Source organism: Pelobates fuscus, chromosome 9, assembly GCF_036172605.1.
Source record: "Pelobates fuscus isolate aPelFus1 chromosome 9, aPelFus1.pri, whole genome shotgun sequence".
Taxonomy (NCBI): Eukaryota; Metazoa; Chordata; class Amphibia; order Anura; family Pelobatidae; genus Pelobates; species Pelobates fuscus.
In genome coordinates, this window is record NC_086325.1 from 92467241 (window position 1) to 92539329 (window position 72089).

Genomic DNA, 72089 nt, shown 5'->3' on the forward strand with positions numbered 1-72089 from the left:
GGGCAGAAAGGAAGTCCCTATAAATCTGTATGTACTAAAAATTAACTTTTATTGGGATGACTTAAAAAATAACTTATATACACAGGAAAAAAATAATAAAGAATAAATAATAAAAACTGAACCGTATACGTATAGAAGTATGTAGTCCCTGCAAGCAGTTGATAACATGCTGGGAGTATGTATCTGCTAAGGCTTTGGGGCGTTACAACCACTTTTACCAGCCAGTCCTATATTGCTAGATACGGAATGAAACAAACAGGAGGAATATTGGATCCAGCAAAGTCTTGTATAGAGTAGTGTCAGTTATAACTACAGGTCTGATCAGATAACTGGTCCCCCTAGTTGCTAAACTTTACGCAGCCGCGGTTACTATGAGAGGCTAATGATATGAGTATAGCTGATTGAACTAAAGCTGCCTAGCCTCTACAGCTAATGCTGAAGACTGCTAAACGTACATTCTGTATCTAGGTGGATATAATGTATCCATATGTCTATAATTATTATTATTTTTTTTATTTATATAGCACCATCAGACTCCGTAGCGCTAATAGTCTATTGCTGTATACTCTGTAACAATCAACAGTGTAACAAGGCTAGAAGGATTCTAATATCCATTACTGTCTGAATGCCAGTTTCTAAAAAAGGTTCAGATACACAAGGGTTTCCCCTCTTAAATTTCCCACAACAATCCTCCCATCATAATCAAAGTGAAGAACAAACTGTGTAGTGATTTAAAAATCCAAGTAGAAGCCTTCCTCCTGTTCGTTTCATTCCGTATCTAGCAATATAGGACTGGCTGGTAAAAGTGGTTGTAATGCCCTAAAGCCTTACAGATACATGCTCCGAGCGTGTTATCAACTGCTTGCACGGACTACATCCCTTTATACGTATACGGTCCAGTTTTTATTATTTATTATTATTTATTTTCATATGTTTATAAGTAATTTTTAGTACAAACAGATTTATGGGGACTTCCTTTCTGCCTTCTGGGCTTTTGCCTTGAGGCGGTTTTCTAATAACCAAGTAAGCAACACGTTATTCCCTCCACTCAAAATTGAAGGCATCCCTCAGACCATCCACGACAGGCCGTGGAACATAAAAGGGCAAAGCCTGCGTCTTCGTTATAATATATAATATTATAATAATAGTTATACGTTATAATATTCTCTTGTATTTCTGTTTTTTTGATCTTGGCTATCCTGATTATTCTCTTTTCTGTAATCCTTGCACTCAGCATTTGTTCCTTGCTTCTCTGACTCGGCTTGTCCCTGACTGTTCTCTGTCTCTCAAACGTAAAACCACTGTTATACCGGTATACATTTATTTCTATTATCTGTTACACACTGCATGTAGGGCCGCTTAGTAATCATGACAAGAATCATAGGAGTGGTAGCAGCATGTTTTGGGGATGAGAGTCATAAAATGGAAAATGAGATTTACTTGCTAGATCAACTTCCTCATTTTTTGTGTCACTAGAACATTAATGGGTAACTCCAACCCTGATAAAAAAAAAAAAAGAAAGAAATGTACATTATAAATTATTTATGGGGCATAACTATCATGTGTCCCGCCCAACCCCCACCTCTTTCACTCCCCATCCTGACATCACCTAGTCAGTGAACATACCCCCTCTAATGAAACATAGCTTTACCATCCTGCAGCAGTAACCAGTGTTTTACTGGTGATCAATAAAGTTTTCTATTCAAAGCAGTGCCTCTCACGTCATCATCCCGCGACCGATGTGAATCCGCTCTATAGCCTGGAGAGCAAGGCAGTGGAAGGTGCGGAAAGATGCCGAAGGTCGTGTCTCGCTCGGTGGTCTGTTCGGATACCCGGGACCGGGAGGAGTACGATGACGGAGAAAAGCCCCTCCATGTTTATTACTGTCTGTGCGGGCAGATGGTGCTGGTTCTGGGTGAGTACGGCTTATATTAGCGGTCTGACCCGGAAGAGCTGCAGCTCCAGAGTCACATTTGGGAAGCTGTCTGTTAAAACTGTTTAATATCCATCACATGGGGTCACCAGGCAACTTAGAGCGATCTTTCTCAATATCTGTAGTAGAGCATGCTCAATATTGCCATATTATTAATTATTATTATTATTATTATTATACACTCTGATTATCTCTACCTCTCGTGTACAACATGGGCAGCATCAGACCTGCATGGAATATCATAGAGCCATCCACAACTTTAGGTAGGGGGTGACTTAAAAAGGGAGAGAACTATTTTAATGTGGTCTCTGTGAATTATTTTAAAGATCTCACTGGAAAACTGCAAGAGATCTTGCCCAACATATGGTGTTTAGATTAGAGGTGTCAGGAGAGTATCCCTATTTTGGGATCTCTTTGTCCCACTTTTCTATCCTAATGTCCCTCTTTTATTGGAGCTCTGTATTGTTGGTGTGTCTGAGTGTATAGCAGAGCTCCACAGCGATAATGCAGTAATGTCTTTTTTAAAACTACATGCTTTCAAGAATCAGTCTTTGTAAATAAGATACATTGGTATTGTTCTGAATTACATTTTAGTTGCATATATTAATACTAGTTGGTCACCCAAAACAATAGCCCTGGCCACAAACCCGCTCACCTAACGCGTACACGTTTTGATCAAAATAAAACAAACAAAACTTGGAATTTGACTCTGTTTAACCGTAATTAACCTCTTTCGTATTAAAGCGGCACTGTCATGGCTGAATCCTGTTTTTTGTTAGTTTTTTTTTAACCCCCCCCCCCTCGACTCCACTACATCTAATTGACCCAATACTACCTCGTTTTTAAACTTTTATTTACTAGCTGGACCTAGGTTCTGGGCGCCACCATCTTTGTGTGGGTAGATGAAGTCCCTGTAGGAGACGTCATCTGCCAGGGGGCCATAAAAACAATTGGACACCTATTGTCCACGCCCCGGCTCCCACCCCTGAGCGGCGGGTGGGGGCCCTAAATGATTAAGGGGGGGGGACCGATTGTCCTTCCCCCCCCCCCCCCCGCCTGCACCCCTGAGCGGCGGGTGGGGGGCCATAAAAACAATGAGGGGGGACCTTTTTTTGACCCCAAACGTAAATGGGTCTCCCCCCCCCCCCCTCAAGGTGACTAGGGTCCCCAAGCCCATAGTCATCCTCCCCCCACCCAAAATAAAAATTATTAAACCTCTACCTACCCCCCCCCCCCACCTTACCCTACAAATAGTGAGAGGCGAATAAAAGAACTACCGTTTATACTCGAGTATAAGCCGAGTTTTTCAGCCCATTTTTTGGGCTGAAAAACCCCAACTCGGCTTATACTCGAGTCAAGGTCTGTATTATGGCAATTTTCATTGCCATAATACAGACTGGGGGGAGAGGGGGGCTGGCAGGAAGCTGTAACTTACCTTCACCGCAGCTCCTGTCAGCTCCCTTCTCTCTCCTCCGTCCGTGCAGCTCCCAGGTCAGCTTCCTCTGCAACTCTCGCGAGAGCCGCGGGGTCAGAGCGTTGCCACGGGTTACTGTGGCAACGCTCCGCGCGGCCGCGAGAGTTGCAGAGGAAGCTGACCTGGGAGCTGCACGGACGGAGGAGAGAGAAGGGAGCTGACAGGAGCTGCGGTGAAGGTAAGTTACAGCTTCCTGCCAGCCCCCCTCCTACAGCCCATCCACTGGACCACCAGGGAGTGAGAGCCCCCCTCCCTGGCCAGCTAACAGGCAGGGAGGGGGGACGAAAAAATAAAAATATGAATAAAACAAATAATAAGAAAAAAAAATATTACAATAATAATAACAAAAAAATTAATACAATTAATAATAAAATAAAAAAATAATTACCTAAAAAAAAATAACAAAAAAAAATATTAAGATAATAATTAAATAATAATTAATAAAATGCCCAACCCCCACCAATGCTCTGCACACACACACACACACACACACACACACACACTGCACTCATTCATACACACACTGCACTCATTCATACACACACTGCACTGCATTCATTATACACACACTGCACTCATATACACACACTACACTCATACACACACTGCACTCCATTCATTATATACACACTGCATTCATACACACACTGCACTCATATACACACACTGCACTCATATACACACACTGCACTCATACACACACACTGCACTCATACACACACACTGCACTCATACACACACACTGCACTCATACACACACACTGCACTCATACACACACACTGCACTCATACACACACACTGCACTCATACACACACACTGCACTCATACACACACACTGCACTCATACACACACACTGCACTCATACACACACACTGCACTCATACACACACACTGCACTCATACACACACACTGCACTCATACACACACACTGCACTCATACACACACACTGCACTCATACACACACACTGCACTCATACACACACACTGCACTCATACACACACACTGCACTCATACACACACACTGCACTCATACACACACACTGCACTCATACACACACACTGCACTCATACACACACACTGCACTCATACACACACACTGCACTCATACACACACTGCATTCATTATATACACACGCTGTAAATAAATATGCAGTTAATATAATTTTTTTAGGATCTAATTTTATTTAGAAATTTACCTGTAGCTGCTTCATTTCCCACCCTAGTCTTATACTCGAGTCAATACGTTTTCCCAATTTTTGGGGGTAAAATTAGGGGCCTCGGCTTATATTCGGGTCGGCTTATACTCGAGTATATACGGTAAGTGCCTGTAAAAAAATAAATAAGTTACCATTTGATGTCTTCTTTTTTTTTAAAAAATCTTTTTTTTTAGCCCCAAAAAAGGACAAATAAAAACCATAATACCCAACGAACTTGTAAAAAATATAAAACCATAGCGCTAAAAAAAAACTGACAAAAAAGAAAAACACAACGCTAAAAAATAAATCCATCTTCGCACAGCGCAGACTGAGCTCCGCAGGGCCGGGAAAGGCTTATAAAGCCTTCCCGTGCCCTGCAATTTGACTCAGAACACTCTGATTGGTTGACTTGGAATTCAACCAACCAGAGTGATAGTCATTTTACACAGCGTGGGAAAGTTCTTTGGAATTTTCCCACACTGTGTAAAATAGCACAGAGCACTCTGATTGCATGGCTTGAAAAAAAGCTCAGTCTGTGCCGTGCCCTCGCCGCGTGAAGATGGATTAATTTTTTTAGTGTCTGATTTTTATTTTTTATTTTGCATTTTTTTTTCTTGCGTTCGGATTTTTTATTTTATTTTTTTTACAAGTTCGACGGATATTATGGTTTTTATTTGGCCTTTTTGGGGGCTGGAAAATGAAGATTTTAGAAAAAAAACCGACATCAAATGGCAAGTTATTTATTTTTTTACAGGCACTTATTTCTTATATTCCACCCTCACTATTTTTAGGGTGAGGGGGTAGGTAGGGGTTTAATATTTTTTCTTTTTTGGGTGACTAGGGGCTTTGGGACCCCTAGTCACCTCCCACCCACCCACCCCATTGCTATTTAGGGCCTCCACCCGCTGGTCAGGGGGTTGGGGACAATAGGTCCCCCCATTGTTATTTAGGGCCGCCACTCAGGGGTGGGGGCCGAGGGGCAGGACAATAGGTCCTACCCCCTATTGTTATTTAGGGCCCCCACCCGCCGCTCAGTGGTGGGGGCCGGGGGGGGGGGGGGGAGGACAATAGCCCCCCCCCCCATTGTTATTTAGGGCCCCCACCCGCCGCTCAGGGTGTGTGTGTGTATGTATATATATATATATACTGTGACAAACTCCCCTCTCCAAGTGAGTTTGCCAGGAGCTCTGGTGGAGCCTGCTTGCCAGCCTCCTGCCCACAGATTATGGGCCCTGCAGGGAAACCTGTAAAAGACTACCAAACTTGACCGACCGTTAGCACTGATTTCATGGAACTGTTTTGGGCAAAGGACCATGGGCACGGTCGGTCAAAATTATTGTGGGGATATCATGTGTTTTGGGATACTTTTGGGACTTTTTAGAAATGTTTTTTTTTCTGTGCTTGGAGGTAATTGGATTAGAATTAGTACAGTTATTGATCCAATTACCTCCCAAGCAGAGGGGAGGGATTATGTGCTGTGTGTGGGAGTGCCTTACATTGTAAATGTGTTGTTATTTGTTTGTAAGTTTGTGTCCCTGTTCCCAACAAGGTCCATGTGGGTGTACCCCTTGCTTGGGGACTTGCATAAAAGGCAAAGTGTGGCACCATTAAAGTCTATTCCAGCTTGCACTCCAAAACTGTGTGTCCTGTAATTGGAGGGAAAGAAGATTTACTCTTGTGTCTGCTGTTCCAGCTTGTAGGGGATTCAACAGGGAAAGTCCTTGTAAGGACTAGAACTAATTCCCCATTCGGCTCCAGGAAGGAGCATTTTCAGGGCCCCAGTCAAGCCACGGCAACTGTGGGCAGAAGTGCTGCGGTTTGTCCCCTGTTCCAGCTAGGAAACGGTCCTTGGTGGAGCTGGCTCCGCTACATATATAATTTTATTTTACACTGTTTTTAAAACTTTATTTTACTTTTATTACAGGCAGCAGGGGGACTACCTGTCATTCCAGGCACTCCCCCTGCTGGCACTGCTATGGACGGCTCTTCCGTCCATGTGATCGTGAGGTACTCGCGATCACATGGCCCAGGAGGGCCAGATCGGCTGCAGGGGGCCTCCCTGGGATGCCAGGTAAGTTTCCCCCCCCCCCCATCGCGATCGCCGGTGAGCAGGTTAATCCCCTGGACAGCGAGGATGTGCTTTGCTGCCCACCGGCATTTAGATCCGGGTCCCCAAGGACGGCATAGCACGTCCGCTGTCCTTAAGGGGTTAAAGGAACACTATTGTGTTAGGAATACAATTATGTATTCCTACCTACAGTGCACTAATCACAGTTTAGGTGACCGGGCCAGTGCTGCCAGATTTTAAAGGTTATTTACCTTCCAGACCTTGTTGCGCGGTCTCCCCTGTGATGCTCCTCCTCTTTCGATGAGATTTTCAACTGAGATATACTATAGGAAAGCATTGGGAGACTAGTGCGCATGCTGCGCCAATAGGATGGCTTCTCTTAGACCATCTTATTAAAAACAAAACAAAAAAAAGTTTTTTTCCACTATTTCACAGAAGCGCCTTTAGTGTCAGTTATATTGGCAGCCACTAGGCTAACCAACAATGAAAACATTGCTGTTTCTGCAATGGTAATAGGAGGTACATGGCACCCAGACCATAACCTATTACCTAAACAATTTAAAGCATGCATTTTTGTTTTCAACACATTTTATTTTTGTATGAGTAAACATATGCACAGTATATTGGAATATCTATTTAAGGACTCTAATAGATAAACAGCATGTAAGTAAAAGGATAGAAGTCCTGAAGCAAAAAACTATCTCAGGTAAAAATGACTGCCATTCTATCTCTCTAATAAATTAACCTGTCACCACTATTCATGGTGTGGAACAGAAATAGACGAAGAAACCATAAAGAAGAGCGCCAAAATTATTTTATTTTTTAATTTTTTTTTAAAATGGGTAGATGAAGGTAAGAAAGGGGAAGGAAAGAAAAATAAAGTGACTAAAGCTAATTTAAAATGGGGCAAAAAAAAAAAACCTGCAGGGCAGAAAGGAAGGAGTACTATGGAGGCACTGGACGCCTGCCAAACACTGATATCTGATAGTCAAAAGAGAGTTGGTGAAGTGCAGACCATTGAGGCAAGATTCTATGGAAACCAATTCAGGTTGTGGACTGTACGTTTGTCATGGAACCTAGCCAACAGGTGCTCATTACTGTATAAACTCACTGTATAAACTAATCTTATTCACTAGCATTTAAAATAACAAATGCGAAAGCTGCACACCTTGTGACACAACATAAAGTTTTACTCCAAACCATAAACAGCCCAATTGATTAATATACTATGCATAGGGCATTACTCTAAGGTCTCTCTACCCTCCGCCCACATAAAACTTGTAAATATAAGTTTTTACTCATCTGCAAACGAGTTCCAGGCAACGTCCCCTCACTTGATAATCCACCAAGGTTCAACACATCCAGATCACAGAGAACAAAGGATCTGGTTAAAAATGATTGCCTTCATCTCTCTTCTGTTAGTTCCAGCAAAATAATTTGAGTCTTGGGAGTCTATCCTCTACAATAGCGCTCTCTGGCATATACGGATTCCTCAAATAGTTTCTGTCCAAGATTTTAAACAAGGACCTGAATCAAAGGATCCTCATATCCTTCAAGGTCAAGAACAACCTCACTTGGTGGCTGGAGGATCACATTCTTTATCTGGGATTTCCTCTTGGCCAGGTGTAATGTTTATTGTTTACAATGAATGCCTATCAAACCGATTGGGGAGCACATCTGGGTTCTCATAACATCCAAGGTTTATGGAACCACACATTGACTCATCAATCCTCAAATGTTCTTAAGCTGCAAGCAGTTTTTCAAGCCGTTCTCCTCTCTGAAACATTGTTGAGGGTAGACAACACCTCGGTAGTTGCTTTTATCAGTCTTCAAGGGTTGACAAAAAGTAGAGGCCTGATAAAGATAATTTCTACTCTGATGGCATTGTCAGAGAGGAACTTCAAGCCTGTGTATCTCTCGGGGAAGTAAATGTCTTAGCGGATTTCCTGAGCAGTGTGACATTGGATCCAACAGAATGTTCTCTCTCCTATCAGGCATTCCAGAAATGGGGCCTTCCTCAAGTAGATCTAATGGCAACATTTCAGAACAACAAAATGGAAAGGTATTCTCGCAATTCTTCAACCCTTTGTAAGACAGGGATTACTTGTCTTGCAAGTGGAGATTCAATCGGGCGTATGTGTTTTTACACTACCGTCACATATTGCCTTTTGTTGAAGAGGATTCAGCAAGAACTAGCATTCATTCCTCATTGGTCCAGACACCTGTGGTTTCCCCTATTGCAGAGACTATCCCCAGACCCTACATTGGAACCAGGTCATCCAGCACCCCATCCTTGAAATTGATGATATGGAGATTGAAAGGCAGTGCCTCTTAAAGAAAGGCTTCTGTGACTATAATTGAGAATTTTCTCTGAGCACAGAAGAAATCTACCTCTTCAACCTATTATCGCTTTTGGGAAATTTTGTATGACTGGCGTGTTCTTCATAATGTTCCCCCTCAGTCTCCTGAGATTATCAACATTTTTTAGTTCCTTATTATCGGATAAACAGCTTGCTTTCATCTATGATATTGGCAGATTGTTGTGGCTAGATCTTCTAGCTATTGGGTTAGCAGGCATGTTCTTTCCTTGGCCTTGTAATATAGTTTCTAATAAATGTTGCATCATGCTTTGTATTTCTTGGCTTCCTTTGTTCTTCATCTCTTATGTCTTTAGCTCAGGTATTACCACGGATATATCTTGGAAAACAGAAAATGTATTCCATACTTACTAATATTTCCCCCCCGCCCCCACATATAGGCGATGGCAGCACTACATTTCCGCCCTTACTTTTGCCCTTAGGGGGATGGAGTCTCTTAATATTTAATTGGGTTTCTTGTCCTATTTAAGAGTAGTGGGAGGTATACCCAAATGTAGTGCAGCCATGGGCTAAATTCGGAGAAAGTATGGAATTAATTTTCTGTTTTGTCAGTGTCTGTCAGTTCCTGTTATATGCATGAAAGTTGAGTGTTGGATTAACTTGTCACCTCCAGCAGAAAGTGTATTACAGACAGAATGGACATTACGAGAAGTGCTTGATAATTGAAGAGAAGGAAGGAGTGGTATGTGAATGATGGCTGAGAAATGTATTGTGAAAGATGGTGAAGAACTGTAAAAATGCTTGAGCAAAGTGAGTATTAAGTTGTGCCCAGGATTTGGAGCATCATCCTCGGTATCTATAAAGAAATTTGTTCAGAGAGTATAAACAGGAAGTGCTTAGTATTGCTAAAGCATATCATTAATGCTTTCTGGTGGCAGTGTAATAAATCCATGAGATTTATAGTGAGTGTTTCCAGAACCCAGCAATAACATAACTTTTGACTGAAACATGGGTTATCCCCAGTTCCAGTTTAGTGGGAGTTTTTGTTTTGTTACCACAATATGTCTTAGACTAGAGTAACTATAAACACACAGTTGTTAACGTTTTTGTATCCTGTAAAAATGTCTCCGCTTGTGATGTGCCATCACAGATCATGTGATTAGAATTGACCGCTTAAATGCAGCTTTAGAAATTACATATACCCTAAAAGGACGATTTAGGCACTGCAGCTACCTCCTGTTTTACCCAGCTTTAGAAATGCCAGGATTGTTTGACATCATGGCATTTTTTTTTTTCTGTGGCAGGTATATTATTTAATAAAAGAGGTGATAGGGTACGCAACTCGACCTAACCATTACAGCCCGCTGTCTAGAATTCCTTGGCACAGTCACTAGGTTTAAGAACTGTTTGATATAAACAGGTCTTACTTGGGCCCAAGAAACTTTCCTGCCTTACTGCTCTGGCATTGCAGAATTAATGTTTCCACATTATAATTGTCAATTTAGTTGAACATGGACGGCATTGACTGTGGATCTACCAGCAGGGGGACTGTCTGAAATATCAGACAGTCCCCCTGCTGGTGGGAAGTAATAAAAAAAAAAATCATTAAAACGTGTAAAATAAAATAAATATATTTATAAATCTATAATATGTATATATTATGTATATACATATTATATATATATTTAACGTCATACATAGTGTATTTTAATACTAATATAAGTACATTAAAATACACTTAGAATGATGTTACATATATATAATATACATAAAAAAAATATACAAAAAATTCACTGCCTTATTCACAATTCCTCCGAGTGCTGCGAAATAATTCTAACTTTAACAAAGCTCAAGAACAACTTAAAAGTATGTGGAATAAATTTCGGGAGCGTGGATACAGTAACTATGTGTTACAAAAAGCTCTCAACAGATGCCTTACAACTACTGATACTTCATCATCCACGGCACAACCCAAGAGATTGGTCTTCCCTACTACATATACTACATCGTCATTAAAATTCAGGGACATCATCCACGACAACTGGAGAATACTAAAAAATTATGTCACTCTACCGGCCATTTTCCAACAACCACCCATGATCTGTTACAAAAGGAATAAAAACCTGAAGGATCTACTAGTAAAGACAGACCCTACACACTGTTACTTGAAGGAGAAAACGGTGCAGAACCTGGGTTGTTATCGTTGCCTTGGATGTGTAACCTGCGGACATATGATCCCAGGTAAAACATTCACCCATCCACACACAGGCACCAGTTATCGTATACAACATCGTCTAACGTGCACGAGTGACTTTGTGGTCTATAAATTGATGTGTCCTTGTGGGTTAACCTACATCGGAAAGACCGATCTACCCTTGAGAGAAAGAATCCGTAACCATAGATCGAGCATCAGGACGGCATACAGGGATAACAAATCTGAACTACCAGTTGCCAAACACTTCCTTGAATTAGGACACACTCTCCCATCCATGAAATTGAAGGCTATCGACCATGTTCCCATGCCTAGAAGGGGAGGTGACCGCAAAAAGATGCTCTTGCAGAGAGAGCTATATTGGATCAGGACATTACAAACTGTCCACCCGAATGGATTGAATGAGAAGTATTCGTTGTCTGCTTTTCTATGATATGCTTACCCTGACACTAGCTGTTATGGGAGTTTGGTACCCATCCAATGGGTTTAGGTACCATCTCTATGGCTCAGCGTGTTGTGTTGTAGAGGTCACTTGTATGGCCCATTTCATCGTATTGTATTATCTGAGGATATTATGGTAACATAGACTCTATGCTTAATATGGCTCTTTCCTGCATATTTAGGAGTCCTGTGTAGTTCTAGGACAGGGGTAGGCAACCTTTTAGCAGCACTGTGCCGATATCGGATTGTGATGTCCCGTAGCGTGCCGGTCCTATTTTTTTTAAAATGAGGTGTGTAGGCTGCCGTATCCTGCTTGTGTTATTTTTACTGTAATTGCTTGGTATCGTTGTATTTGTGCGTATATGCAGTGCCGTCTTTAATATTGACTGGACCCTGGGCAAAGCATTTGTTTGGGGCCCCCTGGACCCTGTCCCCCGCAGTGGCGGACCTAAAGTAGAGCGGTGCAAGAATTTTTTTGGGCCTCCCTTTTGCACGAGTGATTAAAAGGTAGATCCCCATCTGTCGTGCAACTCCAGTAATGCATTGACAGCTGGGGCTCTACCATTTACCCATGTTTCCAGGTCTTAGCACTAAGTGGTTTTTGTGTGTTTGAATGTAAACAGGTTTTTGTATGGAATATGTTTGTATGTGGTGTTGGCGTGACTGCAAGCATGTATTTGTGTAGTGTTGGTTTTTGAATGCAGGGGTGTATTTACATATAATTTTGGTGTGTAACACAGACATGTGTTTGTACGTAGTGTTGAAATTTGAATGTAGGGGTGTATTTGTGTGTAGTGTTAGTGTGTGAATGCTGAGATGTATGCACATATACACGCACACAGAGATATATACACACTGAAACACACATACAGATATACTGACACACACACACACACACAGATATACTGACACAGATTTACTGACACACACACACACAGACATACTAACACACACACACACACACACACACACACACACACACACAGACATGCTGACACACACACAGACATGCTGACACACACACAGACATGCTGACACACACACAGACATGCTGACACACACACAGACATGCTGACACACACACAGACATGCTGACACACACACAGACATGCTGACACACACACAGACATGCTGACACACACACAGACATGCTGACACACACACAGACATGCTGACACACACACAGATATACTGACACACAAACATACTGACACATACACAGATATACTGACACACAGATATACTGACACACACACAGACACATACTGACACTGACATACTGACACACACACACACTGATATACCGACACACACATAGTGACACACACACTGACAGACATACTGACACAGACATACACACATACAGATATACTGACACACACACAAAAATTACACTTTTAAACCCACCCTCCAGTTTCCTACCTTTCCTGCTGGTGGCTGAAGGAGTTGGGGTCTGGCTCCCTCAGCCAGCCCCCCACCACTCTGCCTACTCTTCTTTCCCGCACGCTCCTCTCTTTGTGGGAGGAAGTGATGCACGGCCGTCACTTCCTCCCAGCCTGTTGCCAACAAGCAAGGGGCCCACTCGCGCTGTTAAAGCGCCTCAGTGCGCCACCGGGACTCTGCTGACAGAAGCCCACCGTGTGGCCCTTTGTGCACGGGCCACCCGGTGGGCCTCCTTAGTGTGCGGATTACCGGCCGGGGGTTAGAAGTAGTTGAGGCCAGCGGGGCTCACGGTGCAGCTGCCCAGTTTGCCCCACGTTAAAGACGGCCCTGCGTATATTAGCTATTATATTGTATATGTTCATGAGTAGTGGTATTGTGTATGACACATATGACACATATGACACGTGAGTTGTGTATGGGGGCTGCTTGTGGAATTGTGTGCATGGATATGTCACATTTTGTGTTTGGTAGAATGTGTGGGGGCTGTTTGAGGTATTGCATGTGAGAGACTGCATGTGGGGTTGTGTGCATGTATGTAGATTGTTAGTGGTGTTGCGTTTATGCAGATTATGTGTATGTTTGTGTGTGGGCTGTCCGTACTATTTGTATGAGGGATTACACAGGAATGCAGGATTCTGCATTTCTGTGTATATCTGGCAGTCTGGGTGGCTTCCCTGGGTTCCAGTGGGGACCAGACCGGCCAGGTACATGTCAAGGACAGGAGCTGCAACAGCAACTGCAAGCTGCTCTACTACAGTGTGGATTCCTATTCACAAGTGCTGTGAGGAAGTGATCTGAGATCACTTCCTCTACGTGCTGCAATGCATAAATTGAGGATTGTCCTTCACCACCTTTTCGGATTAGCAGATATCTGAAGTTTTACTGGGACTCTTGATAGGCCAGAGCCTATTTGTCTCTAGCAGCCTTGAGTGCCGTGCAAAGACACCTCGAGTGCCGTGCATGGCACTAGTGCCGTAGGTTGCCTACCTCTGGCCTAGGATATGAGTTGGTTACATTGGTAGTTGTATTTTCATGATACATATTTTTCTTTGTTCTCATGTGCACCCATTTACCCTGCGGATGCAGAGTGGGGATAGCGATGCCCACCCTGGGGGATAGGCATACACCCTAACTCCCCTGCAGATTAGGGTACTTCTCGTTTCCTTGGTAGGTCCGTACATGTACCTGTGTTGTATATAGTATTAATCTTTAAGTGGGGGATTGACATCTCCCCCGTCCTAAAATAGAGTTCTTTTTTGGAATCATAAACACTCTGTGTGTTCACGGAATAGTTCCATTCAATTTTGAGGTGTTCAATACCAGGAGTTATTTTTGTTTATCTCTAAGTTTATTCTGTTTAACGTCGAGTTTGAAGTACGGGTAGTATTGCCCACCCTGGGGGATAGGCACTCACCCATATACTTCGCTTGTTTTACTTCTTTACTCACCACTTGGGATACATCCCTAGTTGTGATACTGGCTCTTTTTCTTAATATTGTGCCCTAATAAATTTTGAAATAAGACACATAGATTGTTGATTGATTATAGGTGGCATTATTAGCTAATGTGCAATGCTCATAATTTGTGCACATGACATACTCTTTCTGGGTTTCATGTATATTATCTATTATCTTAGTTGGTTTCTAGTTCCTCTCTGTTTTGATTTATATGCCTGTTCTGCTTTTCTGTCAGATTGATTTATATGCCTGCTCTGCCTCTGCATTTTGGATTCCATGTATATATTCTATCAATGGCGATATATGTATTGCATTTTTGATAGTGCATTAGATTGGGCATATTTTTTGGGTTATACCCATTATACACATTACATAGATGTCCCTCGAGCTGTGTTTACTTTTGTTTTATGTGATTTTAGTTGCTATGGACACTTAGGTCGCATAGCAACATTCTCCCAATGAGGCTGCATTCCGGCCGATCACGTGACGCGGTAATGACGCCGACGCCACGTGATGACGTCACGCACGCACACGTGACCGGCGGAACCCGCGCGTTTTTCGGACCGGCAGACAGGGAGTAGGAGTTTAGTCCGGTGGTGGGTAAGTTAATTGCTTGTTCTCATATCTGTATATCTGTGTGTATTTGGCTTTGCATGTATTAGTCCTGATGAAAGTCTGTGAATAGCAGACTGAAACGTCGATTTTTTTTACTTTGAAAATAATTAAAAGTTACATTTTACGTTGGAGTCCTGAGAGTGCTATCCTTTTCAAATTGATCTACATTTTGCTTGACAAGCACCGGGCAAGTATTTTTTCTATTATATGGAGTGCAAGATTATTTTCTATTTGTATTTTTATATTTATATATAATAGATATATACACATATAATATATATATATATATATATATATATATATTTGCCAAAAAACTGCCGCTCACCGGTCTTGTAAAAGTCCAAAATTTATTTAGAAATAATTAAAAAAGAGACCAACGTTTCAGTCCCCGTTCGGGACTTTCCTCAGGGTAACAAAACAATAATAAATACATATGCAGCAAACAGACAATATATAGGTAAATATAATTGGTAAAACTCACCCAAGTGTAGTGAAAACGGATCCGCCGTGTGCAGTGGCCCTTCCGGGTATGCGCGCGCACACCCGCTGGGACTCCGCCCCCTTTACGTGCACGTGATGCGTGCTAGGCGTGTGATGTGTATACAGTTGCTAAGCAACATGATGTGTGTGCAACCGGCTGGCTGGATAAGGACAAAATGAACAATATGACATGCCGGGATAATAAAAAGATACGAAAACGTATCGGTTTTGTGCCCAAGATCTACAATCTAAATGATCTTGTGGTGCAGAATCTTAAACATAAGTGATTATAAAATATATACTTAATGAAAACAGTGTATGTTCCGATTCATTACAGAACTGGACAATAGATGTACATGTGTTAAATAACCATGAAGATGTAGCATTTTTACTAATACCCACAGTGCAGTGTAAATAGTGTATGTACCTAGAAATGTAAGACATACTTACATACATGGTCAGTGAACATCTAAGTGTAAAAATGCCCATGAACACTTAGACCGATGTAATAAACACCTGGTGCAATGTAAAATGCCCAACCACCACTTCTACTTAAACAGGCATGTGTACTAAATATTAAATCTGAAAAAAGAACATATATTAATGCCTTATAATCCGATTATCTGTATCTAATATAGACAAATACCCGAGTACTGTATAAATCAAGATATATAACAAAATTAACTATGAAAAATACACTATAAAAATTAATACAAGTTACAGGAGTTAAATAAATGCATAATATGGGATACTCTCATTTAACCCTTTCGGAGCCATAGTTCCCAACTGATAAATCCAAAACGCTTCTTTTTGGAGCAGCATACGACCCCTGTCACCACCCCTTCTTGGGCAAGGTACATGGTCTATACCCACAAATTTAAGTGAGGATAATGGATGTGCTTTCTCCAGAAAATGTTTGGCCACCGGTTTGTCAGATTGGCCATCTCGATAGGCCAGCCTGATACTTGACCGGTGGCCACGTATACGTTCACAGATGGGGGTTTCCGTCTTGCCCACATAATAAAGCCCACAGGGGCACATAAGCTTGTAAATGACATACGGTGTCTTGCAAGTGATAGTATGTCTGATGTCATATATTTTATTAGTGTGAGGATGGCAAAACTTCTTAGATGGGATCATGTGCCCACACGTGACACATCCCAGGCAACGTACACAGCCGCGTATGTTGGACTTCAATGTCTTGGTATAACTGTCCACAGGGTCTGTATGTATCAGAATGTCACGTAAATTGCGGTTTCTTCTGTAGCAGATCATTGGCGGTTCCTTGAAAATCTTGGGCAGGGAATCGTCAGTGGATACCATCTTCCAATTGTCCTTGATGAGTGCTGTTACCTTGTCTGCAGTATTATGGAAGGTCAATGGAAACACCATACGTTGTGAAGAGTGCGCCTTATCCTTTCTTGGGGCTAGCCTGGCCTGGATGAGTGCTTCTCGCAGCACCCTATCTTCATAGCCTCTGTTCACAAATTTCTGGGTCATTGATCTCAATTGTATCTCCGCTGTTTCTGCGTTTGAGTTATTCCGTATCACCCTCTGATATTGTGCCTTCGGTATTGATTTTTTCAATGCCCATGGGTGTGCACTCTGGGCATGCAGGAGAGTGTTTCTGTCGGTTGGTTTCGAAAACAGGGTGTACTCAATACCATTTATTCCATAAGATAGTTCTAAATCCAAATATTGGACTGAATGTTCACTGATGTTAGAAGTGAACCTGATCGGTGTGGGTAGCTGATTCAGTGTGTCCACCATATTCTGGGCTTGTTCGGGTGTGTCCTTCCAGATAATGAGGAGATCATCAATGTAGCGGTAGTACCCCATTATTGATCTAGCATATGGGGTCAGTATGTATTGTGTTTCATACATATACATGTATGCATTGGCATATCTTGGTGCTACTGCCGAGCCCATGGAGGTTCCTGCTGTTTGTAGGTACCATTGATCTTCAAATCTGAAATGGTTGTGATTCAAGATAAACAATAATAACTCCAGTGCCGCTTCTATGGGGGGGCCTTGATAGTATGGTGTATTGCATAATACTTGCCGCATCGCTTCTACCCCTTCTATATGTGGAATAACTGTATATAGATTGGATACATCCATAGTGATAAAAATCGGCTTCGTGTCTCCAAACTCCAATGCTTTAAGATGATGTAGTAGAGACTGCGTGTCTTTGACACAAGTATACAGAGCTTCGACTGGTTTTTTGAAGATGAAATCTAGCCACTGTGCAATGGGTTCAAGGATACCATCGATGGCTGAGACGATGGGTCTCCCAGGTGGTCTCTGTGCGTTTTTATGTATTTTAGGGATACTGTATATCACCGGAGTGCGGGGGTGGGTTTTGTTCAAAAAATGATACGATTCTGTGTTTATGTATCCAGCCCTTAGATACATGTCCAGTATATCCACTAGTTTATTCTGTATTTCTACTGTGGGATCTCCCTTTAATTGGAAATACGTATCGGTGTCCATGAGCTGTCTTTTCAAATCGTCGGAGTAATATCCATAGTCCATAAGGACAATGCCGCCTCCCTTATCCGCCGGACGGATAACTATCGTGGAGTCGTTAGACAGTTCTCTGAGTAGACATCGCTCTTGTTTAGTCATATTATACTGTGGTTTGGACCTGCATGAAAAAATATCCTGGGACATCTTAGCCGTAGATGATAAAAAAGTTTTGATCGTATGTTTGGTGCTGTGTGGATCAAATGTCGATCTGGTCTTGAATCTACTAATTCCCCTATCAGCCTCTGATGGCTCTTTTGTTGAAGCATTTTGAAAAAACTCCTTCAGTCTCATATGTCTCCCGAATTGAAATAGTTCAGTACTCCACTTAAAGGTATTAGGGCCGCAGGTAGGTATAAACGACAGCCCTTTGCTTAACGTGCTGATTTCAATTGTACTGAGAGGTCTTCGGGAGAGATTGAAGATGGGGTTTACCTCCTGAACGGTGGTTTCCCCTTGGGCATCAGATTTGCTCTTACGGCCTCTCCTGATCCTGTGTCTTCGTCTCCTCGGTTTTTGCTTCTGGTGATAGTCCCTGAACCCGCTTGGCCTAAAAAAGGAGTGGGTTCTGGTTGTGCATCACTCTCAGACGCTGACTCCCCCGATGTGATGTCCACCGTGGGGATGTTGGGGCGAACAATTCTTTTCCTGAATCTCCTAGGTCTAGGAGGGCGATCACCTGCAAGCCATCGATATACACGATGGTCGTGATAATCTTGTTGTACTCTCTCAAACTTTTGTTTTTTGAATTTTACCAATTCCATTTTATATTTGAGTACTTCTGTTTTAAGTTGCTGCTGGATCTTAACGCCCTCACTTGAGGATAATAGTGCTGAGTGTTCTGTTTCCATCTCTGTTATATTACGCTTAACCTCCACCAAATCAGTTTTCACATCCTTGATAGCTATAAGCATAAGATCTAATGAGGCCCTGTTGAGTACATGGGTCCAATCTCTACATACAGTGGCTTTAAGCCTTCCTATGGTAGGAATATTGAGAAGTCTGAATCCTCGTGGGATCATCTTAGCCTTATAGTAATCGGACAGAAAAATACCATGTAGATCTAAGTCCGTACTTTTTTTATGTAGCCGGAGTAGCTTAAAATAGACATCTTTAGGGGTGACATTACTGGGGAAACCCTGGCTGGTTTCATCCCATAATATGTCTGCTGCCTCCTCTGATGAAAATTGGAGGGTTTCAGCATGTTCACTGTAAGCTCCTGCTTGTACCAAAAAATCATCCATGTTTAAAAACAAAAACCGGCAGAGGATACCAATTTAATTAACCGCATATGGTCAGTATGCACTTCAAACAAAACCCATATATTTAACATAAAACGTGAAAAAAGGTTTTTCACTTACTGCTGGTGCACTGAGGGTAAGAGGTAGAGTACTTGCCCTCTATACCATACAAGAAAATTGAAAATCCCCCGCACTCACGCTTAGTTGTGTGTCCAATTTGCCGGGTGCCTGGCATGAACTCCCATAGAAAGATATTTGCCAAAAAACTGCCGCTCACCGGTCTTGTAAAAGTCCAAAATTTATTTAGAAATAATTAAAAAAGAGACCAACGTTTCAGTCCCCGTTCGGGACTTTCCTCAGGGTAACAAAACAATAATAAATACATATGCAGCAAACAGACAATATATAGGTAAATATAATTGGTAAAACTCACCCAAGTGTAGTGAAAACGGATCCGCCGTGTGCAGTGGCCCTTCCAGGTATGCGCGCGCACACCCGCTGGGACTCCGCCCCCTTTACGTGCACGTGATGCGTGCTAGGCGTGTGATGTGTATACAGTTGCTAAGCAACATGATGTGTGTGCAACCGGCTGGCTGGATAAGGACAAAATGAACAATATGACATGCCGGGATAATAAAAAGATACGAAAACGTATCGGTTTTGTGCCCAAGATCTACAATCTAAATGATCTGGTGGTGCAGAATCTTAAACATAAGTGATTATAAAATATATACTTAATGAAAACAGTGTATGTTCCGATTCATTACAGAACTGGACAATAGATGTACATGTGTTAAATAACCATGAAGATGTAGCATTTTTACTAATACCCACAGTGCAGTGTAAATAGTGTATGTACCTAGAAATGTAAGACATACTTACATACATGGTCAGTGAACATCTAAGTGTAAAAATGCCCATGAACACTTAGACCGATGTAATAAACACCTGGTGCAATGTAAAATGCCCAACCACCACTTCTACTTAAACAGGCATGTGTACTAAATATTAAATCTGAAAAAAGAACATATATTAATGCCTTATAATCCGATTATCTGTATCTAATATAGACAAATACCCGAGTACTGTATAAATCAAGATATATAACAAAATTAACTATGAAAAATACACTATAAAAATTAATACAAGTTACAGGAGTTAAATAAATGCATAATATGGGATACTCTCATTTAACCCTTTCGGAGCCATAGTTCCCAACTGATAAATCCAAAACGCTTCTTTTTGGAGCAGCATACGACCCCTGTCACCACCCCTTCTTGGGCAAGGTACATGGTCTATACCCACAAATTTAAGTGAGGATAATGGATGTGCTATCTCCAGAAAATGTGGGGATTTTCAATTTTCTTGTATGGTATAGAGGGCAAGTACTCTACCTCTTACCCTCAGTGCACCAGCAGTAAGTGAAAAACCTTTTTTCACGTTTTATGTTAAATATATGGGTTTTGTTTGAAGTGCATACTGACCATATGCGGTTAATTAAATTGGTATCCTCTGCCGGTTTTTGTTTTTAAACATGGATGATTTTTTGGTACAAGCAGGAGCTTACAGTGAACATGCTGAAACCCTCCAATTTTCATCAGAGGAGGCAGCAGACATATTATGGGATGAAACCAGCCAGGGTTTCCCCAGTAATGTCACCCCTAAAGATGTCTATTTTAAGCTACTCCGGCTACATAAAAAAAGTACGGACTTAGATCTACATGGTATTTTTCTGTCCGATTACTATAAGGCTAAGATGATCCCACGAGGATTCAGACTTCTCAATATTCCTACCATAGGAAGGCTTAAAGCCACTGTATGTAGAGATTGGACCCATGTACTCAACAGGGCCTCATTAGATCTTATGCTTATAGCTATCAAGGATGTGAAAACTGATTTGGTGGAGGTTAAGCGTAATATAACAGAGATGGAAACAGAACACTCAGCACTATTATCCTCAAGTGAGGGCGTTAAGATCCAGCAGCAACTTAAAACAGAAGTACTCAAATATAAAATGGAATTGGTAAAATTCAAAAAACAAAAGTTTGAGAGAGTACAACAAGATTATCACGACCATCGTGTATATCGATGGCTTGCAGGTGATCGCCCTCCTAGACCTAGGAGATTCAGGAAAAGAATTGTTCGCCCCAACATCCCCACGGTGGACATCACATCGGGGGAGTCAGCGTCTGAGAGTGATGCACAACCAGAACCCACTCCTTTTTTAGGCCAAGCGGGTTCAGGGACTATCACCAGAAGCAAAAACCGAGGAGACGAAGACACAGGATCAGGAGAGGCCGTAAGAGCAAATCTGATGCCCAAGGGGAAACCACCGTTCAGGAGGTAAACCCCATCTTCAATCTCTCCCGAAGACCTCTCAGTACAATTGAAATCAGCACGTTAAGCAAAGGGCTGTCGTTTATACCTACCTGCGGCCCTAATACCTTTAAGTGGAGTACTGAACTATTTCAATTCGGGAGACATATGAGACTGAAGGAGTTTTTTCAAAATGCTTCAACAAAAGAGCCATCAGAGGCTGATAGGGGAATTAGTAGATTCAAGACCAGATCGACATTTGATCCACACAGCACCAAACATACGATCAAAACTTTTTTATCATCTACGGCTAAGATGTCCCAGGATATTTTTTCATGCAGGTCCAAACCACAGTATAATATGACTAAACAAGAGCGATGTCTACTCAGAGAACTGTCTAACGACTCCACGATAGTTATCCGTCCGGCGGATAAGGGAGGCGGCATTGTCCTTATGGACTATGGATATTACTCCGACGATTTGAAAAGACAGCTCATGGACACCGATACGTATTTCCAATTAAAGGGAGATCCCACAGTAGAAATACAGAATAAACTAGTGGATATACTGGACATGTATCTAAGGGCTGGATACATAAACACAGAATCGTATCATTTTTTGAACAAAACCCACCCCCGCACTCCGGTGATATACAGTATCCCTAAAATACATAAAAACGCACAGAGACCACCTGGGAGACCCATCGTCTCAGCCATCGATGGTATCCTTGAACCCATTGCACAGTGGCTAGATTTCATCTTCAAAAAACCAGTCGAAGCTCTGTATACTTGTGTCAAAGACACGCAGTCTCTACTACATCATCTTAAAGCATTGGAGTTTGGAGACACGAAGCCGATTTTTATCACTATGGATGTATCCAATCTATATACAGTTATTCCACATATAGAAGGGGTAGAAGCGATGCGGCAAGTATTATGCAATACACCATACTATCAAGGCCCCCCCATAGAAGCGGCACTGGAGTTATTATTGTTTATCTTGAATCACAACCATTTCAGATTTGAAGATCAATGGTACCTACAAACAGCAGGAACCTCCATGGGCTCGGCAGTAGCACCAAGATATGCCAATGCATACATGTATATGTATGAAACACAATACATACTGACCCCATATGCTAGATCAATAATGGGGTACTACCGCTACATTGATGATCTCCTCATTATCTGGAAGGACACACCCGAACAAGCCCAGAATATGGTGGACACACTGAATCAGCTACCCACACCGATCAGGTTCACTTCTAACATCAGTGAACATTCAGTCCAATATTTGGATTTAGAACTATCTTATGGAATAAATGGTATTGAGTACACCCTGTTTTCGAAACCAACCGACAGAAACACTCTCCTGCATGCCCAGAGTGCACACCCATGGGCATTGAAAAAATCAATACCGAAGGCACAATATCAGAGGGTGATACGGAATAACTCAAACGCAGAAACAGCGGAGATACAATTGAGATCAATGACCCAGAAATTTGTGAACAGAGGCTATGAAGATAGGGTGCTGCGAGAAGCACTCATCCAGGCCAGGCTAGCCCCAAGAAAGGATAAGGCGCACTCTTCACAACGTATGGTGTTTCCATTGACCTTCCATAATACTGCAGACAAGGTAACAGCACTCATCAAGGACAATTGGAAGATGGTATCCACTGACGATTCCCTGCCCAAGATTTTCAAGGAACCGCCAATGATCTGCTACAGAAGAAACCGCAATTTACGTGACATTCTGATACATACAGACCCTGTGGACAGTTATACCAAGACATTGAAGTCCAACATACGCGGCTGTGTACGTTGCCTGGGATGTGTCACGTGTGGGCACATGATCCCATCTAAGAAGTTTTGCCATCCTCACACTAATAAAATATATGACATCAGACATACTATCACTTGCAAGACACCGTATGTCATTTACAAGCTTATGTGCCCCTGTGGGCTTTATTATGTGGGCAAGACGGAAACCCCCATCTGTGAACGTATACGTGGCCACCGGTCAAGTATCAGGCTGGCCTATCGAGATGGCCAATCTGACAAACCGGTGGCCAAACATTTTCTGGAGAAAGCACATCCATTATCCTCACTTAAATTTGTGGGTATAGACCATGTACCTTGCCCAAGAAGGGGTGGTGACAGGGGTCGTATGCTGCTCCAAAAAGAAGCGTTTTGGATTTATCAGTTGGGAACTATGGCTCCGAAAGGGTTAAATGAGAGTATCCCATATTATGCATTTATTTAACTCCTGTAACTTGTATTAATTTTTATAGTGTATTTTTCATAGTTAATTTTGTTATATATCTTGATTTATACAGTACTCGGGTATTTGTCTATATTAGATACAGATAATCGGATTATAAGGCATTAATATATGTTCTTTTTTCAGATTTAATATTTAGTACACATGCCTGTTTAAGTAGAAGTGGTGGTTGGGCATTTTACATTGCACCAGGTGTTTATTACATCGGTCTAAGTGTTCATGGGCATTTTTACACTTAGATGTTCACTGACCATGTATGTAAGTATGTCTTACATTTCTAGGTACATACACTATTTACACTGCACTGTGGGTATTAGTAAAAATGCTACATCTTCATGGTTATTTAACACATGTACATCTATTGTCCAGTTCTGTAATGAATCGGAACATACACTGTTTTCATTAAGTATATATTTTATAATCACTTATGTTTAAGATTCTGCACCACAAGATCATTTAGATTGTAGATCTTGGGCACAAAACCGATACGTTTTCGTATCTTTTTATTATCCCGGCATGTCATATTGTTCATTTTGTCCTTATCCAGCCAGCCGGTTGCACACACATCATGTTGCTTAGCAACTGTATACACATCACACGCCTAGCACGCATCACGTGCACGTAAAGGGGGCGGAGTCCCAGCGGGTGTGCGCGCGCATACCCGGAAGGGCCACTGCACACGGCGGATCCGTTTTCACTACACTTGGGTGAGTTTTACCAATTATATTTACCTATATATTGTCTGTTTGCTGCATATGTATTTATTATTGTTTTGTTACCCTGAGGAAAGTCCCGAACGGGGACTGAAACGTTGGTCTCTTTTTTAATTATTTCTAAATAAATTTTGGACTTTTACAAGACCGGTGAGCGGCAGTTTTTTGGCAAATATCTTTCTATGGGAGTTCATGCCAGGCACCCGGCAAATTGGACACACAACTAAGCGTGAGTGCGGGGGATTTTCAATTTTCTTATATATATATATATATATATATATAATTAAAATAATAAAATTAATAAATAAAATATTGAAACAAAATTTAATATAAATTATCTTTTCATATGTAATTTCATTCTAACTGTATTTTGTTATTAATATATATATATATATTGGTAACAAAATACACTTAGAATGACTCTCTCTCTCTCTCTCTCTCTTTACATAAAAGATTACATTAGTATACACGTAGAATTTAAATACCTATAAATGCATATATATTAAAATTCTACATGTATATTTAAGTAATCTTTTAACATAATTAGGTGATTTGATTGACATGCCTGACAACACAGGGAGAAAGTGCAGAGAATTTCATTCGCAAGCACTATATTTGACCCTGTAACTCTCCAAGACACCATAAAACCTGTACATGGGGGGTACTGTTTTACTCGGGAGACTTCGCTGAACTCAGATATTAGTGTTTCAAACTGGTAAATTGTATTACAACGATGATATTTTAAGTAAAAGTGAATTTTTTTGCATTTTTTACAAACGAACAGCACTTTTATGGACTATATTATTGTTGTAATATGTTTTACTGTTTTAAAACCATAATATTTGTGTTTAGTGAAGTCTCCCGAGAATAACAGTACCCCCCATGTACAGGTTTCATGGTGTTTTGGAAAGTTAGAGAGTCACATATAAGGCTTGCATTTCATTTTTTTGACATTGAAATTTGCCAGATTGGTTATGTTGCCTTTGAGAGCGTACGGTAGCCCAGGAATGAGAATTACCCCCATGATGGCATACCATTTGCAAAAGTAGACAACCCGAGGTATTGCAAGTGGGGTATGTCCAGTCTTTCTTAGTAGCCACTTAGTCACAAACACTGGCCAAATATTATTTTTTTTTGCTTTTCTCACACAAAAACAAATATGAACGCTAACTTTGACCAGTGTTTGTGACTAAGTGGCTACTAAAAAAGACTAAACATACCCCACTTTCAATACCTTTGGTTGTCTACTTTTTCAAATGGTATGCCATTATGGGGGTAATTCTCATTCCTGGGCTACCACACCGTCTCAAAGGTAACATTACTAATCTGGCAAATTTCAATTTGAAAATGGAACGTTCTATATTTGACCCTGTAACTTTCCAAAACACCATAAAACCTGTTTAATGGAGGGTACTGTTGTACTCCTGAGACATCGCTGATTACAAATATGTGCATTTTTTTGCAGTAAAACCTAACAGTATTATGACATTCACAGCTAAAATGTCAGATGGAAATACAAATTAAAAAAAAAATCTTATTTTCTCACTTTTTTTGTAAAAACCGTATTCATAATAAATTGTGTTCCATATATGAATAGTTAATGATAAATGAAAGCCCTGTTTCTCCTGAACAAAATTATATATAATAAGTGTGGGTGCATATAATATGAAAGAGGGGAACTACGGGTAAACAGACATATAGCGCAAATTCCAGTTTTTGTTTACATTTTGTTTTGATCAGAACGTGCACTATTGACTCCGTCCTGAAGGGGTTAATCAAATCCCAAAACATAGATTTACTAGACCACTTACTGGCATTTTACTTATTTTTTTTATTTTTTCTGGCTTCCTGTGGAGTTTGTTCTTTGAGGTAAATGACGACTGAAATAGCTGTTTGAAAGGCCTTGAATTACCTTTTTGAAGTGTAGAAATGTATGTTGGCTACACTGTGTTAATTAAAAATCCAGGATGTTATGCTACATGGACTACCCCTTAACATTGAGTTGAGTTGAGCATATAATGTTATGCTTTCCTCATGCAGCTGAATATTCTGTAATCTTTTATATGAAATGTTAACTCACAAGGAGCTGAATTTAATCACTAGACATGTTTTTAAAAGGGCACTCCTGCAGGTTGGTTTTTCCTCCACTTATTAAAGGAACACTATAGTCACCTAAATTACTTAAGCTAAATAAAGCAGTTTTAGTGTATAGATCATTCCCCTGCAATTTCACTGCTCAATTCACTGTCTTTTAGGAGTTAAATCACTTTGTTTCTGTTTATGCAGCCCTAGCCACACCTCCCCTGGCTATGATTGACAGAGCCTGCATGGAAAAAAAAACTGGTTTCACTTTCAAACAGATGTAATTTACCTTAAATAATTGTATCTCAATCTCTAAATTGAACTTTAATCACATACAGGAGGCTCTTGCAGGGTCTTGCAAGCTATTAACATAGCAGGGGATAAGAAAATCTTAATTAAACAGAACTTGCAATAAAGAAAGCCCAAACATGGCTCTCTTTACAGGAAGTGTTTATGGAAGGCTGTGCAAGTCACATGCAGGGAGGTGTGACTAGGGTTCATAAACAAAGGGATTCAACTCCTAAATGGCAGAGGATAGAGCAATGAGGCTGCAGGGGCATGTTCTATACACCAAAACTGCTTAATTAAGCTAAAGTTGTTCGGGTGACTATAGTGTCCCTTTAATGCATTATAAGAAGACTGCATAAATAATATAAAATCTGCAGTCTCTGATTTGTTCTCCATAAATATCTTTGGAGTGAGATTTTTCATATGGACATTGGCAGTATTCACAATGGAGTTTTTGCTCTCTCTTACTTCAGAATGGTAGGCAGCTCCTCCAATCTCCAATGATATAAAAACGTGGATTTGTGTTTTAAATCATGATTTAAATGCCTAGTTAGTAAAACTCTATTTAAATTATGATCATAAAAAACTAATTCTTGCTGGTTGTAATAATTTTAATATTTTCAACCCGATGAAGATTTAAGTCCACGTTAATTTAACACATATCACATTTTTTTTAATATATATATATATATATATATATATATATATCTCATTAGAAATACATTGATAATGATGAAATTATTGAAAGGTTAAAGGATCACTATATGGTCTGGAGCATGTATTCCTGACCCTATAGTGCTAAACCCACCATATACCGTATTTTTCGCTCCATAAGACGCACTTTTTTTCCCCTCAAAAGTGAGGGGAAATGTCTGTGCGTCTTATGGAGCGAATATGAAGCTTTACTTACCTGTCTTGCAGCGTTGGCCGGCAGCACAGGGCGCACCGCGGTAGTGGAACTTGAATTTCATGTTCCGGTTTCCGGCGGGACTGAAAGGAAGTGTGCACAAGCTGAGTGCGCACTTCCTTTCAGTCCCGCCGGAAACCGGAACATGAAATTCAAGTTCCACTACCGCGGTGCGCCCTGTGCTGCCGGCCAACGCTGCAAGACAGGTAAGTAATTATGGGACAAGGGGAGGACAGTATGGGAGAGAAGAATATGGGGAGGGGGGGGGATGAAGTCTATGGGGAGGGGGGGGGGATGAAGTCTATGGGGAGGGGGGGGGATGAAGTCTATGGGGAGGGGGGGGGATGAAGTCTATGGGGAGGGGGGGGGATGAAGTCTATGGGGAGGGGGGGGGATGAAGTCTATGGGGAGGGGGGGGGATGAAGTCTATGGGGAGGGGGGGGGATGAAGTCTATGGGGAGGGGGGGGGATGAAGTCTATGGGGAGGGGGGGGATGAAGTCTATGGGGAGGGGGGGGATGAAGTCTATGGGGAGGGGGGGGATGAAGTCTATGGGGAGGGGGGGGATGAAGTCTATGGGGAGGGGGGGGATGAAGTCTATGGGGAGGGGGGGGATGAAGTCTATGGGGAGGGGGGGGATGAAGTCTATGGGGAGGGGGGGATGAAGTCTATGGGGGGGAGGGGAAGGGGGGGATGAAGTCTATGGGGAGGGGGGGGTGAAGTCTATGGGGAGGGGGGGGATGAAGTCTATGGGGAGGGGGGGGATGAAGTCTATGGGGAGGGGGGGGATGAAGTCTATGGGGAGGGGGGGGGATGAAGTCTATGGGGAGGGGGGGGGATGAAGTCTATGGGGAGGGGGGGGGATGAAGTCTATGGGGAGGGGGGGGATGAAGTCTATGGGGAGGGGGGGGGATGAAGTCTATGGGGAGGGGGGGGGATGAAGTCTATGGGGAGGGGGGGGGATGAAGTCTATGGGGAGGGGGGGGGGATGAAGTCTATGGGGAGGGGGGGGGGATGAAGTCTATGGGGAGGGGGGGGGGATGAAGTCTATGGGGAGGGGGGGGGGATGAAGACTATGGGAGGGGGGGACACTATGGGACAGGGGAGAAAACAAATATTCTGTACAAACTGTCCCATAGTAAGAAACACTATGGGACAGTTTGTTCAGAATATTTTTTTTCTGGGTTTCTTCCTCTAAAAACTAGGTGCGTCTTATGGTGAGGTGCGTCTTATGGAGCGAAAAATACGGTAGGTGATTTGCCCCCCTATAAAAGTTTAAAACGCACCTTATTTCCAGCGCCGCGCTGGCTCCGTCCCCTTTGTGACAGCATCGGAATGGCCGATTTTAAGCCTAAAATCGGCTAAAATCGTCATGGGAGTGGGGCCAATTGCAGTTTTTTGGCCAATCATGATCTCCTGATTGAGATGCATTGACGCTGAACGGCAATGCTGCCTACTGTACAGCCCTGAGCCAGGAAGCCCCTCCAGTGGCCATCTGAGGAGTGGCCACTTGGACGTGTCCCTAGGGGCAATGTAAACACTGCCTTTTCTCTGAAGTGTTTACATGAAAATGCCTGAAGGGAGTTATAATACTCACCAGAACAACGAAATTAAGCTGTAGTTGTTCTGGTGAGTATTATACTATAGACTCTAGTGTCCCTTTAACAATTAAGCATGCTTTATGCTAGTCCAGTAACAGGCAGCCAGCCATGTGGTGAAGCTTCAGAGCGTTGCCGTAAAATACTGCAGGGAGGAATACTCGTTCCTATGCCAAAACCCGCCTTGCCCCTATTTGCAGCCCACTAGAGCCAGGTGCGAGAAATCGTAACACGGGCATCTCGGGTGCGAGAAATCGAGCTGTGGTAGAGCAGCATTGGTTTCCAGGCATTTTGCTATTTAATCACAAGGCGTTAAGCATTCTCTGTGCAGTTTTATTGGCATGGTTTCAAACGTCTAATTTTATTTTTGTGCTGTAACCCTAGTTTAGTATCGTGCTTCCTTCTTTTTTTTTTTTTTTTTTTTTCAGTTAAAAACAAAACCTGTTGGTTTTTTTCTATTTCTAATGAACCCCTGCCAGAAAGATCTAAAGAGGATTGTAGTCCGTGGTACTGGGGACAGTAGGGTTTCTAAATAGTTAGAAATGTCCGCATCCATGTCTTAATTTCAGTACAATATTCAGCAGATTTTGAACTGCTGCGTTACAAGAAGTTCAACCTGTCTCTTCCCAGGAGCAGACATGCTGGTTAAAAAGAGAGAAAAAATTGCATTTCCTTAGTCAAGTTCTGTTGATTCTGACATTACAAAGTCGGTATCCTCTAAGGATATTAGAGCACGAGTCTTACGCTGATGAACTGTAGTTGTTCACTGAGGAAGGGGAACTAAAGCTGATTAAAGAGTTCTGCTAAAAGGCTCAGGATCTCAAGTGTCTTCTAATGCCTTTCTGATACCTCCTTTATTTTAGAAACCCAGACCTTCCAAGTGTCCCTATTTTGGCCCCTTTTTTTGTATGCTAATATCCCTATTTTCTATGAGCTCCATATTGTAGCTGTGTCTGAGTGTATAATAGAGCTCCACAATAATATTGTGTGTAAATACAATAATTGAGCTCTACATTAAATTTAGATTACATACAATATCAGTAAGTCACTTAAAATGTCTCAGAACAGCCCCCTGCCCCTGCCACACCAAATTTATTTGTAGCACTTTTTTGCTTTTTTTTTTTTTTTTGGTCCTGGTTAGTGGGTCCTGTTACCACTTGGTCAGTTCTTGTATGAGCAAAATCAGCTTGCCAATCTACCAAAAAGAACCATAAAACAAAAGAGCACAAATAAGAAACGAATCCATTTAGAAAGTAACAGTTCCACAATGACAAAAGAGAGTGTTATATCATAAGGTATGATAATATAAACAATATTTAGTTTTAAATGAATTATGTAGCAGAGCCAATTAATATAATATACTTTGCTCTGGCTGAAACCGTATTCTGAACTATAAAGTGACTTTACTCCTGCCTTCTCCACAATAATGGGACTCTTAAAGGAGAAAACATACAAAACCTTTAATATCACGGGTTAGTGTTACTTGACTGATGTTGAGCACAAACCTATACAACATTGGTGTTCACTTTGCGCAACACCCCCCTTATTTATATTCTTGGGCAATGATAACATATTACAAAATAAGTGAAAAACTTTTAGACATTAATATAACATTGTTAAAAACAAAACCTATGAGTACTGAGACTCTCTTGGCTCAATGCTGAAAGAAAAAGACTAAAGAATTGGTCTGGGTACCGTTGCCCTGTCCTTTTTAACCCTACAATATAAAGCATTGCAGTTTTTAGAAACTGTACTAGAGGCACTTTCGCTGCATGCGATGCAGAAGCTTATAGGAAAGTATTAAATTTAGTGCTTTCCTACTGAGAAGCTTGAATTTGCCTGCAGAGCTCAAGTCCCCAATGCTCCTCTACGACGAACATTGAATTTGCCATTGTTGGAGGAAGCTCGACAATATGTCGCAGGAGGCAGAGAAGTTTAGCATCGCCTCGGCAACTGAAAAAGGTGAGTAAACCTTTTATTTCATTAGATTTCTCCTCTATTCTCTATGCTTTCTCTATGCTGACTGGCATTTACAAAGGACAGAACTTTTTATAACAAGGATTGACCGGTAGGTATGATGGAGGTGCCCAGTTGCATGATAAAGAGGGGTGGGTTCTACTTTTAATTACATTTTAGACCTCACAAATCCATATTTATTAAATCTAGGGGATAGGTAAGCATAATATTAAAAATCGTGGAAAGTGACTGATCCCCTTTTTCGTTTTGTGATGAGGGTTTGAATATTGGCGTTGTATTTACTGTAACACAAATCTTGACTTGTTGTATAGTACATGAGCACCACTTCCTACTGTGTTTGCCACAGCGGTAAAAATGTCTCCTGCTAGCAGTACGTTTGACACAATGAGTGTTACGTGATGAGAGGCTGTCAACTCGATGTTCTTTCATCTCCAACATAGGCTACTTTGTGCTGCCTCACAGCACTATTTCAGCAGCACGGAAGCACTTAGTGGTTTGAAAAGGTAAAGAATGGACAGTCTAGTAGCGCTAGTCCCCTTCTAATGCACAAAATTAGGCATTTAGAACAGGCTGCAAATATTTGTGTGCATTCAGTGGATGGATGTGCATTTAAAATCGTGCTGGTACACCATATAACGGGACCTGTGAAGAAAAAAAAGGGAGTCCCTCTTTCCTGCTATTTTTATTTGAATTAATGTGCTCCGCAGCAATTTGAGATCCTTTCGGCTTAGAGTAAATTAAGTGAATAAAGTTAGTTGAGTGACAACGTGTGTGTGTGTGTGTGTGTGCTACTCTTGAATCAGATCACAATGTTAGTGTAGTGTGCTATACCGTAGGAAACACAATATGTGGGACAGCCCACTCTGGTGGTTATGGTCCAGTAGTATCAGGTTGCTGTTCCCTGGTAAGGGAGAAGTCCGTTTTTCAGTGGTTTGTCACCAAACTTCCTTTGCCGGCTAAACCAGCATCTGGCTTCTTTAGAAGGCACATCCCAATCCTGCCGTTCATTCATTCGATGAGAAGTGGATAATGAAGACTGTTCAAGGTGGTCACAACTCGGGCAGTAATATAAAATATTGAATACACCGCACATGCAGCGCTCTTGCACCATGAAAACTTAAAAACACTGAAGCAATAACCATTTAAGATTTGTTTTATTTACTTTGCATCTACATGCTTGAATTTTACTCATTTCTACATATCGGCTATATAATTAAATATAACTAATTCAGAATGTGTGTATATGTAAAAAATAATTTTTAATAATCCACAATAATGTCACTATTTATAATAGTGTGTGTGATGCTTGTGCCCGTTCCTTGAACCATCTTTAAAAAAAAAAAAAAAAAAATTGAATTTAAAACCAACCTCAGTTGAACTGCTTAAACTGCTCACATTATCCTTTCCTCTGAGAATATGTTTATTTTTAAATGCTGCCAACGAATTAGGCTGCATTTCATGGCAGAATGAAATCGTCTGAAGTCTTCCTTTGCCTCAGCCCACACGGCAAAGAGTACTATAAGAAATGTAATTGAATTTTGGTTTCTTTGTGCGTCTAGAATTGACTTCCAGCTGGGCAGCACTAATTATTTAATTTTTTTGAATGGGAACAGATAAGCGCAACCTGCTTCAATGTTCGTTTTCAGTAAAGATCTGTTGCTTCTAATGACCATAATCCTTTTATTGCTGATTGACTTACAGGCGATGTGATTATTTTTTTCTAAAACCTTGGATATTGATGGGTAATATTTTAGTTCAGACTACCATGTTCTGTAGACCTACTACAGTGTTTCTCTCCTCTTTATCCAACACATTTTAGCAATTACTAAATTTTATTTTTACTTTTTACGAGTACAATTATTTATAATCTTTAATATGTCTCCTTTTTCTATCAGATAGTAATTTGGTTCTCGAGACCTCCCCGACTTCTCGAGACCTCCCCGACTTCTCGAGACCTCCCCGACTTCTCGAGACCTCCCCGACTTCTCGAGACCTCCCCGACTTCTCGAGACCTCCCCGACTTCTCGAGACCTCCCCGACTTCTCGAGACCTCCCCGACTTCTCGAGACCTCCCCGACTTCTCGAGACCTCCCCGACTTCTCGAGACCTCCCCGACTTCTCGAGACCTCCCCGACTTCTCGAGACCTCCCCGACTTCTCGAGACCTCCCCGACTTCTCGAGACCTCCCCGACTTCTCGAGACCTCCCCGACTTCTCGAGACCTCCCCGACTTCTCGAGACCTCCCCGACTTCTCGAGACCTCCCCGACTTCTCGAGACCTCCCCGACTTCTCGAGACCTCCCCGACTTCTCGAGACCTCCCCGACTTCTCGAGACCTCCCCGACTTCTCGAGACCTCCCCGACTTCTCGAGACCTCCCCGACTTCTCGAGACCTCCCCGACTTCTCGAGACCTCCCCGACTTCTCGAGACCTCCCCGACTTCTCGAGACCTCCCCGACTTCTCGAGACCTCCCCGACTTCTCGAGACCTCCCCGACTTCTCGAGACCTCCCCGACTTCTCGAGACCTCCCCGACTTCTCGAGACCTCCCCGACTTCTCGAGACCTCCCCGACTTCTCGAGACCTCCCCGACTTCTCGAGACCTCCCCGACTTCTCGAGACCTCCCCGACTTCTCGAGACCTCCCCGACTTCTCGAGACCTCCCCGACTTCTCGAGACCTCCCCGACTTCTCGAGACCTCCCCGACTTCTCGAGACCTCCCCGACTTCTCGAGACCTCCCCGACTTCTCGAGACCTCCCCGACTTCTCGAGACCTCCCCGACTTCTCGAGACCTCCCCGACTTCTCGAGACCTCCCCGACTTCTCGAGACCTCCCCGACTTCTCGAGACCTCCCCGACTTCTCGAGACCTCCCCGACTTCTCGAGACCTCCCCGACTTCTCGAGACCTCCCCGACTTCTTTTTCTCTAAAATGGCAGTCTTTACAGTGCTAATACTGCAGGGACAGGCTATAGACACCAGAGCCACTACATTAAGCTGAGGGATTTCTGGTGGCTATGCAGTATTAAAATGTAAGAAAATTTATAAATTACATTTTCTTACATTTTAATACTGCATCCTGCACTTTATTCTGGTAAGGGGAGGTGTCACCCCAATTTGACACTAGGCCTACAAACTTAGAGCCGAGGACTAATAGGCTCTAAACAAGGTGAGCACATTTGCCTATATTTGGACACCCAGAATTTCGTTTTCTCCTTCTCTTCTTTCTGCACCTATATGGTGGTGAGATAAATAGGAGAAAGAATCCAAAGAAAAAAGAGGGGTTGCGCTGTCTACCTTAGACAGGAGCCTGGAAGTGTAGAGCCTAATAACTAAAAAGGCTATAAATAATGTGAGTAATTTTGTACTCATAACAATATACAATACACTCTATACAGACAATATTGCACCATTATTCTGTATTTTTCTCTTTTGTTTTTCATATATACTCCTTCAAGTTATTAACACTGGGGTAAGTTATGTATACCATATATTAAGCGCTGCGCTCCAATTTGAGATCTGGTGAGTGGAAACACTAACCAGACCCCAAGTTATCCATTTACTTTGGTGTTAAAGCACAGGCTTCTCCAGTCACTCTCCAGTCACTTACCTGAGGCAGCGACGATGTCCTTCTTCGCTGTCTCCTCCTCCGCGCCGCTCCTCCTACTGTCTCCGTCGGCCGGTGGACGAGACTGATCCCGCCCACCGGCCGGGGAGACCCATTAGCGCTCCCCATAGGAAAGCATTGAAAAATTTCAATGCTTTCCTATGGGGAAATGAGCGACGCTGGAGGTCCTTACACAGCGTGAGGACGTCCAGCGACGCTCTAGCAAAGGAAATCTTTGCTAGAATCCAGGAAGTTCCCTCTAGTGGCTGTCTAGTAGACATCCACTAGAGGTGGAGTTAACCCTGCAATGTAATTATTGCAGTTTATAGAAAACTGCAATAATTGCACTTGCAGGGTTAGGAGTAGTGGGTGATGGCACCCAGACCACTCCAATGGGCAGAAGTGGTCTGGGTGCCTGGAGTGTCCCTTTAAAGACAAACTTCACTTTAAATTTAGGATGGATTGGTTAGAAACAGTGCTAATTTTGGCAGCAAATTCCAATTTAGTTTTAGTTATAGTCTTCTGACTAAAAGCCATTTTAGTTTGTCATGTTTTAGTCATCTGAATTGTTTTCGTTTTAGTCGACTAAATCTCCAATAGATTTTAGTCGACACGACTAAATTTGGGTTTAGTGAAAGTCTCTATCTGTCTCTTTTGCACCTTCTCCAGACCCTCTGCGCCTCTTTGTGTCCTCCCAGCGCCTCTGGGTGTCTCACTCCAAAAGCCCTGGTCTGTTTCTTTTCTCTCTGTGCAGTGTTGATTTTGGTGGCAAATTTCGATTTAGTTTTCGTTCTAGTCCTTTGACTAAAAAGCCATTTTAGTCATCAGAATTGTTTTGGTTTCAGTCTAGCTTTAGTCAACTAAAATTGTTCGTTGAGAAAATTAACACTGGTTAGAAACACCATAATGTAAAGAATATTTATTTTAAAATAAAAAAAATATAATGCTTGAAAAGTATATATATACTTGTGCTCCAAACATTGAGACCAAAAAAAAAATCTTCTGTAGAATTAACCTCCTAGTATATGCACACATTCCTTCATGGACCACCCCTGAGCAATACTGCGAAAATGTCATATCACTAATTATCTTTAACACAATGTTTCTTGTGGAGAATATTCTGGATTGGATTGCATTGCAATCTTCTGCTGCTCAGCATGTTCTACTTAAAAAAAACACCCACAATACTCACACTTCTTTAGAAATTATTAAATTCCATGTGAATTAAATTATGTCTGTAGGGTTGTAATACAATTTCCTTGGGCACTCGACTATCACCGTTCGATGTTGCTACTTGTTTTTTTTCTTCTTCTAGTAAGCCACGACTCTTACATTCCATGATGCTACTTTCTTTTTAGATTGCCAGCTGGAGAAACTTCCCATGAGGCCACGGGACAGAGCGAGAGTCATTGATGCAGCAAAACATGCTCACAAGTTTTGTAACACAGAGGAAGAAGAAGCTGTTTTTCTACGCAGGTAACTCACATGGGTATACCACATTCACCCCAAACCTGTACTGCGGGTACTGACATTCAGCTGTGATATAACCAATTTCATTGTTTTATTATATTGTTTACTACTGCTTGTGCTGCCATAATGGGGAGGAATGTTCCTTGTAATATATTTCAGGTCGATGTAGGTTTTAAGTTTTGGTTGTAGCAAACCACTTTTTTTTTTTTCCCAATTCTTTATTTTAACATCGACCGTTACATTGCGGCATTGATTTGTTCTTTGGCTTTCGCAGAAGCTCAGTAGTTATATGGTAACTGTCTGTTTTTGTTTTTATAAACGTGTATAACATACATAAAAAGAAATGAGATATCCACATAACATAAATACAAGTGATATTTGTTTCGATATGTTTGTGAGCATATGTAAGCTGCATTCTGTTTATTACCCTTTGTTGTTGTGTTTTAGTGTTTCTCTGTTCGGGTCAGGTCTCTGCAGTCTGTTTTTCCCCTGGTAGGCTGGGACTGATCGGTCATTTCTGTTGTGTATGTCCCTTTTAGGGGGCGTATATCATGTGTCGAATTGCTCCCATAATGCCCAGACTTTTTGATAAGTGGTTGTGGTGTTTCGGACCCGGGCTGTCAATTTGTCCATTAGACAGTTGTCTCTAATTTTTGATTGCACTAACATAATGGGTGGGGTTTCGGATTTTATCCAGTGTTGCGCTAGAGCTGTTCGTGCTGCAAGGTTTAACATGTTTAACAGTCTCTGGTTATATTTGTCTAGTCCGTCTGTCGGTCTGGATAGGAGGCATGACCATGGTTCTGTCGTTAGTCTTTTCTGTAATATATGGGAGCTCATGTCTGTCACCTCTTTCCAGTATGCTCTTACTTTGGGACATTGCCACCACATGTGGATGTATGTGCCTTTTCCCCCACATAGTTGCCAGCAAGTGTCTGTGGGACATAGTCCCATGTGGCATTGTTTGACCGGGGTGGTGTACCACCGGAATAGGATCTTGTATGTTTGTTCCTGTAGGGTAGTGCAGATGGATACGTTGGAGCATGCTTCCCAGATGTCCCGCCAATCTTTGCAAACCACTTTTTAACTCTTTGACGCAAGTACTTATTCTTTTGACATTGAACAAGGATTTATTTTCCAGCAAGTCAAAAAGTTGGAATTGGGCGGGTGGGACCTGGCTTTTAGACCGAGCAGACATGTTTGAGAAGTGCTCCTCACCAAATCTTGATTATTCAAATTAAAGTGTGGATGAGCCACAGTCTTGCATCCTAGCGACTACTTACCTGATCTAGCTAGAAGAGGGGATCCCTCGATACTGCTCAGAGCTTTCTCTTGGTTACCTACGCCATGGAGTTGATACCGCTGTGCCTTCCTGTTGTTGTTCCATCCCCCTTCTGGACCCGAGGAGATCATCCTGGTCTACACTATGTCTAGCATATCCACTAAGCAAGCTTCATGCTTTAACCACATTGCCAAACCTAAAATGGCCACTGACATTCCTGTGACAGCGCCCCTCGACAGAGGCAAAGCAGCAGTGGTGGGAGGAAGATTTTGCTGCCATCTGCTATTACTTTTGGCGCTTCATCCCTCCTTTCCTGCACTACTGCTGGATCGTGGTTCTGCTGAGGCCTATCACTTTGTGAGGTTTTGAAACTGACCCAGGGCTGGGAGTTGCAGATATGCATAGCATGCTGATTGGGGACAAAACTGGCCTCCCATATTCCACTGCCTAGGCATCATATAACTAAAACCTTCTGGCAGATGCTTTGAGCTATACCAAGTTGCCAATTCTCCATCTTCGGTTGATAAATCTTTTTGTTAGCTGTATATCTTTTGCATTTACTTAAGCAGTACGCGCTACATACATGTCGTGCATCGCTGGTGGATACATGTCAGAGCCATACATTGTTTATTTTGTTGACTTTTCTCCGGAGGAATGCAGGCTTATTTTAGAATGCATAAGCGTTACATTGTGCACAAAGTTGGACATGAGCTGCGTAATTTTGTTGACACACCATTATGTTTTATATTGCTGTCTCATTACTTATCTTTGACTTTGTCATTGCACAACAAAATGATGAATTATTTTTATTCTTCTTCCAAGAACACTGTAGGCATTTTACACACTCCCTCTGATTTTATTGTCTTCGATGTTGATTCATGCTTGGTGGGTGCACTATTGAGTTCTTAATTGGTTGAACTGCTCTGGTATTGATTAACTTGGCCTGGCTGGCTCCATCATTGTTGTACATATTTATAGCAATATATCACATTTCCCTTTATTCTATCGCCTATTTCATCTGTATATTTGTCATCCATATTCCCAGCCATGAGCACTCCTTTGCAGCATTAACCCCAAACTTGCTTCATTAGCCATCTTCCTGCAGCGTTAACCCCCATACAGCACTTTATGCTGCATTAATCCGACACACACTAATGTGCTCAGACATACATTCCCACGTAAGCACAGGTACACATGCTCATATACACATTCCTAAAAAGATGCACAGTCACACACTCAGTTACACATCAATAGATACTTCCTAATAATTGCACACACAGACATCCATCATTACTGGGATATAGTGACAGAAAAAAAGAGGAGGACATGGGCAAGTTGCCTCTTTATCATTTTAGAATTTCTTTAGCCTTATCCTTCTCCTCATACCCATAATGCAGCTTGATCCTGAGAGAGGACTTTTCCTTCTGACAGAATTTAACTGAGGACCTGGTGCACAATGTGTGGAAAGAGAGCAAGAATATGACATATAACACCCCCACACTTTTCACTCCTAGTGAAACTAGTTATGTGTGTTAAGAGGAAAGGTGGTTGGAAACGCATATACCACCTCATGGGAACTCACTACTACTAGGCCACAAGAAGGTAGATAATGGGCACAAGCCGATGAGCTAAATGTGTGGGTTCAGGCTTGCTCATTGAAATACTAATGTGTTTAATTTTTTTTTATTTCAGGCCAGATGGCATCGAGAGACAATACAGGAAAAAATGCAGCAAGTAAGCAACTCTTGCTTTGTATATAACTATGTGTCATAGTGCTCCTTTAAATTTGAGATGGATATATGCTGTCCTGCCATTACCTCTTTCGCGCACTTAGAACCTACAGTGTTTTCTCTTGTATTTTTTTTGTTTTTTTTCCTTTCTCTCCCTGCAATAGTTTAGCTGTACATGATAGTCATTATAGATGTAAGACTATGTGGTTGTGCAAGCTCTCTTAAGTCTATGTGAGAAGAGTAACGTGTGCAGCACTTTTGGTAACCTTTATTTCTAAAAATACAAATTTTATCTATTTTTACAGTACAATGGAAGCCATATCTTCTAAATAGAACTTAATTAATAAAACTCATGTATTCAGTTATTTGCATTCCTGCTTTTCATGAATGAAGCAAACTGAGACTGTGGCGTTTGTGTAGCTGTAATTGACGAATGAAATATATTCCAAATGCATCAAAGCTTCCAGATAGCTACAGGTGCAACAGAATAGATTCATGTTCCTGGACCGGTGAGAGTTGTGTAGGCAGAGCTACTGATTTACTGTAGATGTATTACTTATCCTGAATCTATATTTGTAATGGTAAAGAGGCAAGTGTGCTTCATACCATAAGTAGATTATCACAGGCATAAATACCTGCTTTCTATGTCTTTCCTAACCTGATGTATCTTATTTGGATATTTACGCATTAACTTGAGTAAGGAGGTGACTGATTAGGTTCTTTTGTGCATGGTGGGAGTGAATTCGCTTCAGGATGAAAAAGGAGACTGGATTGTGGTGTTGGTAGTGTAGAGAACCATGGATAATGTATCAACAGGAACAGGTAGCAAAGGAGGGGGAGGGAGAGGAATGACGTGCTCTTAAAGGAATAATATAGCACTAGGAATACAAACATATATTCCTAATGCTATAGCGACCTGCTAGCTGTCCATATGCCCATAGCCCATATGAAGTAAAAAGGTAGTTTTTCCCATAGGGAAACATTGGGAGGCTAGTGCTCATGTGCAGCAAATTACTTAAGTGCTGCTAAGTTTTACTCTGTTCTTACAGGGGAAGTGCCTATTGTCAGGAAGACCGACACTAGTGTGTGTGTTTAACCCTGCAATGAAAACATTGTAATTTCAACAAAACACTATTTTTATTTTTTTTCACATTTTATAGGGATAGAACTAAATAACAAATGCACCTAGACAATGTCATTGAAATCAAATAGTCTGAGTGCTTTTGGTGTTCCTTTAAGTATATAACTGGGGGAATAAAAAGGGAAACAAACCTCAGTATCAAGTAAGCTAAATAATTATAAATGCCTATTTTTGTATTAATATAGTATTAAACAAATATTCAAAACTATTTAAAGAGGATGCTGGCTAAACTGATGTTGTTTGAGCATAAAAGGAATAGTTTAATGTTTTCTAAAGATTATCGCGATCTTAAGTGCTTATTTTCTGAGCCTGCATTAGTGACACAGAGGAAGGTGGGAATTGACATTGCACAATGAATACAAACAGAATAGATTAGTTGCCAGGAATAAGAGCAAATATGTTGAGGTACAACAGATCTGACGCTTTGAAGGAAGGTAGTGCTGTGCAGTGGGTTGCTAGAGATCACAAAGCATTTTGAATGTATGGTGTACACAAAACAAGCAAGAACACAAAGTTTGAAATGTGAATCTTAGCCAGAAGAGAGACAGTAAAGAGGGTTAAAGATTGATTCAGTAGAATGTGGTATTTGCAATAGTTTGTGACAGTGGAGGCTAACTTTGACACCTCAAAATCTTGTCTTGAGACTGGTGAGCAACAAAAATGGAGTTGACATATGGGCTTCCAAAAATAAGCCAACACAGATTTATGGTCTATAAGTTGAGATTGCTGTTTGATGCATACGTAATTCCACATGAGAGGAAATATGGGCAATAGGCTTAATATAGAATACTTTTATTTAATCAGACATGCATTTAATAGAAGGCACATTTTGCCTATTACGGTGTAATTTATTAATATACCTCATTGTCTAAATTAAACCTGAAAGGGACACTATAGGCGCTCAGACCGATTCAGCTCATTGAAGTGGTCTGGAGCTTAGTCCTAGGTCCTTTAACCCTGGAAAGGTAATTATTGCAGTTTTTAATTAACTGCAATAATTCCCTTTTATTGGTTAACTCCAGCTCTAGTGGCTGTCTACCAAACAACCACTGTGACCCCCTGTCACTGGATTGTAAACCCCTTCATTTCATTCCCCTATGAGTTCAGGACATTGCCTTCTATTTAGTTTATTTTTTAATTTATTCCACTACCGAACGACCAGACCACCTGTGTGTGGAGTGTGCCCCTCATTAACCTCTATCACCTCTTTCACGCCTCGAAAACCACAAGCATTCTAAGCAGTCGGCTGGGTGGTTGGTGTTCTATATACGAACATGTGGTGGAAGCCATATTTAGCCGTGAACACATACAGCGGTGTTTGGTCGTCAAGTGCATGGAACTATAATCGGACACTCGCTGGGACTTCCATACCTTCATACTTTTGTCTGGATTCGGATAAAGAGAGTGGCGTTTGGAAGGAATAATACCGATGGTGCTGTGTTGTACATTTCCCTCCCTCCCCCCCCAAGATCTTTCTTAAATCTGTCGCACTGGATTGCCTCTTCTTTGTCACCAAGCTGGATAACTGCCAGATGTGAATCTCTCCAAAAGCAAGAGTTTGTGCTACCATCAACTGTTAATCAATAAGCTTGCTAACATTTTGGCTCTGCTCCCACTATCACTGCACACATTCAACCATATAGACTCCATGTGTAATTGACTACACTCAATGATATGTGTAAATAATCTGTCATATTATTTACTATAAAGCTTTACTTGCCTTAATCCGTTCACTACCTGAAAACTTGTATAGACTTTTCCTTTACTATTATTTGCATAGCAAGATTTTAGTCCATAAAGACTCATTTGCTATTTACACTCCAGGAACAATTGTCTGCTTGTATAAGGAACTCAATTCTCTGGAAAGAACTATTTGCATTGCCCCATCATTTCTATAAAGGATGAATGAATAAATAAAAATTTGCATACCTTAAATTATGTGTTTTTGAATAATACATTGAAAAATCACCTACAACTTGTGTTAACTTTTTCATGAGATGCTCAGTCTTTTAAGTTTTTATTAAAGGGACAATATAGTTACCAGAACAACTACAGCTTAATGTAGTTTTCTGGTAAGTACATAGTCAGTCCCTGCAGGCTTTTTAACGTAAACACTGCCTTTTCATAGAAAAGACAGTATTTACATTACTGTCTAGGAAACGGTCTATAGCCACTCCTCTGATGGCCACTAGAGGTGCTTCCTGGGGCAGTGCTGCACAGTCTGCAGCAATGCCGTTTATTATCTCCATGATCTGCATGGAGACGCTGAACACTCCTCATACACATGCATTGAATTAATGCATCTCTATAAGGAGATGCTGATTTGGCTAGGATGGCATTTGGCTCTTCCTCATCTCCTTGGCTGAGATCATCAGAATTAATCTCATCCAATCCAATGCTTTTCTATAGGAAAGCATTGTAATTGGCTTAGTAATCAAATCTGATGTCGTCAGAGCGGCGCGGTGCAGGGTTTTTTGTTTTTTTTTTAAAAAACTTATTTAAGGGGACAGGGACCTACATGTGTTTTTAACACTATAGGGTCAGCAATACATGTTTGTATTCCTGGCTCTATAATGTTCTTTTAAAGGGTTAACAAATGACACAATCGTTGAGTTCAGACAAGGCAAAGGCAGGGCATATATGGATGAGCAATAGAAACATTCTGATTTCTCCTATTCTCTGTATGTATTTTCTATGGTAACTGGAGATGTTTAGTTGTTGGATAAAGAAGTGTGCATTTCTACATTTAATTGTAATCTTACGCTTCACATACTTCTTAAATATCGGGATAAATACGTTTAGTATTCAACCTCCTATGAAGTTACAGTTCTCCTTGAAGCACTTGTAGAAGAACATTTCCATTTTTAAACAGTACATAACTTTTGTCAACTGTGATATTTTTTTTTTTTTTTCATACTTGGGACTGCATTTGTAAGCGTAAAAATTGCAGAGAAAACTACAACCCTGAGCGTTGAAATCCCTGTGGCCATGTAGATGCACATCTGTTCTGTTGGGTAGTGTGTTCTATTTTAGGCTGTGTGCTTAGACTCCAAGCTAGTTCCAATCCGCCCAGCACCATGCTGCATTCCTGACATTTCTCTGATCACTTGCGCTGCAGTTAATACAGCAGAGGTCCAGGGAAGGAAGCTGATTGCATTGAGATGATTTTCCTCAGTAGGCAGACATTGAAAAGGCTACTGCAGGAAAGCTGCTATTATAAGAGATAACGATGTGCATAGACAGAGTGAAATGTAAACTGGGTTTGCTGGGAGAATATAAGGCGATGATTCAAAATGTAATCTTTATTATTTTTTTTTTGTAATGATTTAACCACACAAAGTGAAAATAGCAGAGTGTGATGGTAGTCAAATATAATGTATGACTTAAATAATGGGAAAATCATTGTCTCATAAACTGTGAACTAGTCTAAAATGTAATGTTGTAACTTGTCCGATCAGAGGCGATATATGGTTTTAAAAGCTTTCCTGATATTGAGGATACTGCCTTGTTGCAGTCAGTCTCCATGTCACTCATAAAATCTTTGACTTTTAAAAATTTGCAACAGCGGTGTATCGTTGACTGCTCATTAAGTGTATTTGGCTACTCCGTGTGCAAATAAATTAATTTCTTTGCACTCATTTCCTTAGTTCCTGACACTGATAAAGTAATACCTGTATTGACCAGTCTTGATCCTGATTCCAACCCCATGTCATCTGTCCTGACTCACATTTTTCCAAAATCATTTCTGGAGAATAGAACATATTATTGGTTCTTAGAGGTGGCCAGGCTTAAACAAGAGCAAAGTCCATAGGACAAAGTCCCTTCTTATAGGTATATCTTCTGATGCGTGTGAAAGTATTGCCTGCTGCATGCATGTCCCCAATTACAGTTTTGTGTGGCTCCTAACCTGTTGATTCTTGCTTCTAAATTCTATGTAAGTTTGTCAGGCCCTTTTGTGAATGTTCGAATGCTAACTATAGAACAAGACATATTTCTCCTATTGAACATTTATGTATAGCCTAACATGCAAGCACACTGCTAAAATAATGGGAAAGTGAAATGTAATACTTAAATGTGAAGTAGAGTGTGTATTCTAAATGCTTTTAAGTTGCATAGATTTAGATTTTGAGCCTTACTTTCTGCAGGTGCAGTCTCCTTCTCTTCTACCAACACCACCAAAAGAATGCCCCGGCCACATTCATAGTCAATGGTGCTCTTGTTAAGTTTGGACAAGGATTCGGCAAGACAAACATCTACACCCAAAAACCTGATCCACCTAAAAAGGTACTGTTACATTACTTTGATCTACTGAAAAATCACTACATACTATTTTTGAACCAGACATTTGTGTACTCCTCCATTACTTTTCTTCAAATATAATTTTAATACAATCCTAGAGGCTTCTAGTGCTATGAAGAAGAGAACGTTTAATTAACTGCTTAAAAGAGAGCACAAAGAAAAATTAGGCCACAGGAGATTACTGTTAATATTGCATTATTTTTTACATTTTTTGAACCCCCATAGTTGTACTATAAGACAGACAATGACTCTGTTTTATTACAGGTGATGATGACCAAGCGTACAAAGGATATGGGGAAGTTCAGCTCAGTGACCGTGTCCACAATTGATGAAGAGGAGGAGGAGATCGAAGCGGTAAGCACATTAATATGTAAAACACATCCTTTGCATTCCGACAGTGATTTGATAGTCCCATTCACAAACTATATTCCATTACATTGAATAAATCCATTAACGGGCCATCCATCATTTCAAGGCTGGTGTTCTTCTTGATTGTTTAATGGCCTTCTGTTAGTCTTTTTAAGCCTTTCCACCGTATTATGATAATGTTATGGTCAATGTTGTTCCATTTGCTTTGCTCATTATTACTCCTGATTTGTGCTGTTCAGAGGGAAGTGGCAGACTCGTATGCTCAGAATGCTAAAGTGATCGAGAAACAACTGGAAAGAAAAGGAATGAGCAAGAGAAGGCTACAAGAGCTGGTATGTAGCAATTTGTTGCTGGTAAAATCCAGCTCCTTGCTTTTGATAGAAATGTATTAAACTTACACCTGGTTATAAAATCCGCAGCATGTCTGCTAAATTCCAATGATATTTTATTTATTTTTTTATTTTGCTGCTTGCGTTTGTCACTTTAAAACATAACTACTAATAATGCATTACATTATTTTATATATCTTAAGATTGTAACAAAAGAAAAGCAAGTCTCATGGCTTGACTGCTGTGCAGATTTTTGTTTAACATTGTAATAACTAAGATTGTAACACAGATAAAAATGAAACCCAAAAACAAACATGACAAAGCAATGTCCATATAGAACTGAATAGCTCCTTAGAAAAATAAAGTAGATCACAATAACAAAATAAATAATATGTTAAGTACATTTGGTTAGTAACTCAGAAGTTCATTTGTAGTTTGGGTGTGCTCACGTTGGAGGAGGAGACAAAGGAGAAGACAAGAGAAGTTATAAAAAAATAATAATAAAAAAAACACAACAAAAAACAGACTTTCTAACACAATGCATAGGTTAAGTCACTTAAAGGACAACTGTCACCAGTTAAAAAATATATATATATATATATTTATATTCCTTGCAGCATGTAATGGAAAAAAGATATGGCCTTTTTGAAGTAAATGTACACTAGATTCCCCCCTTTGGTTGGAGTGATGTAGAATCTGACTGTTCGGCTCCTGCTTCACTCCCTACACAGATTGGTGATGTTATCTGCCATTGCCCTATGTGCTCTGCTAAGCATTGGAAATTCTCATATTTACTAAAGCCAAATGCGGTTAGAATTCAATCTAGCAGCCAGTGAGCAAATAGTTGTTAAACCTCAGTAGCACTAGGATTAATTAGGTGACAACTGTGCAGCGTTTTCTAGCCAGCCACCACATTAAAATAGTATTTTACCGCCAAATGTTGCCATCTGGGGCATGTCTACTAAACATTAAAACTAGTGACTGAGCAGTGTGTGTGTGTATATATATATATATATATATATATATATATATATATATATGTGTGTATATATGTATAATAAACAATACACAAGATCCAGCGCACTCTCCTATCTACTAAACAGCAACTTAAAATGTTGACAGATTTTATTAGTTTTTAAAAGTTTTTCTAAAAACACCTAATCTAGGCAAAAAATAATAATGGGGATTTAGTTACATTATATGATCATACATTGCATAAGCCTGCCACAACGTCAATGTACCCCATATATATATATATATATATATAATTAATTATACTTGCCATCAGAATTAGTCTTTCTTCTAATCTTCTTTTCTTCTGCCCCAAGGAAGGCCAAATAAAAATCCATAATTCCAGACGCCAATTACAATAAAAAAAATAAAAAAAAGGCCTGATCGCCATAAAAGTCATAGTATTTTTATTTACCAATTTTATATTTATTTACTATTTTCATGTCGCAGTTGGCTAGACCACATAATTAACCCTCATGCTGCAGAGGGGTTTAACATATTTGCCTGGTGGCTGCTATGTGCGGTGAGTGAAGCAGGAGCCTAACGTCAGATTTTACCAAAGGGGTATGAATATGGCAGAGGGATAGATGGATCTAGTGTTCTGTGAATTAGGGGCCAGACTTTCAGGCATTTTTATATTTATTTATTTATTTATTTTTAAGTGCATTCTCTTTTCATTAAATGCTGCAAGGATTCTTAAAATATATATATATATTTTTTTTTTTTCTGGTGACAGTTGTCCTTAAGTTATGTCTGTAATGTTCTACCATTGTGTTTTTCTGTAGAATAAATTTGTATTTAAATGTTCACATTTGCATGTGCTATATTTCACAGGCGGAGCTGGAAGCCAAGAAAGCCAAAATGAAGGGAACATTGATTGACAACCAATTTAAATAGAAGAGACTTATGGATTCAAACTGACAGTGTTTAAGGACCATTTGGCATGCATAGCGTGTTGTTTGCAGACAGTATGGTGTGTGTGTGTGTGTGTGTGTGTGTACATCTGTAATTTCACAGACTGCAGTCCGGTAACAAACGGGAATTTCATATTTGCAATATCAATAAACACAGTGTCTCCTAAATCTAAACAATTTACTGGTAAATTGCTGTATGTTTCTACTGTGGTCGCAGAGAAGGTGTACTACAGATCTCAGTGCAATGTTCATTGCCCAATTATATTTTTAGAGTTGCTTTGTCTGGTAAATTACACACAGGCCTTATATTATACACAGATCCCGTTTTTGTTATGTTAATATTGTAAATATGTTTGTATAAAACAAATTAAAAATCGTTGTAAATAAAACATTAATTTGTCATCAATTAAATGTTAAGTCCAATCCTGAATTTTGTAAATGGAATGTAAATTAGACTAAAATCTAAATTGTATTACTTTAATTATTGAGCAGATTTTATAGCTAGACTAGGTTTATATGTGCAAGTCACTGCACATTGTTTACATACAATTTGACATTCTTGTTGTATCATAAAATTTTGAACATTTGAACAATGGTGTTCCAAATGTAATTTTTTATTTTTTTTGCTGTGCGTAAAATTAGAAACAGCTGGTACAGCCACGACAACTCACACAAGCGTTATAGTAACACTTCTTAAGTAAAAAACATGGCTTTTAGTAAAATTGCAAATTTTTCTGCGATTAATATCGTTCAGGCTAATCTATCACGTCTAGCTCTGTTAAAAGCGGCATTGAGACGCCAGCTCGCATTTTATATTTAACTAGACACGCAACTTAATATGGGCTTGGTGCCTTGTAAAACCAGTTAGACATACAGTTGTGAAGTATGTGTTCTACTTAACATGCTAATAAACATAAACTGCCTAATTTTATGGTAAGATGAACAAGTAAGCTTACATGTCCAGGCACCGGAGTAAACAGGAACATTAGATAAACAGTGTTTCCTAGGCATGGGGTTATACGCTAAAGCGTGTAAGAGAAACGAGAGAAATTAGGTAAAATACACATACGTGTGAATATGGGCAAAGTGCCTATGAGTGGTATACTGTTGGGCTGTTACGCTTAAGAATAAACCCACCTGTGGGCTCTTTAGCCCCTTGGTGTTGTTCCATACGTAAATCAATTAATTATGAGGATATATTACAGGTTTAAGAGACCTAAAGCTAGGTAAATAAATCATGTGTCCGGTAGAAGCTGTCTGACTTCTGGCTAGACAAGATGGTAGCATGAGTAGATCAGTGCAGCAGGGTTGCATAGGCTGTAAAGCTTGCTTTCATCCGATCCCTTGACGTGGTGTGCGGGTTCCTATATCCCGAAAGCTGTGAAGTCAAGGGGGGTGAAGGAAGGCCCCCTTCCAGCCCAGGCCTTTTGGAGTGCCGGGATCTTCATTTCACGGACTTCTCTCGTAGTGTTTTTCCCATCTTGGGAGCAACAGAAGGCCCAGGTGGTCTGCTACTGCATTCTTCCGGGGTAAGCCCTTGGTGGCTCACGGCCTAGGTAGGCTATTGATATGGACGATTGATGCTGTAGAGAAGGCTGCACCCGAGAGAGGCCTGTTTAGCTCCACTCTCCAATCCCCTTTTTCCTCTGTATGAGGCTGGTGTGGCATTGGAAGCATGCGCTTCTCCAAGTACGCCGAGAAGCATTGGAATATGTTGTCTAAGCGTTCCATAGACTGCTCCACAAAGTTATGAAGAACTCCACAGGACTGCATGGGAGCTCCCCCTGGAGAGCGGGACGTGTCCACCATCTTGCCGAGGCTACTGTGTTTGAGTGCTTCTCAGGCACCGACAGTGGTAAGCGCACCGAGCCAGGGGAGGGACTGGGATGACCCCCACCGGTGTAAAGTGGGGGGGTAGGAGATCAGCTGCGCAGCTTGGTGGGTGTATGAGTGTGAAGAGCGGCTTGTCCAGCTCATGCTTGAGTAGGCTGCAATGCAGCATTTCGAGCTCCGGGCAATGACAAGCTTGTGGCTGGTCTCACTCGGTTTGTCTGTGCATCCCAGATGTGGGTAATGCACCTTAATAGGTTTTCAGGCTATGGTGCTGATGAGATTACCCCAAATTCAATAAGTTGGACAGGAGCCTGTGCTGTATGCGTCCGTTTAGCTCGGCTGTCAGGCTCTGCCCCCCAAATGTAAAATTTGTGTAATAAAGTAACAATGTGGGCACCGTGACAACTTTATTGAAATTGGATTGTTATGGTGCCAAGAGATTCTTGGCGCTGGATTACACGTAGGGGTTAAACAGTTTGTGAAGTTTCCTTGCCAGAGTAGTTTTGCTCTGCCACATCCAACATCAACTTTCTGAAAAATTCAAAACTGAAGTCTCCGACTTCTGCGTTCTGGGATGCTGCTGACTGGCTTAGAGTGCTCAGCTGATGCTCTGTCTAAACAAATTAGTAGCTTCCCATTCACAAAATGGCTTGAAGAAAAATAACCCTTACTATAAGTCTTCTGTAATGTGTCAATCCTAATGTACAAGGATTTGTGGCAGTACATAAAGGTTTGTGTCATCTTAAATTTTAGTATTTTTTTGTAAAAGTGTTTACAGGTTTTGCTCTCTCTGTTAATCTACAGTTCAGGCCCTGGGGAGATAGCCAGGGCCTGAACTGTAGAGGCCAGGGACTAATGAAAGTATTTTGAAAATTGGGCAGACTAGATGGGCCGAATGGTTCTTATCTGCCGTCACATTCTATTTTTCTATAGCGCAGCTAAGCAGACAACGGCACATGTATGAGTGTGGGGACAGATGCGTGTGATTGTTTGTGTATGAATGTGTGTGTGGGATTATGTGGTGTGGGAGTGCTCTTACCTCAGTGCCATTTGGGATTTGGGCCAGCAAACCGCTTCACTCCCGCCCGCCCCATTGGTATAGTCATAGCTTGCCAGGGGTATGTCCTTGCCAATTAAGTTTGAGGCGGTTAGGTTAATATGTGGAATGAAGTGGTAAAGTTTCAGGTCTCAACCTCCCCTGCTCTAAAGGGTTAACTGTAGGTTACCTGTTTGGACGTGCCCACCGAGCAAGGATAAGGTCGGCTGGTAGTAAGCATTGGCAGGAAAAGGAATTTATGCCGAGGGAGGAGGTGAGAAGAAGTGGTACATAGGCTCATGGTCAGTATAATGGTAAGGGCGGTTGGGTTACACTGTATGACACTATTTGTTTAACTTATTTGTTAAAGGGACACTATAGTCACCAGAACAACTACAGCTTATTGAATTTGTTCTGGTGAGTAGAATCATTCCCTTCAGGCTTTTTGCTGTAAACACATTCTTTTCAGAGAAAATGCAGTGTTTACATTACAGCCTAGTGATAACTTCACTGGCCACTCCTCAGGTGGCTGTTAGAGACCCTTCCTGGGTCATGGCTGCCTAAAATGCATCCAAACATTCAGTATCTCCACCCTCTGCATGCAGACACTGAACTTTCCTCATAGAGATTCATTGATTCAATTAATCTCTATGAGGAGATGCTGATTGGCCAGGGCTGTGTTTGAATCATGCTGGCTCTGCCTCCTTGTCAGTCTCAACCAATCCTATGGGGAAGCATTGTGATTGGATCAGACTACCACTTCTGATGATGTCAGCAGACTGCTTGTTTTTCTGAGGCAAACCGCATACAGAGTTACAGCTTCTGACTTGAACACAGGAAGATTTTGCTATATTTATGGAGGCATGAGGGGCCCAGGGGGGCTTGATGGTGGTGTTAACACTATAGGGTCAGGAATGCATGTTTGTGTTCCTGACCCTGTAGTGATCCTTTACTTGATATAAACCAAACGTCAAACATGAATAACCATAACTTAAAGAATATGAAAATAAATTATGGATGTGTTATACAGTATTTATCATATGTTCTAATACATGCTGTGGCCTGTATTGTCCATAGTACATTGCCAGTCATTATTTGGGTGGTAATTGGGATAGTTCTATGTTAGTATGCTGCATCGCAATTCCCCACTACACACACTAGTTTTGCTTGATGCCAGTACTTTATATTTCCCAGTTGAGCTGCTGTTGCTTGTTTTCTTGCACCGTTTCCCAACTGCCTCATTTACTTCTACACAGGATATCCTGATTTGTCACTCTGCCAGCTGACAAGCTGAATTTAGTCCCTTGTCATGTGGCAACTTAATAAACTCTGACAGCACTGGGTGGCAAAGCAGCTAAAGCATCTGCTTGAGTGAAGGAAGGTCACATCTTTAAAAAGACCTGCCTCTGCATCTACGGTGAAAAGGGAATCACATAGCAGCCCATACCCAGGACAGGTCTGCCTAAAAATATATTATTTTGACCCTTTAGCAGCCAAGGGCAAGTTATCAACTCATTTTCTACAGTTAATTGGCTGCAAAACAGTCAACACCCTAAAGGATAACATCACAGATGAAAGTAATACAATTAAGTGAACCCTCCAGGGACCATAACCACTACAGCAGCCCCCATGTCCCATCCAGTATAAGGAGCAAAGCTGTTAGTAATGGGTGTCTGTCAAGCTTTGCTCCACACCTACTTTCTACCAGGAGACCCACTGCTGGGCTTAGCACAGTGGAAAGAGCTTGCAGTGGCACACACCAGATCCCAGGTAAGAAACTGCTAAAACGGCTTGACTCTTTAAAATGGGTGAGGGTCTCTAGGGCAATCTTAGCACCATAGTTGCTAGTGTGCTGCAGTATTTATGGTGCGGAAGTATTAATTAACCCCTTAAGGACCAAACTTCTGGAATAAAAGGGAATCATGACATGTCACACGTCATGTGTCCTTAAGGGGTTAAAGGAGTACACCACTGCCCAAATAAATAAAAAATCATCACTGTTTAGTAGAAATACCCCCAATGAATACATGTATGTATTCATTGGGGGTATATATTAAAGGGAAACTCCAGTGCCAGGAAAACAATTAGTTTTCCTGGCACTGCAGGTCCCCTCTCCCTCCCACCCCCCAATCCCTGGTTGCTGAAGGGGTAAAAACCCCTTCAGTAACTTACCTGAGGCAGCGACGATGTCCCACGTCGCTGCTTCTTCCTTCGTGCCACTCCTCCCTCTGATTGCGTCGGCCAGTGGGCGAGACTGATCCTGCCCACCGGCCGGGGAGACCTAAAGCGCATGCGCATTAGCGCTCCCCATTGAAAATGCTTTCCTATGGGGAAATGAGCGATGCTGGAGGTCCTCACACAGTGTGAGGACGTCCAGCGACGCTCTAGCACAGGTTTCCTGTGCTAGAAACCAGGAAGTGCCCTCTAGTGGCTGTCTAGTAGACAGCCACTAGAGGTGGAGTTAACCCTGCAAGGTAATTATTGCAGTTTATAAAAAAACTGCAATAATTACACTTGCAGGGTTAAGAGTAGTGGGAGTTGGCATCCAGACCACTCCAATGGGCAGAAATGGTGTGGGTGCCTGGAGTGTCCCTTTAAGAGTTTGCAAAAACTGCAGATCTTATGAACTGCAGCCTTAGCAAGCCCTCCCCTTTTTTCCTGGAAGAGAATTTGTCTCTTCACAGGAAAATAACCAAGAAGCATCTCCTCATAGAGTTGCATTGAAGCATTGCTCTGCCTGGAGACGCTGAGCGTCAGTGCAGCACAGACCCAGGAAGCATCTCTAGTGGCGGTGTGACTGCCACTGGAGGTGTCCCTAGGGAAAAGGCAGTGTTTACAGCAAGATGCCTGCAGGGACAGGTTATAGGCACCAGAACAACTACATTAAGCTTAAGAATGCTTCCACCATAGTGCTGGAGTTGAAAGTAGGCAAAGGGTGGTGGTAAGGAGATAAAATAGCTTGTTTTAGTAGAGTCCTAAGTGAGACAGGTGTTCACTGTGAGGTCTACACAAGGATATAGTGCAATAAATCTGTCCATTATCCATAGTGAGAAGGGAGAATATCTTTTTTTGGTCTAGAAAGAATTAAGTTAGCAAAAAGTGCAAAGATGGAGATTGTAGGGTTCTAATTCTGGTGGGACCGCTGCCTAAACTGTGAATTGCCTTTTTTTGGGAGGCTGACCTATTCTAACCAAAGGGGATAACCAGTCAGGTTACCCAGGTCCTGCTACACTAATTATTTTCCATACTTATATGATTGGTTAAAGCATGGTGTTTTGAGGAACTGGGCAATGAGTTAGTGCTTTTGCTCTTATAAAAAAAAAAAAAAAAAAAAAAAAAAAAATCGATGTCACTGTGTGTATCTGTATTAGTTTACCAGTCTAACACTTCTCATCAGGTGTTGCCACATTGTTTTGTTGTAGAAAGGGAGGTTTATATCCCCTGTTAACAATGTGTGTTCTTCTTTGCATTGGATGAGTCAATATATGCAAAATATTTCTGATCTCATGGAAGTCACTCATTCTTTGCCATTTGTGTGTCCTACATAAAGAGCCTTGTATTTGTACAGTTCATTCAATGAGACAACCTTGTCCTCCTGTAAAAATAAACTGCTTTTTGAATACGGCAGTGTAAAGAACACTATCCTAAAATACAATAAAGGGATCCTATAGTGCCAGGAAAACAAAGTAGTTTTATTATGTGTGTCCCCCCCCCCCCCCCCCCCCTCGCGGCTGCCCTCCTGTGAGGCCGAAGGGGTTAAAACACATTCAGCCATGTACCTGAATCCAGCACCGATGTCCCTCGGCGCTAGGCTGTGCTCTGCCTAGGCTTCTCCCCTGCCGACGTCAACTGGCGGGGGAAACCTAATGTACATGCGTGGCAATGGCCGCAAACGGGCATTTGACCTTCCCATAGAAAATCATTATTCAATGCTTTCCGATGGGAAAAATCTTACACTGGAGGTCCATGAGGACATCCAGCGTCAGATAACTGAACAAAAGTCAGTTTGGATTCCAGAAGCATCCCTAATGGCTGTCTGGTAGTCAGCCACTGAGGGCAGACTTAGAGCTGGAATGTAAACAGTGCAGTTCTCTGGAACTGCAATGTTTACATTGCAGCACTAAGTGCAAAAAGGGCACAGCACCCAGACTACTTCAATTAGCTGAAGTTTTCTGGGTGCCTACAGTGTCCCTTTTATTTTATTTAAATTCTTTATTTATAGCGTGCAAAGAAATAACATAGTGTTCAGTAAGCCACAACAGCCTCTGCACACAGATTGATAACAAGACATATAAAACAGAGTTATGACATTTGTATATATCGCACATTTTAAAGATTTTATGGTATGCTTAGATTTCAGGCTGACTAGTAGATGGAGCTACTGTTAAGGGAGAGTGGCTGACCTTTGCATAAACATAGGCATGTGACTAATCATTGTAAAGTAGTACGGTAAGTACCGTATGAGGAGATGCGTAGAGCTGTTAGCTAATATAGACATGCTGAGTTGTTATGCTGAACAATACTGTAATTTTGCCACTGGGTACCGGTAGTAATTTTCTTAGGTGGAGGTAGCTCCGTTTTGCCCAAGGGGCATAATAAACAAAACAAAAAAACAGACCAAAATAAAGACAACATAAGCAAGAACAGATGAAACAGGACACAGGTACTGCGTCACGACAGCCCTCGTATACCACATTTCAGTAGCCTTAGCACAGTAGAGAGCAGTAATGTCTTTTTGAATTAAGGTAGTAAACACTTTGCTAGTTGACATAATACTACACTTAGTGCCTGTGTCAGGTAAGAGTGTACTGATAGAGTGGTACAGGACTCTAGCGGTATATAAATGATGTATGTCTCATATTTACATGTTATGTTACGTAATGTAGGGCGTGATAATGGTGTCGAGACCGTGGGCCTAGGAGAGTGACCCAGCCCTTTGGTTCTTATGTATGGAAGCAGTGGTCTTGTCTTATACTTAGGCGATATTGTGGTCTATTGGGTGTGTTGATAATCTATTTACACTCAGTTACCCCAGAGTGTTGGGGGGGGATGAGCGGAGGGGAATCTCCGGTGTCTGTGTCCTCTTAGCGGGACATGTTGTAAGGAGTTGTAAGGAACTATGACCCGGGAACTCTAACAGTGCTGCATGCTAATGAAACATTAAAACGATAACATATAAACATCAGAGGTTGACCGGTATCTGGTACTGGTGTGGGGATCAGTCCAGTTCCTTGTGGCTGCTGGTGCTTTATCAGTCAGCCTGTGTCATCTGCAGAGCGTGGGGTAAAGGGGACAATCCTGCGTATGTCCCATCTGTGACTTGGACGTGCCGTATTGTCAGAAGACATGGTAAGGCCCAGTCCTTGAAGGAATGTCGCTGAGTCCTCTGCGGTGGAAAGCTGATGCATGCTCCCATCTTTATGGACTTTATGGACTATTAGTGCTCGAGAAGGTCCCCATTTGTAACCGATGTCTGCAGAGCGTAGGATCTTTGTCACCTGTTGAAAAGACCGTCTCCATTCCAGAGTGGAGTGGCATAAGTCCTGTAAGAATTGGAGTTGCATTTCCTCGAACTTAAGAGGAGTTCTGGATTTTGCAGCGTCCTGCAGGGCCAGCTTGTCACGGAGTAGCGGGAAACGTATCAGGACGTCTCGGGGCCCTGTTTGACTTGGCAAGTCTGTAGCAGCTGTCTACCTGAATGCCCTTCGTAGAGCACTGTGGCAGTAGGGAGGTCCATAGCCGGCGTAAGAAATGGGGCAGTTCCTGTTCGGTAACTGATTCGGCTATGCCCCTGATTTTAAGATTATTACGCCTCCTTGTGTCGTCCTAGGTGTCCAGTCTGACCTGGATACTTTTGTGTGATGCTTGGAGCTGTAGCAAGTGCTCGGTGGTGCTTACTTGCTTTTGTGCTAGGGAGGTGATGGCATCCTCGTTAGCCTGCAGTCTTGCTGTCACTACTGTGATGTCCTAACGTATGATATTCAAGTCTGCATTGAAGAAGGCTCTTATGTTTGTTAATAGAGCTTTGATGTCCCCTTGTGGCTGGGGCTGTCAGGTCTTCCTCTCTTTGAGGGCTGTTCACGCTCCCTGAACAAGGTATTTCGTCAGGTGCGTCTAGGAGTTCTTCCTCAGAGGATGTATAGTATGCGTCTATTTGCGGCGCCATTTTGGGCCTAGGCCGCGGCTGTAGGAGGGATATCGCGGGAGCCGTTCCTGGTAAGTGTTTTTAGCTTTTTCGCCTTCTTCCCCATTGTGAGCTGTATCGTTTGACCCGGTTCCGGACTGGTTTAGGGTAGGTAGGTGCCCCAGTACTTGCTGTTAATTATGCCCGCCACGGGAGCTTAGCCGACATGCGTCCTCTCTCCTCAGCGTTGAAGCCACGCCCTACAGTGTCCCTTTTAAACCATCAGAGCTTTAGAGAAGATTCAAGTACTTACAAATCTTTAAAAAAATGCATATATTCCATGTGCGCACATGCACTTATATATAATCTCTGTGCCTTTTTAATACATTATATATTCTCCAGTGCAGGAGATGGCTCGATTACACAATGATTTAACTTTAGACCAATACAAGAGCAATTAGGAATATTTATAAATTATTATTTTATTATTTATATAGCGCCATCACATTCCGTAGCTCTGTACATTGGGTGGACTAACAGACATGTAATTTTAACCAGACAATTGGACGTACAGGAACAGAGAGGTGGAGGGCCCTGCTCAATGAGATTACATTCTAGAGGGAGTGGGGTATAGTGACACAAAGGGTAAAAGTAGAGGTACGCTAAGAAGTAGGTTGTTAGAAAAATATTCATTGAGGGCTTAGTAGGTAATTTTTGACAGTTGCAGGAGAGGAGTCATGGGGGTGGGGGATAGAAACCTGCTTACAGTTTAACTGATATGCTTTCTTGAAGAAGTGAGTTTTCAATGATTTTTTTTGAATGAGTGGAGACTGGGTGAAAGGGAAGGGAAGGGAGTTCCACAGAAGAGGTGCAGCCCTGGAGAAATCTTGGAGGCGAGCATTAGAGGTGGGAGTATGGACAGAGGGAAGACGAAGGTCTTTGGCAGAACGTAGGGGCCTCGACGGGACATACTTGTGTATTAGGGAGGATAGGTAGGTTGGAGCAGCGTTATGTAGGGACTTTTAACCCCTTAAGGACACATGACATGTGTGACATGTCATGATTCCCTTTTATTCCAGAAGTTTGGTCCTTAAGGGGTTAAGCAAGCACCAGAATTTTAAATTGAGCCCTATATCTAACTGGAAGTCAATGCAGGGACTGACAGAGCGGGGAGGCGTGGGAGGTGCGAGCGGACAGGAAAATGAGCCTCACCGCTGCATTCATTATAGATTGCAGCGGTGCAATCTGGGAACATGTAAGACCACTGAGAAGGGTATTGCAGAAGTTAAGGCGAGAGAAAACAAGAGCATGGACCAGCACTTTAGCCGCATCCGGGGTTAAATAGGGGCGAATGCGCGCTATGTTTTTGAGATGGAAGCGACAGGATTTGGTGATTGATTGGATATGAGGGGTGAATGAGAGGTTGGAGTCAAAAAGAACACTCAGGCAGCGAGCCTGTGAGGTAGAGGTGATGGTAGCGCCGTTGACTTGGAGGGAGACAGACACAAGAGTAGTAACACTTGAGGGAGGAAAGACCAGAAGTTCTGTTTTGGACAGGTTGAGTTTAAGGAAGTGAGCAGCCATCCAGTTGGAGATCGAAGAGAGGCAATCAGAGACACGAGTCAAGATGGGTGGAGAGAGAGCAGGAGAGGACAGGTAGATTTGTGTGTCATCCGCATAGAAATCATAACGGAAGCCAAAGGAGCTGATGAGTTTACCAAGGGAGGCAGTATAGATAGAGAACAGTAGGGGACCAAAGACAGAACCTTGGGGGACGCCGACAGAGAGTGGTTGGGGGAAGAGACAGAGTCAGAGAAACACTGAGAGAGCGCTGGGAGTGGTAGGAGGAGCACCAGGAGAGAGCCGTATCCTACATCCTGTATTTCTACTGTTGAACTATAAACTATTATACTCATATTAACTTTTTTTTTTTGTGAAGTAAGAAAAAAGAAACTTGTTTGTCAGGATGTAGGGTTGTGTTCATGAATGATCTGGTTACAAACATTTAAGACCTTGGATATAATTCATAAACTGAACAGCTTTTTTCCTTTCCTTTCCTTTCTTTCCATTTTACGTAGTTGTTCAGACAATAATTGAGTGGAATATGAAATAATCTTTTACAGGGTCATTTATCCCAACATTCTACTTCAGTTTAATTAACATTGATTGACACTTTACTGAAGTAACATCAGTTATATGTACCTGATAGGTGCAGTTATTTGCATGTTTACAATTTCCTTTGTTTTTGTTCTGTGTTTTTGTGCAGTGTGTTTGTCTGGCAGACACAGGGGAATAAAACCCACACATTGTTCTGAAGGCTGTCAGAATACAAAAAATTAAGTGCCTCAATGCCAGTCCCCGGGGACAAGAATTAACAACATTCTGCTACTGCGAAGCTGATGCAGTAAGTCATCTGATTTTAAACAATGGGAGTGGAGGTGTTGCTGTTAAGAGGGGGCTTATTAGTGATACATGATAACTAAACATCACATTTACTCTACACTTACTGTTCCATGGTAAGATTTACAGGTGACTGTCTTCATTTAATTTGACAGGATCTTATTTCCCCTCTACCTTCCCACGGCATATTTGTACCTTATGAAACTGAGTTGGAACAGTATCTTTTTAAAGGGATGCTATTCTTTTTTTCCTTTAAAGGGACACTATAGTCACCCAGACCACTTCAGCTCAATGAAGTGGTCTGGGTGCCAGGTCCCTCTAGGGTTAACCCTGCTTGCTGTAAACATAGCAGTTTCAGAGAAACTGCTATGTTTACATTTGGGGTTAAGCCAGCCTCTAGTGGCTGTCTTCCAGACAGCCACTAGAGGCGCATGTGCGTCGCTGGAGGCATATTATGCCTCCATCACGCAGAGCGTCCATAGGAAAGCATTGAAAAAGGCTTTCCTATGGACACTTTAAATGCGCGTATGGCACTGCCGCGCATGCGCATTCCGCTGACCTGATGTCGGCTGGGGGAGGAGAGGTAAGGGAGCCCGGCGGTGGAAGAAGGTGAGTAACCAAAGGGGTTTTAACCCGTTCAGCGTCATGGGAGGGGCACCCTCAGGGTACTATAGGAGAGTACAAATCGGTTTTCCTGACACTATAGTGATCCTTTAAATTACTGTGTCATTAAAGTGAGCTACAGATATATAGTGATTCCTTACAGTAGATTCATAGACGGAGCACAAAGCACCATGAAAAAAAATAAAAAAACTCAAACAAGGTGGTTAGGGTCACTCTATTTATTCCTGGGGGTCTCTTACTATTACCCAAGGGATAAACCCTCGCGTTTACAAAATCAGAAAAACAGATTTTAAATGATGGATGTCTTTCACTCCAGCAAGGAATGAGTGACATTATGGAATCGAGGCATCCTACATGCTCTTTGTTGAGATATAATGGCATGCAAGTCAGATGCAACATTCCAGGTTATTTTCTCTCTTTAAGTGCATTGTATTATTTTTTTTAATTCCACTTCTCGATGACAAGCTAAAGGACAAGTTAAAAATAAAAAAAATCATTTGTATTTAATAGTGCTAGCATGCTCCTCTCCTGTACCCTGTTATTTTGTTTGCAGCAATCTCTTTACTGAAATGTAATTACTTTCCTGTAATTAGCGTGATGATTGCTTTTTAAGAGCTCTCTGTGTGTTTGGTCCTGCTTTGGTTGTTATTTCTAAACTTCAAGTTGTATCTGCAATGCAAATGTCCCCACTGGAAAACGGATTTGTACTTTTGATGCAACCACCAACATTCTAAGCATGTTTTTTTGCTTAGAAGAACAGTGGTGTATTTGCTAATGCTTTTGATCTAAAAATGGTAAATTTGAAAAAAACAAAAATTATTCAAGAGCAAAAATTTAAATTAATCAAACCATGGCCTTGATCACAATGAAATAGATGGCCATAATAGTACAATGATTAAAAGCTCTTTGTTTTCCCCCCCAGACAACATTGACAAACTATAAACAGCCCTTTCTGTCTCCCGTACCTTCTATCTGTGGTCACAGCAATAACCACAAGGGGTAGATCTACTGCACTGCTATTGCTTATATCTAGGGAAAGTAAATGATAATAAATATGAATAAATTTGCTAAGAATAATAGCCAGGAAAAGAAAATTACGGCATGTATTAATAAGTAGTACCAACTAATAATAGACAGTACCAAGCAATGATGACCAAGTAAGAAATAAAACAAGAAACAAGAGCAAATAATAGAAAAGTGGAAGTCTCCTCAGGGAGTAACTCTCCACAATAAGGCCTAACCCTGGTGTATATGTTACAAAATATAAAAAGCCCCGCTAAAAGGGACTTAGAAATAGGAAAATCCCTGAATATTAGCCGTTTTAACTTAAAGAGTAAATCTGTGCTTCGGAGTGGTAGAGAGATATTGAAATTCAAACAACAACAAAAGCCCTATGTTAAAATACATCCTAATCATAGTGTATGCTAAAAAGAAATGCCATCTTGACACAACCAATGCGAATAGTATTTGGAGAATTCCTTTATTGTAAAGCATTGCAGTTCCAGAGATACATTGTAGCTCTTAGTCTGCCTCCAGTGGCTGTCTACTAGACAGCCACTAGAGGGACTTCCGGAATCGAAACGGACCGTTGGTCCGTTATCTAATGCTGGTCGTCCTCATGTCCGTGGGATGGACGGTGGACAGAGCCTGACCCAGCACTGAGGGACATCGGCGCTGGATTCATGTAAATGACTGCAGGGGTTCGAGGGAGGGGGGCACTGCAGGAACCTATGGTACCAGGAAAACAGGTTTGTTTTCCTGGCACTATAGAATCCCTTTAATTTGCAAAAAGTGCAGATTTCAATAGAAATTAACACTTTTATAAACCCGTGTCACCTTGGCATTCAAGCAGACAACACGTCTTGTTGCTTCCCGGTTTGGTTATCTCAGTGAAGCTAAATTTAAGTGTCACCAGTTGCTCAGAGCATCTGAATTGCAAAGACTTCTTATTGGGCTACATTGGGAAGTCTGTGATTGGACAGCCACAGAAAGTAGGGGCTGTATTTAATTGCATAATGAACCCCTTAACGCCGTTACGGCGTGCTATGCCGTCACGGGTTAAGTGGGCTTTAACCCCTTAAGGACCAAACTTCTGGAATAAAAGGGAATCATGACGTGTCAGACATGTCATGTGTCCTTAAGGGGTTAAAGCCGTTATGACGGCATAGCACGCCGTAACGGCTTGCAGCCCCAGGAGGTAAGATGTACTTACCTCCGCCGCGATCCGCTTCGGGAGGACTGCCTCACAGCCCAGGCAGCCCTCCCACGGCAAATCAGGCCCCCGGGGGCCATGTGATCGCTCTCAAAGAGCGATCACATGGCCCCCTATAGCTGGCTGTGGATCTGCCAGCAGGGGGACTGTTTGAAATATCAGACAGTCCCCCTGCTGGTGGGAAGTATAAAAAATAAATAAAATACAAGTGTAAAAATAAATTAAATATATTTTTACATATATATATATAATAATATGTATATATATTATATATATAATATATATACATATTATATATATGTAACGTCATACAAAGTGTATTTTAATATTAATATAAGTATATATATTAATATTAAAATACACTTAGAATGACGTTGCATATATATAATATGTATATATATTATATATATAATAGATGTACATATATATATTATATATAAATACGTATAATTAAAATAATAAATAAATAAAATAATAAAATAAATAAATAAAATATTGAAACAAAATTTAATATAAATTATATATGCATATGTAATTTCATTCTAACTGTATTTTGTTATTAATATATATATATATCGGTAACAAAATACACTTAGAATGACATTCTATATATATATATATATATATATATATATATATATATATATATATATATAAAATACAAATAACCGCAAATATATATATATATATATATATATATATAGATAAATACATATAATTAGATAAAAGATTACATTAGTATACACGTAGAATTTAAATACCTATAAATGCATATATATTAAAATTCTACATGTATATTTAAATAATCTTTTAACGTAATTATGTGATTTGATTAATTAAAATTTGATTGACATGCCTGGCAACACAGGGAGAAAGTGCAGCGAATTTAATTCGCAAGCACTATATTTGACCCTGTAACTCTCCAAGACACCATAAAACCTGTACATAGAGGGTACTGTTTTACTCGGGAGACTTCACTGAACTCAAATATTCGTGTTTCAAACTGGTAAATTGTATTACAACGATGATATTTTAAGTAAAAGTTACGTTTTTTGCATTTTTTACAAGCGAACGGCACTTTTATGGTCTATATTATTGTTGTAATATGTTTTACTGTTTTAAAACACTAATATTTGTGTTTAGTGAAGTCTCCAGAGAATAACAGTACCCCCCATGTACAGGTTTTATGGTGTTTTGGAAAGTTAGAGAGTCACATATAAGGCTTGCGTTTCATTTTTTTCACATTGAAATTTGCTAGATTGGTTATGTTGCCTTTGAGAGCGTATGGTAGCCCAGGAATGAGAATTACCCCCATGATGGCATACCATTTGCAAAAGTAGACAACCCGAGGTATTGCAAGTGGGGTATGTCCAGTCTTTCTTAGTAGCCACTTAGTCACAAACACTGGCCAAATATTCGTTTTTTGCTTTTTTCACACAAAAACAAATATGAACACTAACTTTGGCCAGTGTTTGTGACTAAGTGGCTACTAAAAAAGACTAAACATACCCCACTTTCAATACCTTGGCTTGTCTACTTTTTCAAATGGTATGCCATTATGGGGGTAATTCTCATTCCTGGGCTACCACACCGTCTCAAAGGTAACATTACCAATCTGGCAAATTTCAATTTGAAAATGGAACGTTCTATATTTGACCCTGTAACTTTCCAAAACAACATAAAACCTGTTAATGGGGGGTACTGTTGTACTCGTGAGACATCGCTGATTACAAATTACAGTATTATGACATTCACAGTTAAAATGTCAGACGGAAATGCAAATTTAAAAAAAAATCTTATTTTCTCACATTTTTTTTAATTTTATTCATAATGAATTATGTTCCATATATGAATAGTTAATGATAGATTAAAGCCCTGTTTCTCCTGAACAAAATGATATATAATAAGTGTGGGTGCATATAATTTGAAAGAGGGGAACTACGGGTGAACAGACATATAGCGCAAATTCCAGTTTTTGTTTACGTTTTGTTTTGATCAGAACGTGCACTATTGACTCCGTCCTGAAGGGGTTAAGGACTGAGCCAAAACGTAAACAAAAACTTGAATTTGCGCTATACATCTGTTCAGGCGTAATTCGTCTCTTTCATATTATGTGCACCCACACTTATTATATATCATTTTATTCAGGGGAAACTGGGCTTTCATTTAACATCAAATATTTAGGTATGAAACATAATTTAATACGAATAAAATATTAAAAAAATTGGAAAAAATAAGAAAATAAGAATTTTTTTTAAAAAAAAATGTTAGTTCTACGTGACATTTTAACTGTGAATGTCATAATACTGTTTGCTTTCACTGCAATAAAATACACATATTTGTATTCAGCTATGTCTCACATGTAAAACAGTATCCCCTATGTACAGGTTTTATGGTGTTTTGGAAAGTTACAGGGTCAAATATATATATGTTACATTTTTCAGTTTTTTCACATTGAAATTCGCCAGATTGGTTATGTTGCCTTTGAGACCGTATGGTAGCCCAGGAATAAGAATTACCCCCATGATGGCATACCATTTGCAAAAGTAGACAACCCAAGGTATTGCAAATGGGGTATGTCCAGTCTTTTTTTGTAGCCACTTGGTCATAAACACTGGCCAAAGTTAGTGTTAATATTTGTTTGTGTGTGAAAAATGCAAAAAACTAATTTGAACGCCAATTTTGGCCAGTGTTTGTGACTATTAAAAAAGACTGGACATACCCCATTTGCAATACCTTGGGTTGTCTACTATTGCAAATGGTATGCCATCATGGGGGTAATTCTCATTCCTGGGCTACCGAACGGTCTCAAAGGCAACATAACCAACTTGGCGAATTTCAACGTGAAAAAACTGAAATGCAAGCCTTATATTTGATTCTGTAACTTTTTAAACCACAATAAAACCTGTACATAAAGGGTACTGTTATACTTGGGAGACTTTGCTGAACACAAATATTAGTGTTTCAAAACAGTAAAACGTATCACAACAATTATATCATCCTTGTAAGTGCCATTTGTGTGTGAAAAATAAAAAAAATGTCACTTTCACGGACTATATCGTCGTTGTAATACATTTTACTCTTTTGAAATGGTATCTAATAACTAATAAATAACAATTCTGTGAACTTGAACGTATGTATTCTCAAAATTCACTATCATAATGCTGCAGTAGCTACAAATATCCTGGACAAATCAGAGTTGAGAATACTGAATGAGGATGTGAGCATTTTATCTCCCATTACAATGTTTCTTTTAAAAGTGATCTTACATTTTACACAGCTGAAATTAAGCAGGTTTAGGATTCTACCTTGTCTAGATTAGATCGAAACCCTTTGTATGAACAGTTTTTCTGATGCTATGGTACCATGGCAACACAGTCTTTCAATCAGTGGCCTGTCTTCTATCACATGATAAGCTAGAATGAATCTGCCCCCCCCCCCCCCCCCCAAAAAAAAAAAAAAACACAAAACCAAATGCTGAAAAATGTACTTTATTTATGATTTAAAAATGTAGTAGACAGGTTTGAGCATTGAAAAATAATATAGATTCCTTAATATTTTATTTTCTGATAAAACTATATTCTGTTCTGAATAGATGGAACAGAAATTTATTTTTAACAAATTTGTCAAATATTTATTGATTATCATGTGTAATAAAGAAAACACGCTATAATAACAAGATTACTATATTTTATTGCGATGGCATTTCTTTATATAAATAAAGAAACATTTCCCCGGGATGGCAATGTTTGAGGATTCTGGAAATATTTATCTTTTTAGACAAGTATTAAAGAAGATATCATAGCATATTATTCAAAGTAGGAGTAAGCATGCTGTCAGCAAAAAAAAAAAAACATTTTGGCAAGTGTACAGAAAAATAAAACTGGGAATAGGAGAGGTAGGGGTAAGAATATCGCTGTTTATCACTTCAGTACTGTCATCTCTCTCTGTTTCTGTGTTTACATTTTGTATTTGAGATCTATAAAAAGAACCGATAAAATTTATAGTTTTATAGATCAAACACTTTACCAGAGACGAGAAGCCAGGTTTTGAGCGTTTCTTACAACAATAATATATTAAATAATGTTTTTAAGAAATAAATTAGAATAAGTGGTTTAAAAGAGTATTTCAAGATATTAACCACTACAGCTCTCTTTGTTACGGTGCAAGGAGTACAAGGAGGATCTCCTCCATTGTAAGTCATCATGCGTATTAGGGACTTTAACTTGTGGGTTGGTGAATGGTGTCGGGAGCAAGGATTTGGCTTCATTTCTCATGGTAGCTCTGTTTGGAATAGAAATAAACTACACAAAAGATGGCTTGCATCTTTCTCAAAAGGGAACAAACGTTCTCAGTGAGCAAGTTCCGCTCGGTTTTGCTAGGATGTATTTAAACTAGGAGGGGGGTAAAAGGGAGATAAAACATCAATCCAATTGCCCCCCCCCAAAAAAAAAAAAAAAAAAAACAGAAGGTGCCTGTAGCAAATGTGTTAAACAATGATAAACTTAGAGTCATGTCTACAAATGCTCGCAGTTTAGGGAATAAGATCCATGAACTTGTGGCAATAATGGCAACTGATAATGTAGATGTAGTCGCTGTTACTGCAACATGGTATAATGAGAAAAATGACTGGGACATAGCAATACCAGGGTACTCTTTATATAGAAAAGACAGGGAAGGCAAGAAAGGGGGAGGGGTGGCCCTGTATGTGAAGGATAGCATAAAATCTAGTCTAATAAAAGTTAGTGAGGTGAACATAGAGTCCGCTTGGGTTATGTTAGGATTTGGTAATCACACAGTAACTCATGTAGGTGTGATTTATAGGCCCCCAGGACAAATAGAAGAGTTAGATAATCTACTAGTTGAGGAAATAGCTAAAATGACAATGAAGGGGCTAGTTATCATCATGGGTGACTTTAATCTTCCTGATGTGAACTGGAAAACCAAAATAGCTGCTTGTGCCAGGAGAACACGTATTCTAAACTTCCTACCAGGGGCGGACTGACCGGTCGGGCACTTCGGACATGGTCCGAGGGCCCGGCCGGGAGGGGGGCCCGCCATCAGGGGGCCTGGCCGCCCCTTTAAATGCTGCAGCCGCCTGAGCGCTCTCTTAAGAGCCTCAGGCGGCTGCAGCTTCTCACCTCCCCTCCCCTGTAGCTGTGTGGTCCGCGGTGCCCGGCCGGAGTGATAGGAAGGTGCTCAGTGTGCACTTTCCTGTCAGTCCGGCCGGGTACAGGAAACAGAAACTTCTGTTCCGCGCGGAACAGGAGTTTCTGTTTCCTGTACCCGGCCGGACTGACAGGAAGGTGCACTGAGTGTGCACCTTCCTATCATTCCGGCCGGCACCGCGGACTGGAGTGCAGCTCGGCCACGCTACAGGTGGGGGTGGTGGGGCAAAAAGAGAAGGGGAGGGGAGGGGAGGGGGGGGGGGGGGCAAAGAGGGGAGGGGAGGGGGGGGGCAAAGAGGGGAGGGGAGGGGGGGCAAAGAGGGGAGGGGAGGGGAGGGGGGGGCAAAAAGAGAAGGGGAGGGGGGTCAAAAAGAGAAGGGGAGGGGGGTCAATAAGAGAAGGGGAGGGGGGCAAAAAGAGAAGGGGAGGGGGGCAAAAAGAGAAGGGGAGGGGGGGCAAAAAGAGAAGGGGAGGGGGGGCAAAAAGAGAAGGGGAGGGGGGGCAAAAAGAGAAAAGGAGGGGAGGGGAGGGGGGGCGCAAAAAGAGAAAAGGAGGGGAGGGGAGGGGAGGGGGGGGGCGCAAAAAGAGAAGGGGAGGGGAGGTGGGCAAAAAGAGAAGGGGAGGGGGGGGCAAAAAGAGAAAAGGAGGGGAGGGGGGGCAAAAAGAGAAAAGGAGGGGAGGGGGGCAAAAAGAGAAAAGGAGGGGAGGGGGGCAAAAAGAGAAGGGGGGAGGGGGGGCAAAAAGAGAAGGGGGGGAGGGGAGGGGGGGCAAAAAGAGAAAAGGAGGGGAGGGGGCAAAAAGAGAAAGGGAGGGGAGGGGGCAAAAAGAGAAAGGGAGGGGAGGGGGCAAAAAGAGAAAGGGAGGGGGGGCAAAAAGAGAAAGGGAGGGGGGGCAAAAAGAGAAAGGGAGGGGGTGGGGGCAAAAAGAGAAAGGGAGGGGAGGGGGGGCAAAAAGAGAAAGGGAGGGGAGGGGGGGCAAAAAGAGAAAGGGAGGGGAGGGGGGGCAAAAAGAGAGAGGGAGGGGCGGGAGTAAAAATAAAGGGGGGGTAAAAAGAGAGAGGGGGTAAGAAGAGAGAGGGGGGTAAGAAGAGAGAGGGAGGGGGGTAAGAAGAGAGAGGGAGGGGGGTAAGAAGAGAGAGGGAGGCCGGTAAGAAGAGAGGGAGGGGGGTAAGAAGAGAGGGAGGGGGTAAAAAGAGAGGGAGGGGGTAAAAAGAGAGGGAGGGGGTAAAAAGAGAGGGAGGGGGAGTAAGAAGAGAGAGAGAGGGGGTAAGAAGAGAGGGGGAGTAAGAAGAGAGGGGGAGTAAGAAGAGAGGGGGAGTAAGAAGAGAGGGGGAGTAAGAAGAGAGGGGGAGTAAGAAGAGGGGGGGAGTAAGAAGAGGGGGAGGGGGGAGTAAGAAGAGGGGAGGGGGTAAGAAGAGGGGGAGGGGGGAGTAAGAAGAGGGGAGGGGGGAGTAAGAAGAGGGGGGAGGGGGGTAAGAAGAGGGGGGAGTAAGAAGAGGGGGAGGGGGGAGTAAGAAGAGGTGGGAGTAAGAAGAGGGGGAGGGGGGGTAAGAAGAGGGGTAGGGGGGAGTAAGAGGAGGGCAATTGCCCCCTCCCCTGTCCGCAGGCACCGTGCGGGCAGCCGGCAGGGGAGGGAGGAAGAGAGGACCCGGGAGCTCAGCCTGCAGCTCCTCTGGGTCCTTCTTGCGCGAGCACAGATCGTTGCCGCGGTTACCACGGCAACGTTACGGCTCTGGCGAAAGTAAACTCTAGCCCTGGAGCTACGGGCTAGAGTTCACTCTCAACACTGTGACCACCAGGGATTCCTGGTGGTTGCAATGGTGAGAGTGAACTCTAGCCCCATAAACACACTGCCCCCCATACACACACACTGCCCCCACACACAACATACACATTTACACACATTGCCCACCCATACACACACAGCCCCCCATACTAACATTGCCACACACATACACAGCCCCCTCATACACACATTGCCCCACACACCCTACACATTCACACACACTACACCCCCTCACACACACTGCACCCCTTCTCCTATACCCTACAACAGCCTCATATCCCAGCAGACCCCAGGTAAGTTGTCAAACTGTTCTTAAACTGTTTGACTACTTACTCTGGGAGGGGGGCCCTGCCCTCCTGGCACCATAACGACTACACAGAGCAGTAGTGGTTATTGTGCATGGATTATTTCTTTAAATAATCTCCAAGTGCCCCAGTAGCCAGCAAGCCAGCCAGCCCACGGGCCAGCCAGCCAGCCCACAGGCCGGCCAGCCAGCCCACAGGCCGGCCAGCCAGCCAGCCAGCCCACAGGCCGGCCAGCCAGCCAGCCGGCCGGCCAGTAGCCAGCCAGCCCACAGGCCACCAGTTAGGCTTACAGCCAGCAAGCCCACAGCCTGCCAACCGCAGCCAGCAAGCCACAGCCTGCCAGCCAGCAAGCCACAGCCAGCAAGCCAACAGCCTGCTAGCCGCAGCCAGCAAGCCCACAGCCTGCTAGCCGCAGCCAGCAAGCCCACAGCCTGCCGGCAGTAGCCAGCAAGCCCACAGCCTGCCAGCAAGCCCACAGCCTGCCAGCCGAAGCCAGTAAGCCCACAGCCTTCCAGCAAGCCCACAGACTGCCAGCCAACAACAGTAATTAAGGTAAGAGGAGCCAACTTGGCCTAGGTATCAGCGAGCTATGTTGTGTTGCTATATTGTGAATAGGAACCAGAGTGTTGGAGAGACCCCCCTCCAGGCCCCATTAGACTCCATTGTAGTCTCTAATGGGACCTGGAGGAAATTCTTTATAACACACTCTGTAAAGGACACTGAGATAGCCTCTGCTAGAATGCTCCCCCCCTCCATGGCCCATTAGCCCTCAATTGTAGTCTCTACTGGGGCCTGGAGGCGACTGTTTCCAGCAGGGACACTGAGATGGCCTCTGTTAGAAAGACCCCCTTCCAAGCCTATTAGACTCCATTGTAGTCTCTAATAGGGCCTGGAGGGGATTCTTTCTAACACACTCTCTAAAGGACACTGAGATAGCCTCTGCTAGAAAGACCCCCCTCCATGGCCCATTAGCCCTCAATTGTAGTCTCTACTGGGGCCTTGAAGGGATTATTGCACTTTTGTTCCTTGTGTCTAAAGATTGTGTAGGGTGTGGCTGGAGGCGGTGCATGGAGGCAGGACATGGGTGGCGCTTGCTGCGGAATAAGTGTGGAATAAGTGTGCCTCCAATTACCGTTTGCAACAATGTTGCAAACCGGTAATTGGCAATCCATGTAATGTATTCTTTTTGTCCTCTGGGTGGCCGCCATTCGGGAAACAAACACGTGGCGGCGGCCATCTTAAACTACCGAACAGCGGTGTTTTGCCGTCGAGTGTCTGGAACTGAAATCGGACACTCGACTAGGCAAACACCGCTGAGACCTCCAGACTTCCAGGATTTCGTGGGGAAACTACCGAACGGCCCGCCGTTCGGTAGAAAGAAACGTACGAACTAGGGGATTCATGCGAATCCCCCTTAGTCTCTATAACACCAGTAATTCGTCTGTTTCATTCACTTGTTTGTGACCGACCGCAGGGCCAAAATGCATGGAACTGTTTTCGGATACTTTACCCATGCGGTCGGTCAAATCTTTGGAACCTCATATCTCCCGAACCATTCATCCGAATGACCTGATTCTTGAATATGTTGTCCCCCTGAATAAGGGCTATCAGGGGATACCTGTTGGAGGTGTAGCATATGTATTTGGGGTACATCCAGGAATTGGGGAAAAGGGTGTACTGTATAATTATGTTAAGTGTTAATCTAAGGGGAGGAAATGTGTGGGAGGTACATCCATGTGATTGGTTAATTTCATCCTCCCCCTGGGAGTGTCCTGTATGTACTTGTTTGTAATAAAAGCTTCCTGTTTTACCCTCAAAGTGATGTGTCGTCTCATTATTGGGGGGAAGGATTTATTGCATGCTGTTCCAGTTGACTGCTAGGAGTACAAGCCTATTCGTATGGTTCCTATTCAATGGTCTACAGCAGTGCTCCCCAACCTTTTTATCGCCGCGGACCAGTAAACGTTTGATAATTTTTCCGTGGCCCGCTTGTTTTGATTTAGTAAGACAAAAAAAAAAAAAAAACAGTCACATATATTAAAAAAAACACGCAGACACATACATAGTCAGAAAATCACAAACACAGTCACATAAAGACATAGACTCAAAATTGTGTGTGTGTGTGTGTGAGCGGTGCAGTGTGTATGTGAGGGTGGCAGTGTGTGTGAGAGTTGCAGTGTGTGTGTGGGGGGCAGTGTTTGTGGGGCAGTGTGTGTAGTGTGTGTATGGGGGAAATGTTTGTGGGGCAGTGTGTGCAGTGTGTGCATGGGGCAATGTTTGTGGGGCAGTGTTTGTGGGGCAGTGTGTGTATGGGGGCAGTGTTTGTGGGGCAGTGTGTGTAGTTTGTGTATGGGGCAGTGTGTGTAGTGTGTGTATGGGGCAGTGTGTGTATGGGGCAGTGTGTGTATGGGGAAATGTGTGTAGTGTGTTTATGGGGCAGTGTTTGTGGGGCAGTGTGTGCAGTCTGTGTATGGGGCAGTGTTTGTGGGGCAGTGTTTGTAGTGTGTGTATGGGGCAATGTGTGTAGTGTGTGTATGGGGCAGTGTTTGTGGGGCAGTGTGTGTATGGGGACAGTGTTTGTGGGGCAGTGTGTGTAGTGTGTGTATGGGGCAATGTGTGTAGTGTGTGTATGGGGCAGTGTTTGTGGGGCAGTGTGTGTAGTGTGTGCATGGGGGCAGTGTTTGTGGGGCAGTGTGTGTAGTGTGTGTATGGGGCAATGTGTGTAGTGTGTATGGGGCAGTGTTTGTGGGGCAATGTGTGTAGTGTGTGTATGGGGCAGTGTGTGTAGTGTGTGTATGGGGCAGTGTGTGTAGTGTGTGCATGGGGGAAGTGTTTGTGGGGCAGTGTGTGTAGTGTGTGCATGGGGGCAGTGTTTGTGGGGC

At 41.9% G+C, this 72089-nt stretch overlaps 1 protein-coding gene across 1 annotated transcript; it reads left to right on the top strand.

Annotated features, from left to right (window-relative positions):
• Positions 1–1687: 1687 nt before the first annotated feature.
• STEEP1 (STING1 ER exit protein 1) lies at positions 1688–48109 on the top strand. Its single transcript, XM_063430996.1, has 7 exons — positions 1688–1915; positions 36534–36651; positions 39620–39661; positions 44944–45082; positions 45362–45451; positions 45706–45798; positions 47641–48109. The coding sequence occupies exons 1-7, from the start codon at positions 1792–1794 to the stop codon at positions 47701–47703; spliced, it is 669 nt and encodes a 222-aa protein (XP_063287066.1). The 5' UTR covers positions 1688–1791; the 3' UTR covers positions 47704–48109.
• The last annotated feature ends 23980 nt before the right edge of the window (positions 48110–72089 follow it).

Bases quoted from the DNA above. Each gene is read 5' to 3' on its own strand.
- STEEP1 (XM_063430996.1), top strand. From the start codon at position 1,792: ATGCCGAAGGTCGTGTCTCGCTCGGTGGTCTGTTCGGATACCCGGGAC. The intron at 1,916-36,533 runs GTGAGTACGGCT...CTTTCTTTTTAG, and splicing joins GCAGATGGTGCTGGTTCTGG to ATTGCCAGCTGGAGAAACTT. The intron at 36,652-39,619 runs GTAACTCACATG...TTTTTATTTCAG, and splicing joins GAAGCTGTTTTTCTACGCAG to GCCAGATGGCATCGAGAGAC.